General features: G+C 38.7%; 5 protein-coding genes across 10 annotated transcripts in view; 4 read left to right on the forward strand and 1 right to left on the reverse strand.

Moving 5' to 3' along the window:
* LOC120799828 (zinc finger protein 287-like) overlaps positions 1-31 on the reverse strand; it is a 14,917-nt gene extending 14,886 nt beyond the window's left edge. For both annotated transcript variants that reach the window (XM_040145233.1, XM_040145231.1), the window contains exon 1: positions 1-31. This exon is cut by the window's left edge and continues 95 nt beyond it. The gene's annotated coding sequence lies outside the window, so the exon portion shown is untranslated.
* Positions 32-2,872: 2,841 nt separating this feature from the next.
* On the forward strand, positions 2,873-8,456 carry chchd10 (coiled-coil-helix-coiled-coil-helix domain containing 10). Of its 2 annotated transcripts, none has more exons than XM_040147455.1 (4): positions 2,873-3,119; positions 4,403-4,625; positions 6,294-6,435; positions 8,230-8,456. In XM_040147455.1, the coding sequence occupies exons 1-4, from the start codon at positions 3,079-3,081 to the stop codon at positions 8,247-8,249; spliced, it is 426 nt and encodes a 141-aa protein (XP_040003389.1). In that variant the 5' UTR covers positions 2,873-3,078; the 3' UTR covers positions 8,250-8,456. The 2 variants fall into 2 exon arrangements, with proteins under 2 accessions (XP_040003389.1, XP_040003390.1); XM_040147456.1 differs by lacking the exon at positions 2,873-3,119 and adding an exon at positions 3,292-3,402.
* Positions 8,457-9,898: 1,442 nt separating this feature from the next.
* ddt (D-dopachrome tautomerase) lies at positions 9,899-14,606 on the forward strand. 2 transcript variants are annotated; one of them, XR_005708870.1, is made up of 4 exons: positions 9,950-10,092; positions 11,764-11,939; positions 13,069-13,228; positions 13,646-14,606. XR_005708870.1 is itself a non-coding variant. In XM_040144936.1 (3 exons), exons 1-3 carry the CDS (start codon positions 9,985-9,987, stop codon positions 13,139-13,141), a joined length of 357 nt encoding a protein of 118 aa, XP_040000870.1. In that variant the 5' UTR covers positions 9,899-9,984; the 3' UTR covers positions 13,142-13,725. The 2 variants fall into 2 exon arrangements, 1 of the variants encoding a protein (XP_040000870.1); XM_040144936.1 differs by having other exon boundaries at positions 9,899-10,092; positions 13,069-13,725.
* Positions 14,607-20,305: 5,699 nt separating this feature from the next.
* Positions 20,306-31,048, forward strand: gstt1b (glutathione S-transferase theta 1b). Its single transcript, XM_040144859.1, is given in 5 exon segments — positions 20,306-20,515; positions 22,661-22,767; positions 22,854-23,004; positions 27,604-27,780; positions 29,401-31,048. Coding segments are annotated over 5 exon segments (843 nt in total). The 3' UTR covers positions 29,599-31,048.
* Positions 31,049-39,392: 8,344 nt separating this feature from the next.
* LOC120800468 (ladderlectin-like) lies at positions 39,393-42,218 on the forward strand. Of its 3 annotated transcripts, XM_040146592.1 has the most exons (9): positions 39,393-39,432; positions 39,517-39,626; positions 40,515-40,562; positions 40,690-40,725; positions 40,813-40,863; positions 40,962-41,053; positions 41,295-41,420; positions 41,553-41,649; positions 41,827-42,218. In XM_040146592.1, the coding sequence occupies exons 2-9, from the start codon at positions 39,563-39,565 to the stop codon at positions 41,895-41,897; spliced, it is 585 nt and encodes a 194-aa protein (XP_040002526.1). In that variant the 5' UTR covers positions 39,393-39,432; positions 39,517-39,562; the 3' UTR covers positions 41,898-42,218. The 3 variants fall into 3 exon arrangements, with proteins under 3 accessions (XP_040002526.1, XP_040002527.1, XP_040002528.1); XM_040146593.1 differs by lacking the exon at positions 40,515-40,562; XM_040146594.1 differs by lacking the exons at positions 40,515-40,562; positions 40,690-40,725.
* The last annotated feature ends 13,795 nt before the right edge of the window (positions 42,219-56,013 follow it).

The raw sequence follows: 56,013 nt of genomic DNA on the forward strand, positions 1-56,013 counted from the left end.
GACTACCTCTCTCGTCGTCAGCTCAGGTCTAATTATGGACAACCTACCACTAGCTAGAAAACAGGCTTGTCATATCAGACATTATGGTTAGGGTTAGATTTAGGGTCAGGGTTGAATCCCAATGCTCTTTTAAATCATATCTTTATGATCGATAAAATCTTTTTCATAGCAGAATAAAGTGAAAATCAAGCTACAATTCATTATCACAATGAACAATATATTGTTTTAAAAAAGACTTACAACATCCTTAGTTAACTAGATACTGCTTTTCTTTGTCTTTTACACTATTTTTAAATATTCCGCCATTGTCAGAGGATACAAGATTACGTATTTACTGTGTGTACAACAAATCACACTGCAAATCTTTTGCATACTAATTGAATTGACATGTTCTCACCCTGGAACACGGCCACACCCATAGCTCACTTAATTCATTCTTGTGCTTAACATGGCATGGACAGATTATGAGAAAATGGGCCCCCCACCCCTCCTATATAGCACCCCCTGAAACAGACACATTTGAGTCTCTTTGTGGTCGTTTTGAGTCAAGTCATTTTGAGTGTCTTTGTAGTTCTGAATCTTAGTGATCGCTTTTAGTGTCTTTATAGTTGTTTTGAATCTCTGATGTTTGGGGTCTTTTAACTGAGCTTTATGACTTTCACATGTCAGCGCGTTCGTTATTTTGGGAAGAGAGTCCAGGAGATGAGTTATTTCTCAGTTTAACAATTTATTAAAAACCAGAGAATCAAATTGAGCATGTACATGGATCTTTTCCATTCAGAAAACCACAGTCTGCAAGCAGTTCGCTGTAGCGAAAAGAGTGTCCGTCTTAACGTTACACAGGGTTTTCAATGGGAATGTGCATCCATCTGATTGGTCAAGAACGTTGGGGAGGCGCCGTGGCTTAGGCTTAGCGCTTCCTTGGCTGGCAGATAGGTTGGTCCCTCCTTTCTTCCACGGGCTTCCACCAGTCGCGAGAGACAGCGTCCTAAACAGGAAGAAACCCTGCACTCCCTCACGTGTAGCTTGTTCTGAATGTATAGTTTTTATCTTATTCGACTGACCTGACCCTGTGTGGTCGTAGTACAAAATATTCTTGTGCATGACATTCTTTCCGTTTCTATCTCTTTGCACAACAGAAAGAGTTCTTACATGACTAATCAGATAACGCCTTTATGTTTGTGTCATTGTGACCATCAACTGTCCTCCTTAAGACATCGCCTATGGAATGGCCTGTTTTCATAATCTTATGCCTTTCTGCGTACATACAATAAACTCTGTTTGCAAACAGCATATATCTTTGGCGTGCTTCTAATGATGCATGATTAATTAAAACAACTAGCTCTAACACACACAAGAAATATTAACAGTCACTTCATACAGAGGCTCTACCCCAGGGGCCCCATGACCTCTTGGGTCCCTGGACCTATGCTCGTTAGGCCTGTTTAGTAACCCATACACGTAAAATGGGTCATTGCCAAGAGTGGATAACCAACCTAGCAAAGCAGACAACTGCCCATGGGCCCCAGACCTGCAGGTGCCCCAATAACCCCAGGTTCTTATCAGTTGGTTGCACACAATTTGATGAGACACATTTGTTAGCAATTTTCTCCAGTGTCAAACATGTTGAGTTTACTAAAACTAGGAAAACTAGCAAATATTCACGTTTGAGAAGTTGGTACCAGTGAATGTTTGGCTTTTTTGCTTAAAACATGTATTCAGACCTTTTACTTAAAAGGTCAAGATCAGCACGATATAAAAATACATCATAACAAGTCCTTTGTTCAAAAGAAATTTAAGAAAAAGTACAGAAATATTAACATTAAAAGTACTTTAAGTATCAAAAGTAACAGTAGTCATTAGGCAAAATGCCCCTGTCAGTGTTTATAATACAGTATGATATATTGTTATAATTAGTGCAAGACAATATGACCATTTATACCATGAGATGATAAGAATTATTCAGCTGTCGGAGATTTTGGTATATATACTTAGGTGTCTATCCCTTCAGTATCTCTGGTTGTAGAAGTGTGGGCACGTCAATAAACTGGATTGCTTTATGGTCAGTTTGAATATATATAAGACTGTTGCATCACTGTGATGTAATACCTTCATCCTACAGGTCTCACTCACCGGAGTAGCCACATTAGTTTCACAATTGATAGATAGTGGATTAAGTTTTGAAAAGTTATTTGTTTAAATTTGATAGATAATTATTTGAAAGCATTTTCAATTGGATAATTTCCAAATTGCATGTACTCTCTGCCATTAAATCTTGATGAATATCTATATTTGTCCAAGAGAAAAGGGGTCGGCTAACATCAAATACCAAGAAGGCCTGTAAAATATTTCATTTTATCATAACATTTTAGCTAGTTACATTCAGCGTTTTTGTAAAGGGTAAATATTCATCTGGTAATGCTGTTTCCAGCACATATCTGCATTATCACACAATGATAAGAGTTTCTTAGATCCACTTAGCTAAAACTAATGGAGTCCAATGCAGCAGTCCTCCAGTAAATCCTCCTTCATGAAGGTTCTAATGCTTGTGTCGAAACTGCCTCAGAGAGATTTTGATTCATTTTGGTAATTTTTTTGGTCATGATTTTGATCATTTTGGAGGATGTAGTTTGTGCTGCTGTTGAACTGTACTAAGTTACACAGAGAGGTGTCATTATTTCGCCTGCCCTCCTTGATATAAATGTTATGAACAGCAAACTGCAGGGGTTGCATTTACTTATTTTCCCTTCAAAAATCATTCAAATATGTAATTTGCATACAACCATTGCCCAATTGTGCCGAGTCTGCGGTGAGGCGCCTGCGATCCACTCCAGCTGGTGGAGGTGGCAGAAGGAAAGATCATGAATTTTGGAATAGCACGTTAAGTCTCGCGACACTTGTGTAAGCAGCCAGCGAGCCCTGCACAAAGTCAGTGTTGTGTGCGTCACCTGTTCCTGTGAATCATCGGCGACCAAAGCACGGGAGCAGGTCCGGAAAGAACTTTCTAGAAGCAACAAGTGAGCTCTCCGGTTCACCAGTCCGGTGTATTAAAAAAGATAACCGTGTGTGGTGTGAGAGATGGCCAGAGGAAGCCGCAGCCGTCCCTCAGCTCCAGCCAGGTAAACACGTTTCCAGTAACCTGACGGCAAGTATCAACCGGCTCAGGCTGTGTTGTTGGAACATTTAGCAAGTCTCACGTGTCCTGTTTAAAGCATGGGGAGAAGCTCTGAATCAGCCAATACCAGGAAACAGACACGACACTGACGGTAAAGCTCGGATACTTTGTCTGTAGTCAGAATAATAACTGCATCATCTATATGACTGCCTAATCATTGTTGCGTCATAAGTCACTGACACCATGTGAGGTCGGGGCAAGGACAGTATGGCAAAGCTTTCCTTTAGGTAAGTCACCACAGAGCTGCCAAAGTCATGACATTCCGTTATATGGATATCACAGACATTACATACCCTAACTCTGACAGGTTACTGTGCTTTGGTTTTGCTTCATGACTATAGCTGACTCAACATCTTTTATAATCGTCAAGGGAGCACAATGCAGAGACAAGTCGTCTTCTCGGGCTAGAGTGTTTCATGTAACACAAACGTAACCTCCAACTCACCGACAGAAGTTTAATGTTGGCCTAAAAGCGTTTCTGCTCTCCGCAGCTATAATGTGACAGGTAATTGTCAGTGGGGGTTACTGAAGTTAGTGAGCACCACTGACTCTGGAAGGAAATAATGTGTCTAAATGATGTGAAACCTAAGAATCAGACTTTTGTAGATGTTTTGAAGTCCGTCCTACCTTCTCAGTTTTCACGCAGTCCTCCACTGTCCGTGCAGCTTGATGTTTTAGACAATTAAGTAACACTGATTGGGATCCTGGGAGGACAAATAATCATTTAGTCCATCAAGGCAGTTTGACAAGTCATTATTTGATTGAGGAATTTATGAGTTAACAGTCATCATGATTAGCTTTTTCTTACTTCTCCAATGTGAACATCACACAACAGTTATAACTAAGCAGGTCTATTTGGGGTTTACTGTGGCAATTTGAAGACTTCACTGTCTGCTACTTCGTAAGAGATGTCCTTGTTATTATTACCTTTTTTTTTTTTTTTTTTTTAACCATTTTATAGACCAAACAAATAGGCAGGCATTTTCTCTGTAACTGAGGCTGATAACAGATAAATTATTGTTGCAGTATGTTGTATGAAGATATATTTTCCACTCATATTTCATAGTCTTCATTTCTGATAGAGCTGAAGGGGACAGGAGAAGCGGTGGTGTGTTTAGGAGAGCACAAGGGCTTTCAAAGTTGTTGTCACTGACACAGTAGATTACGTATTGTCCGTTTAAGCCTCTCGAATGTAAAGGAAATTGACTGTTTTTATTTTGTTTGTAGCCCAGGTACATCCCATGGTTTGGCTACCGCTAATCCACCTCCTGTCTCCCTGGCCCCAGCTCCAGCTCAGTCTCAGGGGCCAGGCCTCATGGCCCAGATGGCTTCTACGGCTGCGGGGGTGGCAGTAGGCTCGGCTGTGGGCCATGTTGTTGGCAGTGCCCTGACAGGAGCATTTAGCGGCAGCAGCACCAGCAGTTCAGAGCCAGCTAAGCCTACATACCAGGTGAGAGAGGAGTGTGATCAGACAGAGGATTGTGATGGCTGGAGACCTAAACTGAGTTGGACTTTAACATGTCAAACATTAAATAAAGATTTCACAGACAGTGGTAGATTGTACAGAGGACAAGGACAAAGACAACACAGAAAATATACTATATACACCTGCAAAATAGTAAAAATGGACTGGACAGAAAAAGGGAAACAAAAGCAAATATGTAGTAATAATAGTGACATAATAACAGTAACAATAATAATGGTGGTAAATAAAATAATAATATAGTTTTATAAGGTACCCCTGTTTATGTGTATAATTGTATGCGAATAAAATGAAAAAAGAGAATTAAATGAACAGATACAAGATTAATTATAACAACTTAAGGGAACAAAGTATAGCTGTATGGCTCAATGATGTTACAAGATTATTTTGTCTGCCTTGGGCCATCTCCAGACCTGTGGGAGGGTGCCGGCCTGTAAGCCAGGGGAGGACACGAAAAATATTTATCATATAAATGCATAAAAGGGATGAATGAGTGGTTAAATAAGGAGGCCAAACAAGAAAGTGTTTTAAAAAAAAAAAAAAAAAAAAAAGGACAATAAAAGTAAGTTACATGTGAAAACTTCATGTATGGTTGTTTTTCCTCACCTATCTGGAAATGCTCAAAGGCAGAATTTTCTCCACTCCTCCTTTCGCCCGAGGATTTAACGTATGGAGCCCCTGCAGATCATTTTACTGACTTGCCAAGTGATCATTATTATGAAAAAAATAGAGATCATTTGTTTCCCGCTTTGTGCTTTGTTATTTTTAGGACTGGATTAGCCTGTAAAGACACTGATGCAGGTTTGGTTTGCTGCACAACCGACTGTAGAGACTGACTCATTGTCTGCTCAGTCTGCGCTGTGATCAGACAATGGCTAAAATCAGAGCATTAGTACTAATGGCGTTGGATTCTCTAAGACATTTGAACTTCAATGTAAAAACTGTGCATTGCCACCACAGGAGGACCATTCACCTATTCAAGTAAAAGTCATGACAAGTGTTGCTGCTTCTAGCTCTAGTGAAGTGACCTTAGAGGTAAAAAAAAAAAAAAAAAAATCATATTCTTAGGAAAACATGGCATTGTCAAACATATTGCATTGTAGGTTATAGTCTAGTTTATTAATTCATTCAGATATTAGAACAGTGAAGCATGCTAGATGGATATGAGAATTTTGTCATGATTTTATTATATGGAGAGACAGTAAATTGGACAGAGTATCCAACCTTAGTACCATTTTTGGTACATAATAATCAGTCAAGTAACTCAGATATCTCCCTGGCACTAGTATTTAAACTTTTCAAACAATCCTCAGCTTTAGGAGCATGTACACTACAGGTTAATAATTTTTTAAAATGTCATTTATGTATAAGGGGTACAGTTACTTGGGACAAACAAGGGATTCACCAAGTAACTAATGTATGAAGACATTTTGAATATGCTTGTTGATTTAAATTAACACCCAGACTGTTATTCGTAAAGTTGTGGCCAACCTAGAAGCTGCCCGCAGAGGTTACTCTCAGTCAATAAACTCTACGCTAACTTATCAGCTGCTCAGTTTATGTGAAATGTGAGATTCTAAATCAAATGTGTGCTGTTTTTTTTTTTTTTTTTTTCCCTCACGGATACCACCCCAGGAGCACCCCCGGCCTGCTCCAGCCCAGCCAGGCCCCTGTCACTTAGAAATCAAACAGTTCCTAGACTGTGCCACCAACCAGCCTGACCTGAGTTTATGTGAGGGCTTCAATGAGGCGCTCAAACAGTGCAAGTACTCCCACGGTGAGTCTGTCATGAATGATGGCTGGAGCTACATAATACAGATAATACAGCACTGCTTAAAGCAAGTCATGAGTGCCTGTCAAGAATTTTTCTCTGAGACCTGTAAGCTGAAGTGAGGTTTACAGTAAACTCGTCAGTTTATACCCAAATAAATTTAAGCGTAAAGATAATTTAGATCCTTCCCTTCTGCACCTCAGTGCTCACTAACTTGTTGCACCACTTATTCACGTCTTTAATCTGTCATCAATGTCTGACAAAATACCCCGCAAGCTGGAAAGCAGCACGTTACTCCAATCAATTAAGGTGGTGATATGAATAACTTGTCAAATTTGAAAATTGTCCTGCTTAGCAAAAACCCTCAAGTCTCAAGTTAACTCTCAACTGCGATTGGTTCTAGAGACAAAAAACATATTACATTCTCAGCAGTCAGGACAGCTGCATTATGTGGACTAAATTATATTGTTAATGTCCTGGTAAATCATCACTGTTCTGCACTTTTTCTATACATATCTAAAGCACTTGATTCTGTTAATCATAATAGTTTTCTTAAAAAAAATAAAATAAAATCCTTTTTGGACTACATGACTGTGTCTCTAATAGAACTCAGTTAATAGTTTCAAATGGTATCAGATCGAGTGCTCTTAAAGTCAGTGCAGGTGTTCCACAAGGGTCAGTTCTTGGTCCTCTTTTATTTTCCCTTTCCTGCTCCTCCAAAATGTAATGTTCATAATATAATGCTGATGATACTATTTTATAATAGCCACAGGCTCTTCTCTTAATCTTACCATCACAAATCTACAGTCTGCTTTAGTTGACATCTAGACTACCGTCCCTATCCATACTTTTCAAGGTTCTCCAGTTGAAACTGTTGAGTGTTAAAAATACGTGGTAATCTAGCTGGATGCTAGACTCACTTTCGAGAACCACGTGGAACAGCTGACAAGAAAAGTTAGAAATTGGATTTTTTGTAAAGAAACAAATCTTATATTTTGCTAATCAGAGGACCATTATATAATCTACTATTCTGCCTGACTTCATTATGGTGATATTGTGCATATGCATCCCTCCACCACCTTAAATCCTCTTGGCTTTATGTATCACAGTGCACTGTACTTTATTGAACAGGATAGAATAGGTCATCCTTAACTTACAGAAGGGGGCTGCATTACATGTTGTTTATCTCTAAGACTCTGCTGCTAAAAACCCTCATTCCCTCTGCTCTCTGGTCTCATATACACACAGAAAATGCAGTGTCAGGTTACACATATTTTACCATCAGCTGCACCACATGCTCAAACTGAGCTTTAAAGAACTGGGTTCAGATACTTTGATCCCTACAGTTGGACTGAGCTGCAGAAACTAAAATCTCTATTCCACTCAAGTGTTTACGGTTCCCATTGTGATAGGTTTTCTCATGTGAAACTAATGTAACTTGTGTGCATGAATTTTCTGTGTCTGTCCATACTCAACCTGTATATGTTTATACTTGTTCACGTCTCTCTTCGAGTCACTATGATCTCAGTGAGACTAACTGTTTAAACAAAGGATTAAATAAATATAAGTGGTCATAAAATTCTTCATGTAAGCTTCATGTAACACACTGTAACTTCATTTGGTTGTAATTCTGGTAGAAGGTGATCAGGACTTTACAGTTTTATGATTTTTGATTCAGCGACTTCTCATAAGGAGCTATAGCAAGTCCTTGCAAATAAGTTTAAAACAACATAATATTATTTTAGTATTTATCATGTTGACCTCTTTTTTTTTTTTTTTTTTTCCCCTGCTTTTCTGTAGGTGTGACATCACTGGTGTGAAGGACAGGTGTCATCTATCATGACCGACAGATTTCAGTCATGAAACATACTGTACAGATATTTTAGACACCACATAATAATCCGAATGCTGTAACTCAGGCCGGGAGCATGTTGTTTCCATTTGTTTTGTTGATTGATGGCTGTGTTCAGTGTTTTTGGTCATTGACAATGACATACATTTAATAAACAGATGTTATCTATTTGCAATTCTGTCAGCATGTGTAGTTTGTGTTTCTGTTATGTCATGTTTTTTAAACCACAAACTGTCCTGAACTGTATATTGAATACAATTTATTGTTTGTTTTTTTTAGTTTTTTTTTTTTTTTTAACCAATGGTAGAAAGTAACTGCATTTATTCAAGTACCGCTTAAGTACAAAGTTGAGGTACTAGTACTTGAATAGTACTTTTTTAATTTCATTCATTGCTACTTTATACTTCTACTTCACCACATTTCAGAAGGAAATATTGTACTTTGTACCGCACTACATTTATGTGATGTAATTTTTCAAGCAAAGTGCCTGAAACATTTGAGGGTTCCAGCTTCTCAAAAGTAAAGGATTTTCTGCTTTTCCTTGTCTTAAATTAAAATAATCTGAATAATTGTGAGGTTTGACAATTGTTCTGAAGTTGATTGAGAAATTATTCAGCTGATCAATCCATAATGAAAATAGCCGTATTTGAAATGTACCTCAACTGAACAGTAAACTGCTTCTTACACAATGCATCAGTAAGGATAACCTGATGATATAACAGTCACAGGGTCATTTTTCTGCACTGGTTGCTTTACTTTTGATACTTTAAATACATTTTCCTGATTATGCTAGTAAAATGTCAGTGCAGGACTTGTCACTTTTAAAAAAACACTTTTACTTTCTCCATTCTGCAGGTATCTCTGACTCTGGAGCTGTAGGATCCTGATCTGTCAAATCAGTACTCAACACTCATCATCAACATCATTATTATTATTATTATGATTATTAATAGATAATGCCATAATTAGGGCTTTTATAATTAATAACATTACTACATCTATAAGTATTGCTATTATTATTATCATAACAACCAGTCTGACGGCCGCCCACCCTGAGTCCAGCTCTGTCCGAGGTTTCCTCCTGTTAAAAGGGAGTTTTTCCTCGCTACTGTCGCCAAGTGCTTGCTCACGGTGGGAACTGTTGGGTTCCACTCTATAATATTGTAAGGTCTTGACCTTGCTCTGTAAAGTGCCCTGAGATAATGTATGCTATGATTTGACGCTATATAAATGAAGTTGAATTGAATTGTAATGGAATATTTTTACACTGTGGTATTACTTAAGTCAAGGACTTATCATACACAGTTCATTTGCCAGTAATGGCTTTCTAATTAATGGAGCGGCACAGCAGAGGCGCCCAACCTGGTTCTGGTGAGGAGAACTTACTGCAGCTTACTGGCATTTTACACGTAGTTGCGTCAAGGTCCCTGCGAACAACAACATCCGGCTGTGCTTTCAAAATAAAACTCTGTCTGGATCACAACAAATAACATAAAGGCTGGCTTTAACCTTCAAAATGTATTTGCCTGTACTAGGAAATAAGTGCATATGTTACTGAATACAGATTGTGTCTTAATCGTGCCAACGCACCAAACGTATTTTGAAAGTGTAAGCCGGAAGTTGTCTTGTCGCTACTCTTTCGTCGTCTTCATACAGATCTGTGAACAGACACTAGTCCAGTCTAGTATAGTCCAGTCTGTAAGATGCCTTTCATCGACCTACAGAGTAACCTCTCGGCCAGCTCCTTCTCTGAGGACTTTCTGAAGAAGCTGTGCAGCAGCACCGCGGCTGCTCTGGGAAAACCGCAGGACGTGAGTTACATTTCCACCTTTACCCTGCTTACTATGTGCTTGTGGCGCTGCTCAGGGTCAAGGCTGCTGTGTGTCTAAAGTACAGCTGGTTTACAGTAGTCCTATTTTTTATTTCATGCGTTCAGCATTGAGTATTTGGGAACAACATTCTGCTATAAAGTTGTATCAAACGTAGTGGTTTTAAGTACTCCTTTATTGTTGGAAAATAAAATGAATTTAGAGCTGGATTGATTAAAATAACAGCGTGTCTGTTCCCTTAGACGTGCGTGAGACAGACGAGTGAAAAACGACACTTCATGTGTAGACAAGGGCAAGCCTTTTAGCTAATTGTTTGGCGAAATGCTACCCATTCATTAAAAAGCTCTATCTACGAAAAGCAACTGTGGGAGTATTGTCTAAACAAGAAAAATATACCTATAATTTTTTTTTTTTTTAAAGTTAACCGAAAAGTATATTCTAAGTAACTCCTTAGCTTACATGTATGAAGCAACCAAAAAGTAGTGGCACATCCTTTGGTTTATGTACATGTACAGTAGGTCCAGTGGACCAAATCATCCACGTTTTTCACCAAGGAGACAAACATTTACTTTGTTTCCCATTGTATCATTGGCTCTGCACACAAAATTTTCCCAGAGAGGGAGTCCTGCATTCGCACTGCTATCTCCGTCAGCTGTCTCCCTGCTCTTCCAGTTGTCTGTATCATGTCATGACTGAATATGTTGTGCACTACACTACATCACGTCAACAGAGCGTCTCTGCCATAGTTTTTTAGAAAAAAGAGCATAGGTTTTTGACTGTATTGAAAGTCATACCTCCGGGATTTCCAGGCACTATAGTATACCTTGATAGTGTGATACTGCCCTAGCCTAATGAAACTTGTGGCATTTGCTCATTCTTACTGGCATACACCCTGGTCCCTGAGAGTTCTTGATTCTAATTGGCCCGAAGGTATCCATTAACTTGTAGTAACCAGACAGTATAACCCTACATATATGATACAGGTGTTCGCTGTTTGCAGTTGTCAATGAATGTAGGTGAGGACAGCAGTCCTCTGTCTGTCAGCTATTCCAGCACACTCAGCTCCAGTGCTGACTTTCAGTTAAGTCAGCATGAAAACCTCTGAACCAAATGCTGGGACAGCCTCCAATACCGCTGTCCAGTGTGACTTAAGTATTATTGTACATATGTGTGTATACAGTTTATGACACATCATGTACTATGTAACACACACAAGCAGCTCTTCCAATTATTATCATTATTATTATCATTATTATTTTTTTTTTTTACTATACATCTCTATGAGAAACATTGCATTATGTTTCACATATGTTTCTTTCCTGGCAGACGGCCACCCACCCAGAGCCGAGATCTGGCCGAAGTTTCTGCCTCTTAAAAGGGAGTTTTTCCATGGCACTGACACCAAATGCTTGCTCATGGGGGAATGTTGGGTCTTTGTAAAAATATTGTACAAGAGAAAAGTCTTTTGTATCAAAAGTGCCCTGAGATAACTTATTTGGCACTATATAAATAAAACTTGATATATGTTACAGCCTCATATAGTGTTTTTATATTTAACGTGGACACATTCAAGTAACTTTATTAGGACATATATTGTAATCATACAGCAAATTCTTCAGCCTCACTAATGTTGTCATGGCGGTTGTCTTTCAGAGAATGAATGTGGTGGTGAAGCCCGGGTTGCCGATGCTGATAGCGGGCTCTAACTCGCCATGTGTGATGCTGTCAGTTTCTGCTATCGGTGTGACTGACACTGCTGACAAGAACAAGGAGCACAGTGCCAAGATCTTTGAGTTTCTGACCAGAGAACTTGGTCTGACTGAAGACAGGTGAGCTCTGCTTGCACATGTACTGTGCCATCAGGTTGTATAAAAACATACTGGAGCAGTACAGGCACAGTCTGCTGAGCTGTTCTGGAATAACAAGGCCTGCTCTTAATCTACACTTTCCCATGACTACCTTTAATCCCTATCACCCATAAATTCAGATGATTTTTCATTAATTAAAAAAATGGAACACTTGTTTTCTATAATGATCTGTCTTATTCATGTAACAGAGTTGTTTGGAGAACTACAGCTGCACTCAGACTAGGGCTGTCTCCTCAACAATTTGAGAGCTGCCACAAAGCAAAATAACAATAGTTTAAAACAAACATTGTTTAAATAATTAACCAACTGATTAAACTAAAAGACCAAAACCAAAACCTCATCAAGCTGCTCGGTTGTGTTCATTTAAGAATTATTATTATTACTGTACACTGTATGTACTGTAAGTGCTATGCGAAGGCAACGGGACCTGCTAGAAGTTCTTGAAGACGTTTGTTCTCTCATCCGAAAGGCTTCTTCAGTTCTACCTGACTGGTGGGGAGTTTCAGGTTAATACCCTCTGGTGAGCTCAGCAACAGTTGTGAGTCTTTGAGGTCACATGAGTCGTTTACCCTATCAGTCATCATGTGAGTCATTAGGATCACATGGGTCAACATGTGGATGGATGTTAACATCTTGAGGGTCATTAGGTCACTCTAACGACCCTTTAATTTGTGGTACAACATTAAAAAATGACATTTAGAAAATCTCTTTTCCAGAAACTGTCATTGTTACCCTGGAAAATTCACATCTACAAACAGTGTGTACAGTTTTCACATGATCTACTTTCAACTGAAGAAATAGTCCCTATGTAACCTGTCTACAGTGAGGTCCACAGAAACCGCCCCAACCATACCCAACCATCTAACCTCATTGGACGGGCTCCCCCTCCTCACAAATCTGAATTAAACCCCTGAAAGCATGCATTAGCATCCAAGACACTACAGATGGACTACTTTTGATATCTCTCAGGAAGTGATGTATCATAAATTTAACTACCTCTTCACTTGGTTCGTGTTGTTTTGTGCTGTGTTGTTTTCATATTTGAGTGAATGCATTGAGTGAATGATCGACAGTTTGTTCTAATTGACAGGATTGTTATACAGTTCCACGCACTGCAGCCTCATCAGGTTGGGAAGAAGGGAACTGTGATGAGCTTCTTGTGAAGGACGTCATTTCTGATACAGCTCACAGTCTCACTCCTAAAAGAAGACAACATAGACAGATGAGATCAGTATTAATCACGCTCTAAAGTAAATATAGTGGATAGTAAAGGTCACTTACTGTATTTTCATTTCATAGCCAGGTCCACTGTCTTAACCATGTGTTACACATAAAGCTGTAAAACAGCATGCTAATAAGTTCTGTTTTGAATGAAAAGACATCTAAAGACATCTTACTGTTACCATTCCTTAAATCAAGTGTATTACAGACTGTTGAAGACAACCATACTAGAACCACACAGAATAAAACATGTCACTATTTTCAGCAAGATCATTTGGGTAAAAAAGAATTGATTTCCTTTTTTCTTTTTTATGTCTTGTCAGTTTTTTCCTCAGAATATTATTGACTTAAATGTCAGAATTGGAACATAAATGTCTGTCATGTGGCCTAATCCTCATCAGTACAGAGGACTGAAACTGAAGATATATTTTCATATATTTGCACAGATGCAGGAGATGAACTGGACTCTGGACTCTGTGTTTCTGTGTGAATCTTGTAGTCTCCAGGAATAAAGACATGTATGAAACTGCTGTGAGTGATTGACTTAAAAAGGATCCACAGTGACTTTACTGTCAGACGAGCATTTGTAACACTGTAGAAGGCCTCACATTATTCACTTAGTGGGTATCACAGTTTGGAAACAAAGCTGCTGTTTTACCTTTTAAATCTGGATGAAATAAAGACAGGTTGTGTTAAATCTGAATCTGATAAGTACCTTCAATACCTCTATACAGTGTGTTTAAGTCTACTTTCATCTTGATAGTGATATATAGGAAATTTAAAAACATTACACCAGAGGCCTTGTACCATGAAGTGTTTTCAGGTTAGTCCTGCTCTCTTGAGGATATCTGGGTTCACTGAGGCTAACATCGCCCATTCTGGACGGCCTGTGACATGAAGCTGGTTATCACCTGGCTCTGTTAACTCTTGGTTTACGGATCAGATAACGGGCATGTCTATATGTCGGAGGAGAAAGAGGCATTGTCAGAACCAAGAATGTAGTACTTAATATGTTATGAGATGAAACAACATTTTCCACGTCGTTTAACCTGCGGCTAAACGTGGTTACCCCCATATCCAGTCCATCAATGGACCAGACAGCGTCAAAGGAGCTAAGGATCCCAGTCAGCTCCACACCGCACAAACAGATTTGACATCTTGCTGCTCCTTTCTGTAAGTGCAACCATCGTCATTAATCATTGGGGACTTCATTACTAGGCACGTTAAAAAAAAATCAGCCAAAACATACAATGTTGATGACAGCTTCTGATTTAACAGTTGAAAGGAAAGTTAAGTTACAATGCTGAGTGATGATTCTGTTTTTTGTACCTCTTACTGTTGTGCTGCGTTATAGTTACAGCCTTAATGCTGTTTAATAAACACTTTCAGATTTGTGAAACCACTATACTTAGAATTGTCATATCTTGATTATATTATCACAGATTATCCCAGACAAGCAAAAGACTCAAACACATTTTCAGATGTGAAGGTAGTAGAAAATCTTTACATTTTGAACTACAATCACAACATCTTCATAGATTTAATTTGGTTCATTTACCAAATGAACCAAATTCTTCTTTCCAGTAAAAAAAAAAAAATATAGTGTTGTTCTCTCACTTTTCCTCTAACTGGCCACATTCAGCTTCTCACTACTTCTTCCAAGGTCATGTTCTTTGATGTACCAGTGCCTTTAGTGTGGCCTGTGGTAGAACCATAATTCAGCTATTACTGTACTTGTTCTTCATTTGATCTACAAATGAAGACATTTTTATGAAAGGGTTTCTGTCAATACTTCATCACAAGTATAATTTGATTGAGAAATCATTTAATATATCTGGTTTTATCTGTCCACTAACATCATCTTCTTTGGCCCACCAGTTGTCCTCAGTTGTTTTCCTGCCTTTGACCTCCCACCTGCCTGCAGACATAATCCTCAGTATAAAACAAAGAGTTCATATTGTAGACCTGCACAGGGGGCTAGTCATTTGCCACACTGTGTATTGTGTCCCCTTGTTGTAGCATAGCAGCCCTATTGTTTAGCCTGAATCTGCCTGCCTTCCTGCCTTAACCCTTCAGCTGTTTAACCTGTTGGTGCCCTATATTATGCCTGCTTGACAAAGGAAACTGTTTTTCCTGCTCCTGCTTTTTGAGTCTGTAAGTTTTCGGTCAAAAGCAGTATTTTCACAGTTTCCCATCCTCTTAATGTCACGATTGCTAGAAAGTACTGCTACAACTTCTGGTTGCATTCCAAATATACCTACTGCTATTACTAGTATTTATAGTACCCTTTAACTACTACTAATGTGTAAGTCTGTTTTCATTTCTTCCTGCTGTCCTCTTGCTCCTTTCCTTCGCTACTTTCTGTCATTTGTACGTCTCAGTACCATCTTACTGTCTAGCCCTCTTACACGTTAAAGATCATCTTGTACATTTCTGTCTGTCTTCCTTACTTCTTGTCTTGTCTGTTTTTCTTTCCTTCTGTTCTCTCTCTTCTTTTCCCTATTCCTGCAATTTTGTCACTCATAGTCATATGCAAAATTTCCATGCTGTCCCTGTCATTTTAATTTTCTTTGTCTTTTTTCTCCAGTTCGGTGCTTTTCCCATTTACTTGTCTTTTGCTTGTATTCCCCTGCCTTTCCTTCACTCTTTATGTCCTTCTTTCCTCTCTCACTTTTTCCTTCTACCCCTCACCACTGTATCTCATTTTTATTTCTCTTCTTCTTCCTCCAGAAACAGACTGACAATCTAGTGCATCAAATTTGTTTAGTGAATGCCATGTACCAGGCAGGGCCAGCCTAACCAAACTGCCAAAGTTCATCCATTTTGTGTAATAGGTAAGTTTTTCCTGGGGTTAATGTCTTCTTTTTCTAATTTAATTTAGTGTTGTCAAAGTGAGAAAAAAAGTTCTGAAAAGTGGGTGTAAATATTGATACCAAGATAATATTATATAATGTAGCTTGTTATTGTTTAGGTGGAGTATTTTTCTGTTTTAATTACAAAGTGAAGATACTATTTTTAAAACAAATAGAAAAAGTACACATATCAACCGGGTTTAATCTTAACCAGCAATAATCTCTCTCTCTGCTACACATAGAAAATAAAAAACATAAAAAATGTCAGTTCATGGATGTAAATTGAAACTGCTGTTTACCTGTCTACACCTGATACTCTTCTTCTGTAGCGGAGAGGACTAGTAAATGAAGGCGGTTGCTCTCACGTAATGGAGGCTGGAGAAAGCTGGCTATTCCCTGCAGGGTCCATACCAGTGGTGGTCACACAGCTACGGGGTCACCAGTTGGACCGGTACACACCGGGTGTGACAGGATTATCAGGCGGGTGTTATCTGACCTGATGAGTAGCATGGGCTTGACTTCGTTAGAGGCCTGCATTGAGATGTCCCTCAGGTTTTTTGTATTTTTTGTCAGGTATTCAGCTGCATATCACTGCTCTGCCAAAGTCAGTTCTGCTGCTATGAAGGCATGACATATGTCATGTTTCACCACTTTCTGTGTCAGAGCTGACACTTTAAATTATACAGTAGCTCCCTTAGGCTGCAGTATTTCTTGTCTGATTGTCAAAGTAAAGCTTATTTATAATGCACATTTAAAACAACCAGAGTTGACCAAAGTGCTGTACACTAAAATAGCATAAGGAGAAATAAAATAGCAAACATGGCAAAGCCAAAGAGAAACAAAAACAAGAGATAACTTAGAGATGACTTAACAAAACTATCTTATAGGCATACATAAGTAAGAACAAATTAAAAAATAACACCATTAAGGACACTCAAAAGCCTGAAAAAACAGGAGAGTACCAAAGCTTTGGGGCAGCTACAGCAAACACACAATCACCCTTAACCCTTAGCCTCGACCAAGGGACAGCAAATAGCAGCTGGTCCAAAGATCTGCAAGATCTAAGGATGGAAAGGGGGCAAAGTAGACAGGAGGTGTACAGGGTCGCCAGGCAATGTAAAGCTTTAAAAACAAATAAAAGAACCTTAAACCTAATGCTATAGTTGTGCAGTAGCCAATGCAGGGATGCAAGTACAGTTGAGATAATGTCTCTCTTCCTGGTACCAGTTAGCAGTCTAGTAGCAGCATTCTGCTAATGAGACAAGGATGACTGCCTAATGCCCAAATAGAGAGTATTGCAGTAATTCAGTTTAGAGGACAATAAAGTAGTTGAGACAATCTTCAGGGCTTTAAAAGAAAGGAATGGTATGAGTTTAGCTATATTTCTCAGCATTTAACAACAATGTTAATTTGTTTATCAAATTTTAAAGCTGGATCAAGATTTTTGGCATGGACATGGTGGTTAGGCGCCAGGGAGTTGGAGGGACCAAAGCAGACCACTTCAGTCTTACTATCATTTAATTGAAGACAGTTTATATCCATCCAATATTTCACATCCTGGAATCAAGGAGAGACCTAACTGAGTTTTTATTATCACCATGTCCTAATGGGACGTATAGCTGAGTGTCATCTGTGTAGCAAGGGTAGGAAGGTGGAGCCTAAAGGGAGCATGTATAAGGCAACAAAATGGGCTCTAGAATGGAGCCTTGAGGTACTCCAAAGGTGATGGGAGCAGATGAGGGAGGTTTCCAGATTTGACAGAAAATGGTCTATCCGTTAGGTGGGAGGCAAACCACTGGAAAGCCCTGCACTAGATACCAACCTAGTGCTCAAGACGGTTCAGGAGAATAGTATGGTCAACTTTATTGAAGGCAGAGCTAAGGTGTAATAAGAGTAGTATGCCACATTTTCCAGAGTCAAGAGATGGCAGTAAGTCATTGGAAACTTTGAGTAGACCTGACAGTGCTGTGACAAGCCCTGAAACCTGACGGAAATTTCTCCTTAATTGTTATTTTTTAAGAAGGACACAAGCTGAGAATAGACAAAATTTTCCATGACTTTGGATATTAGGTTAGGCTTTTTGATAATGGGATGAACTGCTGCATGCTTAAAGCAAGAGGGAACAGCAAAAAGGGATTACAGACTTTTGGAGCTTCTCAACATGTGATATGAGACTTCAAGCCTTTTTTTTTTTCCATTTTCTCTCTGCTTTCCTACATACAGTAATTGCCTAATCGTGTCATTTTTTGAGCCAGGGTCAAGTTTTAGTTTTCTGATTTTGAGTGGGGCGACAGAGTCCAAGATGGCTAAACAAGTTGAGTTAAACCTGGTGATTAACTCCTCTGTACTCAGGGCAGAGAGATGGGCCTCAGTGTCACAGCATAGGGAAGAAGCGATGTAAGCATTAGTGAAATTGCTAGCTGTAGAAGGGTTTATTGTGTATGAGTAGGAAGCCGGTAATTGAGGTTTGGGAACAGTATTAAACATGGTGGAAAACCCAACACACAGATGATCTGAGATCCCCATCTGCTCCACAGCAAGAGAGGGAATTTTCTGACCAAACATAAAAACTAAATCTAAAGTGTGGCCATGGTGATGAGTTGGGCAAGAAACAAACTGTAATAAGTTAAGAGTCCATTATACCAAGAAATTCAGCAGCTCTGACATTTGATAAGAGGTCAACATGAAAATTAAAAACGTGTCATGATTCACATCAACTGAAGATAAAAACAAGAGAATTTAGTGAAGAAACTAGCATCCAGTGTATGGGGGTCATACACAACTACACAGAGGACTGATGTTGACCCACTTCTTCGGTAATCATTAGTACCACTAGGAGTGCACTTACAGCAGTTTCTGAAAATTACAGCTTAGCCTTCCCCCTTGCCACTGGGCTGAGGGGAGCTGTAAAAGTCATAGTCGGGGGAGGGGGGCATACTTTCAAGAGTTGGCTTTGTTCACAAGGTTTCAGCCAGGTTTCTTTCAAAAATAGAATATAGAGAATGACTAAAAACCTTTAAACAGTTAACCTGTAGAGTTAAAAAGACCAAGATCTAAAGACTGAATTTTAAAAAATGTATCTTAAAAACCAGCTGGTGGTATGATTGTTCTTTCAGAGCTGTCATCCAGAACAGCATATTCTCCCAGTTTTTATTCCCATTCTGCAAGTGAACTGGGACAAAATTTTGCATTATTCTCCCTGAATGGCTAGCTTGGTCCACGATAACCATGCTGAAGGAAGTACTTACAGTCAGGATGTAAAGGCCACATCATGTAGTATAAGCAGGTGTTGTTCTCCACAGGTAGCACAGGGCTTTTTTAAATTGCAGTTTTTGGCGGATGTCTCTCCCACAACTCCAGCATCTTCTTCTTTATCCTTGCATTGCATGTGAGTTTAGCGAAATCAGCAAATGCGCTGAGGTAGTGGTCCTGATTGTTACAATAAGGGCAGTAAGCCTTAAAACAGTCATGCTTCTCGGGTTGTTATGGGTTGCTAGGGCCAAGTGATGGATTAGAGTGTTAGGTTAAGTAGAATAGCAGCAGCTTTGAGTCTTTGCTGTTTAACTGCTTTGCACTCACTGTCGGCATATGAATGTTCAGATGGGCATGTCCGAGTAATCCCACAAGACATTTGCAGGGTCTGAACTTTCCTCACAAGCCACTTCAATTAGATATTGAAGAGTGTAGGTCCTGGTACTGCTACTCTGGATAATTTCCCTGTTAAAGCAGTGTTCAGTGAATGCATCTCTGAAGTTATCAGGTAGTTTGGTGAGTAATGTATCAACATGGGACCAAGACCTCAGCTCTGATGACAAGGGGCCATCCTTCACAGTTAGCATTCCCACCACAGTTCCAGCTGATGCTGTAAAATCCTGGAACTCTATAATTCCCAGCTCTCACTGCCGGAGCATTCAAAATGGCCTTGAGTTCTCCCTGCAATGGCTGTCTGGGCCAACCATATATTTGCATGAGGGCTTGCATGGCACTTGTGTATGAGATGGCCAAGGTGCACTCGATACTAGTAGTCCTCAGTTAAATGTTTGTGAGGACCAAGCACACTTTCCAGGCCCTTTCTGAGCATAAGAAAGTCCCTTTCTCTCCCTGAACTGAATATGGTTTATTTAGGCTGTGGGATACCTAATGTTGAGTCAATTACCATCTCCATCATAACGGGCATATTAGAGTTATCTGGGGGAAGCTGCCCTGGGTAGGATTGTTGTGCAGGGGGTGATGTAGGATTTTGAACAAGTGTATATGGCTGTGGAGCAGACTGCCAATACCTGGGAAATGCACTACATGGGTGTTCTGTTCTGGGCAGGCACGGGCTACGTCCATGAAGCAGGGGGCACAGGCTCTATCGGCAAAGCAGGAGACGTAGGCTGTATCGGCAAAGAAGGAGGCACAGGCTCTATCGGCAAAGCAGGAGGCGCAGGCTGCGTCATAGAAAAAGGAAGCGCAGGCTACGTCAGTGAAACAGGAGGCACAGGGGGCACAGGCTGTATCAGTGAAGCAGGAGATGCAGGCTGTATCTGTGAATAGGAGACGCAGGCTGTATCGGCAAAGCAGAGGGCGCAGACTGCATCAGTGAAGAAGAAGGTGCAGGCTGTGTCAGTGAAGCAGGAGACAAAGGGGGTACAGGCTGTATCGGTGAATCAGGAGACAGGCTTGTGAAATACATATATAAATATGTAGAGATGCTGGCATACACAAGTCTGGCCAAGTCTAGCAGCAGTCCAGGAGCTTGGTCAGCAATCTTTAATAATGTCCACAGGAGTAAAGGCAGACATGTAGATTAAATCCTGTTTCCAGTATGAATAGAAAGCAAATTATCAATTTGTAAAGTTGTGGTTATAGTTTAATGTACACACAACTTATGGAAATCACTGACGACCTGTTCAGCACTTAAACACTAACTCTGCCTTTCTTGTAACACTGGCTGAGATTGCGCAGTGCACATGTCAAATGACGTAACAGTCCTTTCATTTAATGATCACCTTGGACTTACCGAAGGAGAGTCAGAGCAGGGAAATTTGGACAAAAATCATCATAAAATCTGTAACTGAACTGTGTAAATAACAGTTAGAATATAACATTACAAAATGATATAAATAAATTTATATTTCATGTATTGTTCCACAAATCATCATAGTTAATTTAACCTCTGTTCACTACATGACTTGTGAAGTGTGACACAGACCATGTGTATCTCCAAATGGACTTTGTTGGGTCAGTCCCAGTCAAAAGTTCCGTGGCGGTTTTTATTCCCTGCAGATAGTCTGTGTAATTCTAATCTTATTCTCATTAAGAAGAGGAGATTGGTACGTGTGGAAGTTCTGCCATATTTGTAGTGTTTTTGCATGAATAAATAATTTTCATGCAGACTCCGAAATGTCATATACTTAGACTTTTTCATGACTTTTGATTAATGTCATTCCTAAAACCATCTGATAGGTTTATTACCACCAACAAATGGACTAGTGTGGCAGTAGACTCTGGTAAATTGTGGGTATACAGTAGATGTAATACAGGGAGGGGTCGCAGCATCTCATACAAACAATGATAATCGTTTGACATCTAACTTAAAAGTACTATTTTTCTACTCAGCTTTCCAAGTTAGCTTCTCAGTAGTGTTCAGAGTTTGGACTTGACTTGTGACTTGTTAGATGAACTTCTTTGTTAATGGAATTGAAGTGAGTTAATGAGAGTTAGACAGGCATTTAATTACGCTACATCACCTGTGTCTTTTGTAATGTAGATGTTTTGCTGCAGAGTTCTGTGCCATTTGACAGTTATCATTTTTGACATTAAAAAATATTAACTCCCAGGCTTAGTTTGTTTGAATGCTGGTTTATAAATGGTTATGTAAGACAGACATGAACACATACTCCATTAATTTGTTTGTATTAGTTGTAGTACATTTAATTTGACTTTACTGGGCACAGCTGTAACTACAAACATACTCCAAAACAATTTATTGAGCCAAAAAATAACCAATCAGTACATTTAAACCATATGCATATGATCGTGTTTTGTTTAAAGTGTGTTTAGTACAAAATTACACAACCCCTCATTTCTACTGCAAAGACAATCAACAGGGACATAGAAAAGTGTGAGTTATAAAAGCCATTAGATGTGAGTCGGTCGCCTTCCACCCAGTGCAGTGAGTTGTTAGCACTTTGACATTTTTGGCTTTTAGTCAAAAATTTGTATTTAGATACCTTAAATTAGATACCTAATTTGTGTTGTTTCATAAGAAAACCTTTCTTTGCTTTTAACAAAGCAGCCAGTCAAAAAATGAACAAAATTCTCATTTAAAACAGGAAGAAACTGGTTTATTGATTTAAATCGGGAACTATCTGATCAGAGGATCAGAAGTACACAGATTACAGATCTGAGAAGATACTTTACATCTTTTCAGTACTTTCAGTGCTTTGGACCCATTTCACTCAGTACCAAATAAGTACTGAGGCTTGATTCCCATCCAAAGAATCTGAAGCAATAAGTAGACTAATCAAAAATACTGAGCATTCAGCTCAGCATGTAATGTCTTTGTGAATAGCTTTAGATAATTCCAGGCTAAAGCCTTACTGCTGTAGCTGACTGACCCAGGTGTGTGTGTTGGTTTCAGGTGAGCAGTATGGAGAGGAGTTTGGGAAGATTAGCTTGAAAAGAAAAGTCCCTGCTCTGTGAGATGGAGACTTCTGTCTGGCTAAAAGGTGATCATTTAAACATTCAGACTAACGGGTCCTTTATAAAGTAATGTGTCCTGTGTGGTGGTTATTAGTGCTGTTTGCCTCTGCAGCATTGCCATCCTGCTTTATCTGGCTGAAAAGTTTAAGCCTCCAGACTTATGGTATCCGGCTGACCTCTAGCAGTGCGCTCGCATTAATGAGCATCAGTTATGGCAGCACATGGCCATCTGTCTGCATGGATCCAAGATGTTCTGGCTCCAGGTATGGTCACTTACACCTGTCATGTTTGCCTGATTTTTAAAGTGTGAGCTTTTCCCTCCAGCTGCAAGGAAGTGAGGTCAGCTGGAGGGAAAACGCCAGGCCAGTGCTGGTCTGAGTTAGAGCTGTTGGCAGTTTTCCTGCTTCCATTGTTCTGCTGGTGTGTGCACTTGGGTCTGTCTGGGCTTGTCTTTCATCATTCAGAACCACTGCTCCCCATATACAGTGAAAGAGAAGATCTGTTACTAGAAATATGAAGCTCTAAACTGGTTTTCAAAGAAGTTTTTGTTGTATCATATTAGGGCTGTAGTCTCCTGGTTGACTGGTCGATCGATTGGCCAATATGCTCTCAATTGACCAAATTCTCATCAATTTGACAATCGCCATTGTTACTTTCATAAGGAGAAAAGCGCTACAGCAATAGCATTCCAGGATTAATCCATTACTTTCGACGTTCGGAGGGACACACTACCTGTAAAAGGTTTTCACAACTTTGAAATCACCCAACCAAATGGAGACTGCTAGTTCTAACTTATTTAGCATTTAATGAACTTTTAATGAATTTTTAATGAACATTTACTCTGAGTCGGCTCCAAACTAACTGATACCATTTCATAGAAGTCATTGGTGTGGCTGCATTTTGTTCAAATAGATGACCAAACAGTCCAAGTGTAAACTTTGCAAACATCAGTTTGCATATGACAGCTCAACAACCAACATGGGAATCATTTAAAAACGGTAGGCTAACTTGTCTGCATTAGGATGCCCTGTCAACTTTCTTGTTTAACATTTGAGGCTTTGAATGTGAACATATCAAGATTGGCATATTTCCATAAATTATGCTGAAAATACTGTCTTTTTATGTTTATTTATAATTCATTATAAGGCTACCAGATAGAGTGCACCCAGTGCACTTTGGCCGATTTAATCTAGGGATAACCTTCAGATTTTTTTTCTGCCCAACCCCTCGATTGGTTGAAGAGTAGGCACGATTTCAGTCAACCAAGATTTTCTTTGGTTGACTATATTAGTCAACCAATTGGTTGACTGCCATCATACAGCCCTATATTATATTTCATTCTCTTTTCACATTGTATCAGTGTGGCATTAACTGAGATTACTGCTTTCTGTAAACGACCTAAAAGCAAAGGACAGAGATAATTCCCTCAGAGTTTTATATGGAACACGGAGAAATGCCCCAGTATACAAGAATTCAACATTATCCAGCTTTCTGTTGGCCTGTTTCTGTGCCTCCAGCTGCTCCCTGTTTCTGTTCAATCTTACACAAACCACATCAGCAGGAACAGGAAGACAAGTAGCATCAATACAAGCCATTCTTTGTATGACCAGTGTTAGACTTTGGTTTCAGCAGGTAGATAATTTTACATAATTTAAACAACAACCCTTTTTGGTTTGTGGCCAGTGATCACAGCTTGTGTCAGTCTATGATTTAGGAGCAATAGCACCAATGAGGGATTGTTTCTTCAAAATATCTCACCAGAAAGTCTGAAAAAAATATATGAGTATGTGTAAAAGAGTTATTGTTTTCTTCTTTCCTGTCCTTTCCTTACAGTCCTATTTGCTGGAGCAGCCCATTTCTCTCAAGCTTAAAATTCACTTGAATGTATATTAATGCCTAACGAGGCTTCAAATGAATATTCTGTGATGTATTTTATTTGATACTGACTTTGTCTAAACACATAGGCCTATACTCTAAAACTAATTTTTCCAGTTTGGAAATAATTAGAGAGATGTAGAAGGAAAAAGTAAGAGAGCAAGGGAGGGAAACAGTTTTCCTGCTGCTACATCTCCATCTCTTCATCTTTTTGTCTGACAAACATCATCATCACAGCTGACATGTGGTCAGCAGAGGGACAGTCAATCCGTTATTCTGCTGAGTTTCAGTCCATTTGCTCTGTGTTGTAATGCAGTTGAATTCATGATTTCGTTCTCATTTACAGATTTTTCTGTTTCTGTTGTCAGACAATTAACAAGGGTGAAATGCTAATTTGATCTGAGGTCATACACACTACCTGTTAAATTGGCAATCTTTGGTGATTCCCGAGGATTTGGGGCTAAAACAGTAAAGGCACAATCACCTTTTGTTTGGCAGTTGGAGCAGTGGATGGGTAATAGGCCAAGATTTGAGGATCAGAGTGGTTGAGAAGTGAAATAAGGAACAAGGAGATCAGAAATTTAACTGGGGGCAAGATCATACAGTGCCTTATATGTAATCAACAGAAACTTGTAGTGTATTCTTAATTTTATAAGAAGCCAGTGGAGGGATGCAAGAACAGGGGTAATGTGGGACCGGTGGCTGGTTCTAGTTAACAGCCTGTCAGCTGTTTTTTGTATTTGCATTAAACTGCACATGATTTAGAGGGTCTTGACTTAGGCACGTTAAAATGGAATTTATGATAACCAAGAACGGAGAAAATGAAAGTGTGAATTAATTATTTTTCAGAACCGAGTGTCTGTGGTGAAATTTCTGGGAAAAATGCTGTACTAAGTTACTGCTAATGAGAACTGAGCATTTCCTACTGCTGCAGCTTCACATTAAAAGTATTTAACTGGCAAAACGGAAGTTTACTTTTAATGTGAAGTAGTCAGAAAATGCAATGTGTTTGTAAGTGACCTCAGCACATACCTCTATTGATCATTAAAAATGTGTCTATAAAACAAGACTGACAACAAAACTGTCATTTTGGGCATTTTTGGACAGTGGATTAGTTTGAAATATTGCAGGGAGTAATGGAACAAGAAGGAGCAGCCACAGTGAGCTGTTAGATGAAGAGCTAAAGGCGACAGGTTTCACACCTCCAACTTCTCAGCGAGGTAACTAACGCATTTCACTGTGCCCTGCTGTTCACAGACACATGCTGTGTGCAGCATAAAATCAGATCACAGAATAATGGAAAAAGGCCAATTAGTAGTACTATTAAACTGCAATTATTTACCACCAGTAACTACAGATGTCGCCAAATCAACAAGGGCTGACAGCCTCGAGATTGACACGTTAACCTGTGGTCATTCCCCAAGCTGTATATATATATATATATATATATATATATATATATATATATATATATATATATATATATCTGCAAATCTGTATTTAAAACCAGGGGTGTACAACACAAACAAATGTCACTCCACTTCTACCAAACTTCAGTGGACACTGGAACAATGACAGAGCCATAAGTCAACTGGATCCTGGTGACATCAAGTGTTAGATGATGAGGTTAAAATGATTGTTGCCCAGCCCTCCTGGGTTGTATTTCACTTTCTCACCTCGACCTTAATGCAGGAACCTTTTTTTTAATTATATATGCCCTATTTAAAGTTTCTGAAATCAGAATATGATGTTTACATGTGCAAATACAACACAGAAAAACTGTAAAACCGAAAAAACGATCATAACTGGGACAGAGCCATAAGTCAGTGTGAAAATAAACACTCTTTGCCTTACAAACTTAATTGTCACGTCAGGGTTTTTGGATGTTTATTTTAGAACAGTAGTTAATTAAAATGGTAAAGGTGCACTGCAGTGATGTAATAGTGTACTTACATTAGGTTGGGAGTTTCACAAGAGACAGAAAAAAGAGGTCAAAGTCATTAGGGAACCGTGATGTATACATCATAAGTGCAACATCCAAGGTTCGACTCCTGTCCCCAAAGACCTTTGTTGCATGTCAGCTCACCCTCTCTCTTCACACATTTCCTGTTGCTCTCTGCACTGACTAACTGACTGAATAAAGGCAAAATGCCAAAAAAATAATCTTGAAAAAATCTAAGCATCAGATGCCAACATATCCTGACTTTTAGTCCCTAATATGGGTCAATCTTCACAAATACTGCATCTTACATTTCACATGATGCAACTCAATAGCAGCTTTTTTATTATAGCTTCCCTGTCCATATCTTTCAAACTCCTCACCTTCACTCTGTAACAAACCATCCATTATAAATTTGTCGTCTTCAAGCCAAAACTGAGATAACCGTGTTGACATCACTATGACATCATCAGGGTTATTTTGTCAGACTTGATAAAGCTCCGCCAGAGCGACAGAAGATATTATATCACTGCTTTCACAGGCTGAGTTGTAAATTTCTAGTTTGAACTCAAAGTGTGAAATTGGTGGAGTGGCCCTTTGAGATAGATATAATATGTGTTGCTCATGAGTAGAAAATGCAACATTGCATGTAAAAATGGTCAACTCTTGTGTCTCAGTGAGCCTGTGAAGAAAGAGTGGCACTTTGAAAGCTTGTGACTGATCACTGGCACTAAAATGAGTGTGAGGAAAGAGTTAACCTTCCTCCTGCAACACAGCAGTACAAGAGAAAACAATAAGATCATGTGCTCACAAGCTGAACATTCTGAACTCGGTTTTTTCTCAGGCTGTTTTGGGAAGCGACAGGTTAAATGCTGCATTTTTTCTGCTTTCCACTCTTCATCACATGATCTGCTCAGTCTTTGTATAAGTGTTCATCTCCTCCTGAAAACATAATTTTGTATCAAGAACAAGCTCACTGACAGATAATGTGTTATTTCATCTGCACTTCCTGGAGATCAGACTCGAGATCTTTGTGTTTGTGCTATAGCTTTTGATTCCCAAGGTGCTGGGTGTGGATGTCCTGCAGGACAAGATGGATGTAGCCTTGCAGGACCTGAATGGTTACCTGAAACTCATGGAAGAAAAGTTTGTCCAGGACAGGCCCTTCATTGCAGGCGATCACATCTCATTGGTCGACCTAGTCGCCATTGTTGAGGTCATGCAGGTGAGCATTGAGAATGCTCCAAGTTTAGAGGACCAAAACAATAATTTTTCAATAACTTATGTTGGGAAATATAAACATGTTTATTCTAAGAAAAATATTTTTTTCATTTAACAATTTCTCAAAGGTAAAATGTTCTCTAAACACAAGAAGCCACTTAACAACTTTTCCTAAATAAAAGTCTAAAACATTTTGTCTTTAAAGCTGCATTAATATATAGTAGAAATGAGCTGTAACCATAACACTGACATAATATCACCTTATAAAGTTGTTACAGTGAATTTGAGAACAGTTGTTTATTTCCACACCCAAACGTTTTCTCTGAAAACAGCTGCTGCTGCAACTGGAAACAAGGCTAATGAGAGCCATGACTATAAACCAAAATAGTAAAGTTGTTGTGGTAAAATCAAAACAATGAGCTTCATATATCTGAGGAAAACTGCCGAGTCAGGCCATGATTGTCTCTGAGTTCATCACCACCAGCAACACCTGGTACATACTGTACAAGTAGTCACGTGATCCATTGTGAATATTAGCTTAAATCAGAAGAATCAGTAAAAAGATAATGGACCTGAACAGACAACATTCATTACTTGACACTTGGTCAGTACTGCAAAGTACTGAGGTTCAGTAGTCAGCCCAGCAGTCTTTCCTGTGGGTAAGGTTAAGGTACTTTCTCTTCCACTCTGTCTGCACTCTTAATCAACCCTTCACTAAACTACACCCTCCATACTTATTACCAAAATGCCTGTTAAGCTTGTCCCTGTCACACAGGGATACAGTTTACAGTGACACCTGTAAGTTGTACAGTTGAAGATTTACCATCCAAATCTATAGTCATTTTTTAAAATGGCTCTTTGAGTTGACATGTCTAGGTGATGACAGTTGGTTTGTCAGCTGAAATGAAAACTTTCATTGTCACAGATTTAATCAGCTAGCAAGCTAATTAATGTTAGCTCCATGATTTGGTTGAGAACTATGTGACTGACTTTTTAAAATTTAACACACACTGCTATCATGTCCCCAGTTCTTCTTTCATTCTGCATGGATGACGTTTCCACTACCCATGGTCCTCCTCAGGTGAGGGTTAGGGTTGCTGTTGTCAGATACATGCAGCAGCTACCTGTCCCTGTAGAAGACATGGAAATAAAGGAGCAGCATTGTTCTTGTTTTGCAGGTTATAGCTGGTAAGCTCTAGTACTACAGTACAATATAGTGAGGAAGACTGTTAGGAATAGAATAGAATAGAACACAAACATAACTTTGTTTGAATACTAACTATATTGGACAAGAAACAGGCTAGATTTATTCTTCATGGTTCATATGTTGTGTGTTTAATTTTGACAAGAAGAAAGGCTTGTAGGATGAGGCCTAATGTAACACAATCTCTGGTAATGACTTAGTTTGGTCGGCTACAGTGTTAATTACCCAATGTTAGCCCAAAACACATGAAGTGATAGCAATAACTGCATGAAGCGTAAAAAAACAGATTGAAATGACACAGCATTCCTTGTCAACACATTGATAAGGAATGAAGTGGGTCAGTAAGCAGAGGGGCTAGCTGAAAAGTGGCATTTTCCACATTAACAGGCCTTCTTCTCCTCCCCTCTATCCTACTGACAGCCTGTGAGCTCTGGCCTGGACGTGTTTGAGGAGAGACCCAAGCTGAGCGCATGGTGGGACAGAGTCCAGGCTGTCATTGGAAAGGACCTGTTCAACAATGCCCACCAGACCATCCTGGAAGCCCAGGAGAGTGCGACACTGATGGATGCCAGCAAGATGCTGTTCTTCGAGCCCAAGATCCTCAAATTATTCATGTGAAGAGGAGAACACTAGTTCTGTATAAACTAAATTTGTTAGGTTTCTGGTACTTTATAATCCAGCCTGTGATTACAGTGGAGGTTAGTTGTATAAATCAGGTACCAATATTGAATGACACAAGACTATGGGGAACAATCGGGTATTTTATAGGAAAGGAGAAATAAATGATACTCTAAGTATTTCTGTAAATACTAGTTACCTAAAGGTACATTACTGTGAAACAAAGCTGAAATTTGGGGAAAATTATGTTAATGGAATTTTTCTTATTCTGTCGTTCAAGAGCAAACAGTCACACATTATATTAAAGCCCGCATACTTTATTCCACTATAGCTACATTTAAGTACTAGTAGGAAACAGTATTTTATTGGTACCTGATTAATACAAGCTGTATTATAATGTTACCAAGTTCCCTTTTGAACACAGAGACAACACAGCCAATACACATATCATGATACCAACACAGTCAATACACGTATCATGATACATCTCTGTTGTTACTTATAGAATGGATATTACAAAATGTGCATTCCCAGTGTCTTGTATGAAGACTTCCCATAGTTTGACAGTAAAAGCACCAGAATGTTTTCCATCAGTATGACAGCTTTTGATGTGAAGGACTGGGCAATTGAGGCAGACAAACAGTTGTGGAGTCAGTAGGACTGAATATGTAACGCAGAGGAATGTGAACTTTAAGATAACTGCTCTTCCGAGAGCTGCAGTATGTCTTGTGTCCACAACATCAGCCTGTTTCCTTAATGCGTCACTGTGGTCAAATGCACTTAATCCACTGTGCTTCATGTGATGAGACATGTTAACGCTTCTTCAAGCCTTAGGTTCATTGTGTGGCTCCTGCAGTGAGATCATGTGGATAATATAGTGAAATATGTTATGAAAAGGTTTGTAAGAATATAAAATGAAATACAAAAAATTGCAACAATAATATAACAACATGTAAAATATAAGATAACATGATATGTTATACATACAACAAGATTATTGTTTTAAAAAGGAACTAATTTGGGATCTGGTAATAATGAGATAATATGTCATAAAATCAAAATGTCTTGTTATAACGCCAAAAATTTCTCGTTAAAATGGAAAAGTTCATCGTTGGAAGAAGAAATTTATCGTTTTTGTCTTGTGACAGTGATACACTGCCGTAAGCTAGTTTTTCAAATGAAAAGATGTAGTTGGATAGTTTATGGGAAAACGATCTCCATCATTTTCCAGATATGTTAAACACAGGGATCCCTATAGTCTGCATTATGTACTGTCTCTGTTACATGCAGGCCCAGTTGTGGTTCTTTAAGTGTTATCCCAGTACCTGGCACCTGGTGGTAACCTGTGAATATGGCACTGCAAGACATTTGTTTTCTCTGAACATTTTTACATATATATAATCATAAAGAGATGAGTGTAAATAATGACAAAGCGTTAAAAAACTTGTGTACAGTACCATTTGTCTTGCCTTTGATTTTATCACTTCTGTATTAACTTCTTGCCATCTGAGATCTGAACTGCTGCTTTGTTGTTGAAGACTTGGACCATGTAAAGGACTAACATGCAGAAATATTGAAACAGCTATACATTTTAAGGCGTCATTTTCCACTTTCTTTAATTTGAAAAGAAATCCACCGTCAAATTTTTATTCTTTTGCAACACTGGAAAAAAATGCATGTGTATATTTTGATTTCTTTTTAAAATGCAGTCTAATGTGAGTACTTGTCTATTACTTCTAGTATTTTCAGTCATCACAATAAGGTGATCATTTGTCAAACAGCCACAGCTACCATCTCACCGGCAGCTGTTGGCTTCACCAGAGGTGCCACGGATACAGATTTAGAGAGGTATCCTCCAAAACTCATTTCAGCTGTTTGTATTCGCGATTTCAATCATTCGGTCATTACTCATGACCATAGCTGAGCGTCAGAACTAAGAATGACTGGTAAATCGAAAGCTTTGCCTTTCAGCTTGGCTCCCTCTTTACCAAAATGGTCTGGTAAAACACCCGCTTTACTGCTGACGCAGCACCAATTCACCTGTTAATCTCCATCACATCTCCACGCTCAACTCTATCCTACCCTCACTAGTGAACAAGACCCCAAGATACATAAACTCTGTACCACGGGGCAGAAACTTCGTCCAGACCCGAATGGAGCAATCCACCATTTCCGGCAGAGAACCATGGCCTCAGACTTGGCGGTGCTGACCCTCATCCCAGCTGCCTCACACCTGCTACTGCAAACAGCCCCAGTGTATGCTGAAGGTCAGGGTCTGATGAAGCCACCAAAACCAAATCATCTGCAAATTGCAGAGATGCAATTCCGAGGCCCCCAAACAGAAAATTATCTGCCCCCTGGCTACGCCTTGAAATCCTTTCCATGAAGATCATAAACAGGATTGGAGATTAAGGACAACCGTGGTGGAGGTCAACACCACTCAAAATGTGTTTGAATTCCTGCCAAGAATATGGTCACAACCTTCAATCTAGTTATATAGGGACCAAATGGCTCATAGCACCAGCCAAGGAACTCCATATTCCCACAGTACCCCATACAAGATCACCCAAGGGACCCAGTTGTAGGCTTCTTCCAAGTCCACAATTCACATGTAGACTGGATGAGCAAACTCTGATGACCCCTCAAGTAGCCTTGCAAGGGTAAAGAGTTGGTCCACTGTTCCAGGGGCAGGAAGAAATCCGCATTGCCCCGTCCTGAATCTGAGGTTCGATGATCAGCCTACTTTCCAGCACCCTGGCATAAACTTTGCCCGGGAGGCTGAGCAGTGTGATAGGCCGATAATTAGAGAACACTCTCCGGTCCCCCTTTTTAAAAATGGCAACCAACAGCTTGCCAGTCCATAGGCACTGTCCCCAACCTCCATACAACACTGAAGAGGCATGTCAGCCAGAGATCCCAACAATGTCCAGAGCCTTCAGCATCTCAGAGGGAATCTCAACCACTCCTGGTGCCTTGCCAGGACATGTTGGTCGGGTTCAGGAGTTCCTCAAAGTGTTCCCTCCACCACCGCCAGATGGTTTGCGAGAACTTCCTTGAAGCCAATTGAATGTCCTTCTCCATGGCCCTCCAAACCCCTCCCACACCCAGGTTTTTGTGGCTGCAACTGCTGCAGCTGCAGCCCTTCTGACCTGCCAGAACTTGTCTGCTGCTTCAGAAGATCCCTGGGCCAGCCAGGCCCAAAAGGATTCCTTCATCAGCTTGAGGGCTTCCCTCACTACCGGTGTCCACTAGTGGGTTCTTGGGTTGCTGCCATGATAGGTAACCACGACCTTCCAACCACAACCCTAACAACCAACCCCCTTTGATTATGGCCAACTCAGATTGTATGTCCCCAAACTCCCCCGGGATGCATGCAAAATTCTTCCGGAGGTGGGCGTTAAAGACCTCACAGAAAGGGGCCTCTGCCAGAAATCCCCAGTTCACATTCACTACATGATTTGGTTGTGTCAGGTCTGTCTGGCCGCCTCCCCTGCCATCATTGATCTTAGATGTTCAGGTACCAAGTACACTAATGAATTACCTTAAACTACATGAGCATTGACATTCCCCAGAAGAACAATAGAGTCCCCAAGTTTTGCCCTTTCCAAGACCGCACCCATAGACTCCATGAAGGCCAGATCCTCTGAGCTGCTGTTGGGTGCGTAAGAATGAGCTTGTCATCAAATTTTGAAGAGATTGTTAAGGGCCATTTGACTCAGTCTTCAACGACACAGACATTATCCCTAAGTTCCAAGAGCTACATCATAACACCTACCTAAATTTTTAACTAACTTCTCTAACACCGTTGCATTTGCCTCCTCATCTATATAAAACCTCTTACTTGAAAGCATACCCTAAAATTTAAATACTCCTTAAACTTAACCTTCATCTTAGCCCACTTTAAATTAGTGTTCAACTTATCCAGCAGCCTTTTGGTACATGCTGGCACCTGTATGTGTGGTAAGCGCTTCCCTGACTGAAGCATCTCTCCCTCTACCACGTACTTAAATGCTCTAATTATAACTTCCATTTTCATGATCAAAACTAACGGTGAAATTGTGCATCCTGCCATGATGCCATTTTCCAACTGCTGCCACACTGCAGTAAACTCTGTAGTTGTGAAACATATCTGGATGTCATGCAAAATATTCTCTTGAAATAGTCTAATGTCTCCCACAGGCTATGTGGAACATAAATGAATACATTTGCTAAATCACATCCAAGTCTCTTTCCTTCTTTGCTGATTGAATTTGATGCCAGATCACGCTTGTGTACTCCAAGCATCCAGAAAAACATGGTATTGCAGCTTTCTGCATGGAGGTGTTGATAAGCTTATTCCTTTCGACTAATCATCCAATCTCTCAAAAACAAATGAAGATAAATTTTCCTTGAAAGCAGTTTAGTGTTTATACATATCTTAGGAAAACTACTAATTTTCATGCCATATCCTTCAAAAGGTGACACCCCCAAATTTAGTAATATTACTGTGATTATCTGTTTATGTCAGGTAAAAAAAAACAGTCCACCACACCTATCTGGTTAAAGGAACAGTTTGATATTTTGGGAAATACTCTTATTCACTTTTTATACGAGAGTTATCTGTCTCTTATGTTAGCTACAGCCAGGAGATGGTTGGCATAGCATGACGACTGGAAGCAAGTGGAAACAGCTAGCTCTCTCTAAAAGTAGAAAACACCTACCAGTACCTCCAAATATCATTAATGAACATCTTTTATCTTGTTTGTTTAATCCATGCACAAACAGATTTTTTTTTTAACTTTAGCTATTTTCATACTTAATGAGCAGATACGAGAGTGGTATCAAGCTTTTCGTCTAACTCATGGCAAGAGAGCAAGTTAGAGTATTTACCAAATTGTCAAACTGTTCCTCTAAGTTTTGCTTTGTTTTTTGGGGGTAATGGGCTGAGATGTTCATAAATGTTGCTGTTTACTGACATGAAGTTCATGCAGTTTTCAAACACTTATCTTTAGAGATTTGCCTGAGAATATATCCAGTGGCTGAATAAAGTTAAATATTTAATTTCATTCTCTTTTCAGAGAGATAATCTAAATTTGACTCAAGGATGGCAGCCATACCTGCTATTCAACCTAACTTATTCCTGGAGTAATGCAGAGGTAAAATTTGTATGACCACAGATGAGAAATGTTCTTGTTCTGTTTGAGGGTGCAAAATTAGTTTTTAGGTTGAGTTACATTTCTCCAATCCACGCTGTAAAATAACCTACCATGTGCAAGAAACATCTTGACATATCACTGTTTATTTAGATTACTTGCTATGAACCACCAGTATATCATTTCTCAACTGCTAATAAAGTTTTGCTGTTCATATTTTCTTAAAGTAACATTCTTATGTTTCTAGAAATATGCTCGATTATTTGCTTAATTTGAGATATCAGATATGTCTATTTCATCCCTCTGTATCCAGGATGTGATTAGCCTAGTTTAGCACAGAGACTGGAAGCAGGGAGCTCAAAACTTAATTAAGATATTCTCCCAAATGTTCGACCATTCCATCCAAGTGCAACCACAACCATTTTCACTGCTGCAGTTTGTTGTTCAGTGGTTGATCTGTTATAAAGCATCATAGACAATCATCTTTATTTTGTAGTATTTGTACAGGAACTTTTTTTGTAACTTTAAAGGGTCAATTCACCATTTTTTCACTGACATCTAATGGTATCTCCATGCAGATGTTTTATATCTGTCTCCAAGGTTTCTCAGCCTCCACCTCAACTGACACACAAGGGAGTAATTTCAAAGTAAAACAGGAAATAGGAGTCCAAAGAGTAACTCAGAGGGCTGAAAGGCAAAGTGTCACGGCTCCGGCTGTAACTTCCAAGTTTTCCCTGATTAAAAATATGACAAGATACCAACAAATATGGTGTCCTGTAAACTTGCATTTTCTTGAACTCAAAAGACTAAGAAATGTTACAAGATTGTGGGAATAATGAGAAAAGTATTTTATTTTTTATTTGTAAATACTAATCTAACTCTACTGCTAGAAATGACAGGACTTTAGTATCAGAGTGATAGTGTTTATGGGACAAAAAGAATGCAGTTTGTAAGCTTCGGTTCATATGAAAATAGTCTAGTGTGCATGCTCATATACACGTGTGCTCTGTATGTTTTGTTTACTTGTAATGTTATGAGGTTGTTGATATTTTGGGGCAATCGCACATTTACAGAAACTCTGATTTATTAACATTATCCCTGCTAGATAATTAACTACATTACAACCACAACAGTCTCTATGGCAGAGTGTCATCACTGCGTCTGCTTTGATGTGTAAAATTTAATTGTGGGAGTTGTTCCAACAATAAGGAAACATGTTATCTCTAAACAGTAACTGAATGGATGTAATCAGAGAGCAGGTTACAACAGCACATAGCACAGTACACATATAACATAAAGATGTGTAGCAATAATGAGACTAATAATGAAACTAATAATTATAATAATAGGGTGAATAATAGTAATAATAAAACTAAATATAATAATAGATGATAATATTTGAAGCAGTGGGTGTTGAGCAGGATCATGGGGGCAGTAGGTGGTTTGCAGTCATAGATCCAGACTCTCTAGCACCAGGGTCAGAAATACCTGCAGAAAGCAATAGGAAGAGAGATGAGAGAGACGGGAAAGCACAAAACTACTGGAGAGAGAAGAAGTCTAGTTAGTAACGAGCATTGATGCCATATGAATCTGTGCAGATGGAGAGGAAGAGGAGGAGAGAGGGGCTTGGTGCATCATGGGAAGTCACCTGGCAGTCTAGGCCTATAGCAGCATAACTAGGGGATGGTTCAAGACGAGTCTGAGCCAGCCCTAACTGTAAGCTTTATCAAAAAGGAAGGTTTTAAGCCTACTTTTAATTGTGGAGAGTGGTCTGCCTCCCTGACCAAAACTGGTACTATGAGCTCTTTCAGATAACACAGGAGAAATGTGATCTCTTTTCCTAGTTCCTGCCAGTACTCACGCTGCAGCATTCTGGATCAGCTGGAGAGTATTTAATGATTTGTTGGGACAGCCTGATAATAAGGAGTTGCAATAATCCAGCCTACTAATTTTTCTGCATCTTTTTGAGAATGAAATGATAAGTCAGTGCCGGTTAAGGGCAGGAGGAGATGAATTTTGTCTCTAATAGTTAGAATTTTATCGTTAAAGAAGCTCATGAAATCGACAGTACTGAGAGCTATAGGAATACATTGATCAGTAGAGCTATGACTCTCTGTAAGCCTGGCTACAATGTTGAAAAGAAACCTAGGGTTGTTTTTATTTTCCCCTATCAGAGATGAGTAATAGGGTGCTCTGGTATTACAGAGGGATTTTCCTATATGTTTTAAGACTATCATGTCTGGCTAAGTGGGATTCTTCCAGTTTGGTAGAACGCCATATCCTTTCAGGTTTTCGCGTAGTTTGCTTTAATATATGGGTTTGGGATTTGTACTATGGAGCTAACCTTCTTTGTTTTATTATCTTCTTTTTTAGAGGGGCAATAGAGTTGAGTGTCATTCTCATTGAGCCTGCAGCACTATCAACAAGATGGTCAATTTGGGAGGGACTAAAGTTAGCATAGGAGTCCTCTGTTATATTGTAACATGGTAGTGAATTAAGTGCTGATGGAATCAGTTCCATAAATTTAGCTACAGTACTATCAGATAGAAATCTAGTAAAGACATTTTTGCCTAATAGTGTGTAGTCCAGTAACAGGAATTCAAAAGTTATTAAATAATGGTCCGATAAAAGAGGATTCTGTGGTAAGACTATTCAATGTTCCATTTTGATGCCATAAGTCAGAACGAGGTTCAGGGTGTGGTTAAAACAGTGAGTGGGTTTATTTACACCCTGAGCGAAGCCAATTGAGTCTAACAATGAGATAAACGCAGTTTTAAGGCAATCATTATCAGCATCCATATGAATATTGAAATCATCCACTGTAACTAGTTTATCTTTACTAAGGACTAAACTTGATAAAAACTCTGAGAATTCAGATAAAAATTCATAGTATGGGCCAGGAGCGTGGTACACTATAATGAATAGAACAGGCTTTAAAGTTTTCCATGATGGATGTGTAAGACTAAGAGCCGGGCTTTTGAATTAGTTAAAATGGAGTTTAGGTTTAGGGTCCATTATTAGGCTTGAGTTGAAAATGGCTGCAACTCCACCTCCTCGACTGGTGCCTCGAGGAATGGGAGTATTAATATGATTGGGGGAGTGGATTCATTTAGGCAAACATGTTAACATGACACAGCCAGGTTTCAGTGAGACTAAATATATCAATATAATAATCTGAAATTAGATCATTTACTAATATGGCTTTGGATTGGAGCGATCTAATGTTTAAGAGTCCACATTTAATTCTCCTATTTTGTTGTACTTCTGCAGTGGTGGTCTTAATTTTTATTAGATTTCTGTGTACAACTCCTCTTCTGTTTATTTATGAGTTAATTAATTTAGGTGGTCGGGGGGCAGACACAGTCTCTATGGGAGTTTGGGTGGGTGACTGCTGCTGGATGTACAGAGAAGCATGTAAGACTGCAACTCTGCCTCCTGCTCTCAACTCGGGATTATCATGGTTTTGGTCTACTAATAAACTCAGTCAGATTTTTAGATGTAAGAGCTGCTCCATCCACAGTGGGAAGTATGCCGTCTCTCCTGATCAGACCAGGTCTTCCCCAAAAAGTCTGCAAGTTATCCACAAAACCCACAGCGTTTTCTGGACACCACCTCGACAGCCAGCAGTTGCATGATGACATACGGCTAAACATGTCATCGCTGGTCAGATTAGGCAGGGCCCCAGAGAAAACTACGGAGTCCAACATTGTCTTTGCAAATGTACACACTGACTCAACATTAATTTTTGTAACCTCCGATTGGCCTAATTGGGCATTGTTACCGCCGACGTGAATAACGGTCTCACTATATTTACGTTTATCCTTTGTCAGCAGTTTTAAATAGGATTCGCCCGCTTTGGCCCCAGGAATACATTTGACTATGGTAGCCGATGTTGCTAACTTCACATTTCTGAAGATAGAGCTGCCAATAACCAGAGTTGGTTTCTCAGCCGGTGTGTCGCTGAGTGGGGATTATCTGTTTGAAACATGAACTGGTTGGTGGTGAAACATGGGATTCTGCTTAGGGCTACACTTCTTGGTGAGAGTGGGAGCTACGCTGGGTCGGTTTACACCGGCTACTGGGGGATGGCTAACTACAGTAGCTGATCATTTGGTTTGGTTTCATATACACAAGGAGTTCTAAAAAGACAAACTAAAGCCATGAAAAATACCTTAAGTATCTTTTCAAATTGACAGAATAGCATTACAGCCCTCCCTGAAATTTTCACCATCATTGAAAGTGGTGGCTTTCATGCATAAAATCCAGTAATCAACCTTAATGACTCGCCATCAGGTAATTTATAATCCCATTACAAATAACTTACTTAAATCATTAACTTTCTTCTTATTATTTTTTGTAAACCACATGTCTCAGTGAGAGCTGTCAGAACTGCCTCGCTGGAGGAAAACATAATTAACATTAGTGTCGTGTCACTTTATCGTAACAGTCAGAACTGTATCAGTCATGTCAGTGTTACTGATATCACTATTTCCTTACTGACCTTGTGGAGAAGTTATAGTTTTATATAAGGAAACAAAGGAACACAAACACACTCACGTTGAGATCAAAGTGCATTCATTCACGTGCTTCCCTGTACTCTACCTGTGGTTCATGAGTGTATATAAAGAGCAGAGCAACCTCCTCATCAGCACAGCAGCATCAGCTGATACCTGAACAGCCTCACCTCAAATTTACCTGACAGGTAAGACTCCCTCAGTCTCATTCCATAGTAGTAAATTTGATTTTCTGCTCTTTAACTGTTTTGACTGTCTCTGACTCCCACCAGACGTTAATTAACTCCATCATCCTGCATACTCCTCATCATCTTCATCATGAAGGCCTTCCTGGTCCTCTCAGTTTTGCTCACTGATGTTCTTGCTATCACGGCTGCTGCAGGTCAGATTAACTTTTCAAATAATTTCAAGCCTTAAGTAACGGCTGTGCAGCTCCCTGTGTAAAATACAGTTTCTTAATTGATTTTACTGAGGAAAAAGAGGTTTGTTGTTATTATGTGGACCCAGAGCCGGTGTCACCACCATGTAGCCATTTATAAAGCACTTGATTATTTTTGCTCACAACTGCTGGACCATGAGGTTGAAAAGTAAAATGATGGATTAATCTAGCTATGTACGTCTATTTCTGTCTGCGCTGCTGACAAACATCCCTGTAGAAGGTTCAGATATATTCTCCAAAAACCAGACCAAGACAAACTGCTTGACTATGTATCACTGTGTTTTTTGGCACAGATTAAAACTTTGTAACATTTTCTGTCATTAAGATAACTAATATAGAGGATTGTTTAGCTTTGGTAGAGATTCTCTGAGTGTTTTCCTACGGATCACCTGAGGGTCAAAACATACTGGCATAGTTATCAGAGTGAAATAATAAACTGTGTGCACAGATTGTTACACTGAATGCGGTGTTTAGGGGAAATGTTGAAGTATATGCATCTTGAATTCAGAATAAAAGCTTTGATTTATAATTGCTTAAAATCATGTTTTTGAGTAATGCAATGCAGCATTTGATTCTCATACTGAGTAGTAGGTGGAAAAACAGTGAAAATACTTTAATACTCCATATGCTTTACAAATACCTCCACCCCCCACGTTTATAATCTATTTGATTAACCAATTATTAGTATGGATTTCCATGTCAGTAATTAATTTTCTACCATATGACCCCTGGGGGCCCCATACTTTTTTTGTTTTAATTTGTTATTAAGTAAATACATGAAATCAGAGACAGATGACATTTAGTAGCCCCTCCCTGTCGTTTTATTTTGAGATGGAGCTGTTGAAGCTGCACCACAGGGGCTGCAGGAGGACAACCAGGGTAACACAGAAAACTGTGACACAGAAATACCACTTACATTTTATGCTGTAAATAAAACATGAACTTTTTGAACAAACTGCAGCACATCAGACTGTAAATGAGCTCCTGTTTTCTGTTTTCATTTCAGTGGTAGAAAATGAAGTTACAATGTTTGTTCCTGAAGGTAAAAAGCTGAAAGGATGATTCACTACATCCTGCGTCATATTATTGTAAGATTATGGTGATAATGTGACTTTTTTTCTTTTTTTAGAGGAAGGGTCTGAAATGTTTTCTCCTGGAAAGACAGCTTCATCACCTGAAGGTTTATTGGGTTTATATGAAACATTAAACATTGACTCTGTCCATTAAATCAAATGAAGTCAAATCAGTCTCTTTTCTGCTCCACTCTCTCCTCTTTAGGTCGCTTCTTCACTTGTCCCTCTGGTTGGGTCAGATACAGGAATAGTTGCTATCTGTATGTGAGCTCTAGCAGATCCTGGAGCAGTGCTGCAGTAATTGAAATTCTTTACTCAAAGATACACTTGCAATCAATTAAAATTTATTTCTCTATTGTTCATCTGACAAATTGACCTTCTCCGTCCTCCATCATTGTACATTTTATTACATTAACATAACATCTGTATGTTTGTGTGTGTTTGTGTTTGTGTGTGTGTGTGTGTGTGTGTGTGTGTGTGTGTGTGTGTGTGTGTGTGTGTGTGTGTGTGTGTGTGTGTGTGTGTGTGTCTCCTTCAGGCCCACTGCACCAGTCTGGGAGCCTCCTTGGCTTCAGTCCATAACGTGTTTGATTATAGTTTCCTGCAGGAGCTGACTAGGAGGTCAGGAAGCTCTGTTGCCTGGATTGGAGGATTCTACTTCCAGGTTATTAGACCTTCACATATTTATCCATCAAATTGCCCATATCATGTGATCCAACATCCTAGTTAGGCTACACAAAAAGAAATGTCTAATAAAAGTCTGCTGCTTGTGACACGTCATGTGTTTTATGTCCAGGGCTGGAGGTGGGTGGACCAGAGCTCCTTCAGCTACAACTATTGGAGCTCACAGAATACTGTCAGCCGCTACCAGTGCATCCATCTTAATGCCAGGGGTGAGACGGAGCATTTCCATCTGTAACATCAATTCTTTACTTGAATTCAGCTAGCTTCCTACATGCTGTAACAATTACATTTTTAAAGGTTTCATTAATCCTAGAATGGTTATAATCACGTATCAGGCTTGTCTATCTAAACACAATAAACAAACATTTTCCCATTTCCTCTTGCAGCGGGCTGGTCCAATAATAACTGCAGTAATGGATGGTCGTCCATTTGTATGAAGAGAACTGATACCTGCTAAATGTGACAGCAGGCAGAGCTGTGTGTACTGATCTGACTCATAATCTTTAGAATGTGATGGAGGACATTTGGAGTGTTAGCATACAAAACCTTGCTTTGATTTTAGGAAAAAGAATATGACAATCCTATCACAGGAGTTTGCTGATTTAGTGCTGTGTTTCATCAGTGACAGACTTTTTTATGCTGTACATGTGAAAGAAAATGCTTCTTCTTTCTTGCTGCTACAAAATCAGATTGTAAAGAGGCCAAAGACTTCGCTCAGGTGTTTTATTTTTATTTTTTACTTTGGAATACATGTTTGCAGAGGTAAAATGTTTATCAGAAATTAAAATTCATGAAATCAATAAAAAAAATTTTTTTTGACATACAGTGTTATGTGAAAACGTGTTACTTTCACCTTTAAGCAGCATTGGCATGCTTTCTTTATTCAACTCTTATGGATATGTGGACATTTATAACATCCTTTTGTAGTTCTTCTGTCTTAGCAGAGACACTTGTAAGTTTGTCAAAGACTCAGTCTTCAGATATCTGTAGGTTAGGCATTACATGCAAGATCAGATACTCTGTTTCCTAGTAAGCCTACCACTGAAAGCCACTGATACTTTACTTGCTTTTCACACACTGAAAAAAGGGGCTGTTTGCACCCTGTATGAAAATATATAAAGATTTGAGCCATCCCTCTTGAGTGTTGTTAACTCTACTTGGGAACACGACCTTGGTATATCTTTCACCACTGGGGATCACTATCCTTAGTATATTTGGCTTCCATGTGTGCACAACACTATTTACCATGTTACAATACAACAGAGGACTCCTAATGCTAACTTGAGTCCCTCCCAAATTGACCATCTTGTCGATAGTGCTGCAAGCTCAATGAGAATGACACTCGATTCTATTGCCCCTCTAAAAAAAGAAGATAATAAAACAAAGGAGGTTAGCTCCATGGTTTAACTCTCAAACCCGCATAATAAAGCAAACTACGCGAAAACTTGAAAGGATATGGCGTTCTACCAAACTGGAAGAATCTCACTTAGCCTGGATTGATAGTCTTAAAACTTATAGGAAGGCCCTCCGTAATGCCAGAGCACCCTATTACTCATCTCTGATAGAGGAAATTAAAAACAACCCTGGGTTTCTTTTCAGCACTGTAGCCAAGCTGACAGAGAGTCATAGCTCTATTGATCCATGTATTCCTATAGCACTCAGTACTGTCGATTTCATGAGCTTCTTTAACGATAAAATTCCAACTATTAGAGACAAAATTCAGCACCTCCTGCCCTCAACAGGTGCCGATTTATCTTCAAACCCAAGAACTAAGATTCAGCTGTAAAACCGGATTTATACCTAGTTTTTCTTCCATTGAACTTTGCAAACTAACTTCAGCAATGTCTTCATCTAAACCACCAACATGTCTCTTAGACCCCATCCCAAGTAGGCCGCATAAGGAAGTTTTACCCTTAGTAAGCACTTTTTTGCTTGATATAATCAATCTGTCATTATTAACAGGCTATGTACCACAGTCCTTTAAAACAGCTGTAATTAAACCTCTTCTTAAAAAGCCTACTCTTGATCCAGATGTTTAACTAACCCTTATCTAATCTTTCCTTTCTCTCTAAGATCCATGAGAAAGCTGTCACCAACCAGTTGTGTGACTTTTTTACATAATAATAGTTTATTTGAGGATTTTCAGTCAGCATCACAGCACAGAGACAACACTGGTGAAAGTTAAAAATGACCTTCTTACTGCATCGGACAAAGGACTTGTCTCTGTACTTGTCTTGTTAGACCTTAGTGCTGCATTTGATACTATTGACCATCATATCCTATTACAGAGACTGGAGCATTTAATTGGCTTTAAAGGAACTGCTCTAAGATGGTTTAGGTCCTGTTTATCAGATCGATCTCAGTTTGTGCATGTTAACGATAAATTCTCCATATACACAAAAGTTAGTCACGGCGTTCCACAAGGTTCTCTGCTTGGACCAATTCTGTTCACCTTATCTATGTTTCCTTTCAGCAATATTATTAGGAAACACTCCAGAACTTCCATTGCTATGCTCATGATAGCCAATTTTATTTGTCAATGAAGCCTGCGGAAACCAATCAGTTAGCTAAACTTCAAGCTTGCCTTAAGGACATAAAGAGCTGGATAACCAGCAACTCTCTTCTGTTACACTCAGACAAAACTGAAGTAATTGTACTTGGCCCCCAACACCCCAGAAACACATTATCCAATGATATACTTACTCTAGACGGCATTGCCCTGGTCTCCAGCACCACCGTCAGGAATCTCTGAGTTCTCTTTGATCAGGATATCTCTTTTAATTCTCACATAAAACAAACTTCATGGACTGCCTTTTTTCACCTACTAACATTGCAAAAATCAGGCACATTCGTTCTCAAAATGATGCAGAAAAACTAGTACATGCTATTGTTACTTTTAGGCTGGATTATTGCAACTCCTTATTATCAGGCTGTCCCAACAAATCTTTAAATACTCTCCAGCTAATCCAGAATTCTGCAGTGCGATTACTGCTAGGAACTAGGAAAGAGATCATATTTCTCCTGTGTTAGCTCCTCTGCATTGGCACCCTGTAAAATCCAGAATAGAATTTAAAATCCTCCTCCTCACCTATAAAGCCCTTAATGGTAAGGCAACATCATATCTGAAAGAGCTCATAATACCAGTTTTGGTCAGGGAGGCAGACACACTCTCCACATTTAATAGTAGGCTTAAAACCTTCCTTTTTGACAAAGCTTACTGTTAGGTTTGGCTCAGGCTTGTCTTGAACCATCCCCTAATTATGCTGCTATTGCCTAGACTGCCGGGGGACTTCCCATGATGCACCGAGCTCCTCTCTCCTCCTCTTCCTGTTGCTCTCTGCAGGTATTTCTGCCCCTGGTGCTGCAGAGTCTGGATCAGTGACTGCCCCCCCCTACTGCCCCAATTATCATGCTCAACACCCACTGCTTCAATTATTATGAATTTCATTATCATTAATATATTTAGTCATATTAGTATTATCACTAGACCTATTATTCTAAATTTTTGTTTTATTAGTCTCTTTATTATTATAGATCTTTATGTAGTACCTGTATTGTGCTATGCTCTCTTTCTTTCCTCCTGCCCCCCGTCTCTCCTGCTGTCTCTCTCTCTCTCTCTCTCTCTCTCTCTGTCTCTCTCTCTCTGCTCTCTCCCTCGCTCTCTATCACCCCCTTTAGCCGGGTTCTGTTCAAGGTTTCATAAATAAAATGGAATTGAAATTGTCCAAAGTATACCCTGAAATCAGTCATACACAGAAGTGTCTTGTCTTATCAGAAGATCTGTTATTCCATTCCTGGATCAGATTTAAAGTTTTATAAGGTGTGGGGTTGCCTCTTTGAATATTTTGAGAAAATATCCACCATAGTCACCAAGGTCTTAATCCAGTGAACTGTTCTTTCATCAAATGCAGTTTTATTGGAGTTTGGCTTTGCCTTTCTGCCCAGCAGACGTACAGTCTTCCAGATCTCATCTTGACTTCTGCAGTTCCCACTCACTGCCATTTCTTAACGACATTTCAGAGAATGGAAATTTCAAGCTGGAAGCAACCTCCACCTTACCAAAAGGTTTGAACAGTCAGATAATTTATCATTAGTTGATAATTCCTATTGACAAAACCTGACCTGCCCTACAAGTCCTAACAAGTCCATGATGACCTAATGAGTTAAATTAGGTTCTGAATGTTTAACAAATAGAAGAGGTCCAAACTTTTTCATGTAACAATTACTGTGTTTATTTTTTACTTTGGCATTAGTCTATACTGAATTACATATGGGGTGCAGACTGTGAAGTTGCATGCTGAAAGTAACACGAACGTTTCGCCACAATTAGCTCCAAGTGACATTTAAAAAAGTGGTGATGAATTTTTAAAAGTCACTTTTTACCAGATTAACTAGTGATTGTAAACTTTGTCATATTTATTCAATTTACTTTTATTGTAAAAAAATATTTCATGTAATGTTATATCTAAATATTGAATCTAAATCTAAATAAATTAAAAATAACAGTACATTTGAAGAATTTTTAAGTCTGTTTGCCGCAGGAGTTGTATCTACATCTATCTATCATTATTATTAACAGAGTGATATACTGCACCTTTTCACGAAGACATTTTATGAGAACTCATTGATTTGTTTGCTATGTGCTTGGTGAAATAGTGGCATGTCTTGGTAACACTTTTTTGGGGTTTCCACATACGTCCACATGGACTCGGTTTCCCAAAGTCTCCCACTAATCGAATTCTGATCTCCATGGACTCAGCATTTACAGTATGCCATTGGTAACCTGGTGATTTACTTCATCTTGCAATAAAATCCACATTTAGAGGCACTAAATTCTTTTTCTCTTTGCTGTGCCCCACACACTGGCTTTAAAATAGATACCACTTTTGTGCAGAACAATGTCTTCATTGTCTTTAAAATGTTTTCTTACTGGACCTGGTTTTATTCTAAGATAACCTAATCTTGTCCATCTGCTAATTAGCTATTGTAACCAGTTAATTTTTAATGCAATCCACACAATTTAAAAATAAATATAACACTATCAGTTCCCTTTTCTTTCTAAATGTTGACAGGTCTCTGGAATCACTCCATTGCTTCGCACATGTTGGACCCAGCCAGGGTGCAAAGCTCGACCCAGCTGATGAGGTAGGAGAAGCGGGATTGCACTCCACTGCTCCATGCTTTTCAGTTGAAAAGACACATAAACAATGGTTACTTGCGCAATCACCAAGTAAGGCTGACATCTGGGGCAGAGTGAGTTACAAGATTGTGTAAACAGATGCTAAATGATTGCATTGCAGTGCTGGATGCTAAGGAAGAATTCATCATGAATTTATTTTGTGTTTTAGTACTGTCTTTGAGTAAGACTTCTTGCTCACTGTTAAGTTTTGTGTCTGCACTTCCTGTAAACGCTCCTTCCTGTGACACACATCTTGATTTTCTGTAAGATCGACAAAAGCGCTAAATTCACGTCATTCCACACTTGCTACTTTCTAGTTCAAAACATTCTTACTTCCAAACTTGATATTACATTTAACTCTTTTGAGGCTCTTGTATTACAACCGTCTCCATCCACTATAAATTGCTTTGTCCAGAGCAACAGGCTCCAACCATTCCACACTGTAGTACTCTATATGGCCCTGTCTCACAATTTTTAGAGATTCTAAGTCTACGTGACATCAGTATTAACCTGAATAAAGGCCTCTGATCCTCTAAGAAAAGCCTTTCCGGTACTTAATTTTGGCTTCACCCAGTTTTTGCATGAGCTTAGTAACTGCAGTGATAATAACCTGATTCTGTCCATATTGAGAAAATTGATTCTATCGAATCAGGATAAAATAACGGAAACTAAATGTCCTACTGTTCTGTAACATGATTAAGTTTATTCTTCAGCTGTGTACAGGTGGTTTGATGATACTCTCAAGTTTTGCAGGACTGCTCCTTTGTCATTTTTGTTCTCTTGTAATTTGTTTTTCAGTTAGCCACGTGTTTTCAAGTTAAATTTTTATCAATACGTGCAACATGTAGCTCCCCTATTTAGCAAGCAAAGTCAACAGTTATAAGAATCAGGAAAGCAGAAGATTTTCTAGAATATATATTTTTCAATAATGTGTGAATTGACACAGGGAGTACTTTGACAAATTCCAGCCTCTGTCAAATTCTGTGTTGCCTGGTTCAAGGACACACAGGAGGTTTATGTCAACGTGTAGCCTAAGCTCCATCTCACCTCATTAAGGCCTAATGTCAGAACAGAGATAAAGTGATATATGTGGGATGAGCAATTGGGGAGAGAGAACACTGAAACTGACCCTAATTGGTAACGAACCAAAGTGGGGAGTGGGATATCCTGAATATTAAAGGTTTAATTTGCATAAACCTATATGTTTGGGACAACACCCTGATATTGTTGGAGAATCAGAATTGGAGAATCAGAATTGGAGAATCGGACTCGACTGGACCCTTGCAGGCTTTTTAATTTGAACTCAATGATTATCTCCCTGCAAACTATGTGTACCTGATTTTTATAAATAAAGAAAACTCAAAAGGAGCATCGACATGCTGTGAATAAGGTTGTGATATACGACATCAGCTATTGACATATACTATTGTTCTTTTGGTCCACCTTGCATCATTATTGTTAGTCATTGCGTTTATTCTGTGTTGGTAGACAATAATAAATTTTCATTATTCTGAACCCAGTCGTTGCAGTTTGTTCCTTTGAAGTAGATATTGGAGCTCCATTGAATCGGGAAGTCACAGCTTCTGATATTAAACTGATGAATGTGACTAGTCAATTAATTTGTGTAATCAATTTCCTGCAAAAAACAGGTGGTGCCCCTACAAGTGCTTATTTAATAGTTCTGTTCGAAACACTACACTCTTTAATGTCAGATCAATCTCTTATCAAATTTGAAGCGATACAAGCCTGTCTTTGCAACACTGGTGCAAATGTATTTATCACTTGACACATTGATCTGTCAGCTTTAACTGGTCTTGGTGAGCTATTACCGGTGGTCATGCACTTTTCACTGCAGCTACAGGCCCGGCTGAAAATTGTACCATTGACTTAAACACAGCTTTGTCTATTCTTCTCAACTGAATCGTACCTCTTACTGACAAAACCAAACTGTCAAATAGGTTGGTTTACAGAAAAAAAAACAACACATGCTCTTAATCAGGCTTGCAGGAGATTGGAGCCCAAATGGCAAAAATCTAAACTGGAAGTCTTCTGGAATTAGTGTATACAATTACATATGAGGTGCAGACTGTAAAATAACATGCTGAAATTAACAGCAACGTTTCACCAACAACATTAAAAAAAGAATTTTTAAGAGTCACTTTTTACCAGATTTACAGCAGTATTTGTGAACTTTATCATATTTATTTTTCTTGAAAAAAAAATTGAATGTAATGTTACATCTAAATATTAAACCTAAATGTAAATATTAAATTTAAATCCAAATGTTAAATATTAAATCTAAATGTTAAATTATTATGTCACGAGTGCTTGGTGAAACTAAATATTTAGCTAATATGCAAAATCACATTACCGGTCAACGGAAGTATCGATATAAACACTCAATGAAGAGATCCTGCGCTATCAACGGCCTTCTGCCTGTCCAATCCAGGCTCAAAGTTATTATAATTTTGGTCGTAGGCCTATTTTTATATCACTTTGCTAAGTCTTGATATTTTTTCAGGCAAGAACGTAATCGTTTTGATTGATAATATGTGGTCAGTTTATCAAAATAAGGCCTTTTTGGAAATTTGCTGCAGCGATTTGGGAGATGTGAGGACCCACCTGCCAGGTGAGACCGACACGTCTCAGCAGCTCGCAGCCTGGCTCTTAAATGATTGGCCTGTCAATATGTGTTGTTATCTTGGGAGAAAAACTGTTATCTCTGCAAACCCTTTGGCAATTTACTGCCAGATCTGTTGTCTGTAGCATCTTGAAATATGATTTAATTCCTTTTGGAAGATTAAATTCAGAGTTGAAATATAATATTTGTTGCTGCTAGTTTGTTTGAAGGTAACGCTAAATATATATTAAATACAGTTTAACAGCACTGCCTCTGTGGATTCTTTTATGTACAGCTATACCACCAGATTTCTATAAAAACAATTCCTATATGTATGTCTTATCTCTTTGAACACACAGCAACCCCTCCTTCTATACACACTAAAGTGTATAAATGCTTACTAAGTTTTGTACTCTTTGCTCATGGCCATATACTGCTCATTGCTGTGACCTTTGATCTCTGTATGTTTGAGACCATCTCCAGATAATGAATTAAACTTACGGAAAGACAAGAGTTGACGCCTTGGAATGGAAAAATGGCTCAGTGCTGAAGTTGGAAGACTGTACAGCTAGAGGCTGAAGACTCTAAAAATCTCAACCTCCCAGTCAAACAAGGGTAGTGAAGTGGGGACCTGAGGCCTGAGGACCAGGGTTTTCTCATTGCTTTGTACCAAGAAAAGGACCTGGTGGCGTTTCACTTGTCTTTCTGTTAAGAAACTTCATAGAGAAGTACTGGGTACATGAAGTATATTTGAGAATTTACTGTAATTAAAGAGGGCTGATCACCGCTAGAGAATAAAAGACGTCTGGAGAATTTTGAAATTTATTTTTGTGCACAAATACAGAGAGGGATATACGAGTATACAATTGATTGTGTAAAATAAATTTAAATCTTATGTTTTAAAATATAATACATAATTAGATTCACATGAATTAAAGAGTGTTAATTTACATTAGTTTGCAGACGCTGCTGATGAATAAATTGACAGGTGTATTGACAGGTGAATATCTGGTAGCTCTATTACTCCTCTATAGAATGGGTTTAATTAGTTTTTTTGTCGCTAATTCTGGGCTTTTTGTCCCGGCCTAGGAAGCCAGAAAATAATTTATTAATTCCATTAAACCAGCTGGAGGGAAACTTGAGATGACACAAGAAAAGCCAACCTTGTTAACTAACCCATTTTTATAATTTCAAATCTATCCCCACAGAGTAAAATGGTCCACAATTTGGTGTCTTCCCTTATAGTCTCAAGAAGATCTTGTGCATTTAATTCAACTAATTTTTCAAATGTCAGATTAAATTATAGATCCTAAATCGTTCATGCCTTTTGGTTAAAAGAGGCAGTACGCAAATGTGATTGAAAAGTGAAATGATAAAGTGGAATAGCCTCACTTTTACTGTCATTTACTTTGTAAGCAGAAAACTGTCAAAAACTGTGGTTTTGTTTTTTTGTTATACAATTATTTTTTTTCAGTTTGCTCACAAACTGATGTGACTTTACTATACTTCTTTACTAAATGTAATTTAAAAATACTATGTTTATTTTATCTCACAATATTGATCAAATTGCTTTGGTTGGCAAATTTCTTTGCTCAATGACTCTAAAGTTCCGTCAGATGTATAAGCTTAGATGGCCTGAAGGAGCTTCTTATTAGCTCATAGAGTTTAATCAAGAACTTGGGATTTACATCTTTGGCATAATGCTACACTAGTCTGTGCCAACCATCACAAACTATGACACAGACAGACATTTATACCTATGTATCAGCACATTACAGTCGCACATTACATGACAAATAACATAACACAGTGTATACACACAAACATGTACAGTATATAAGCATATCAGACGTTTCAGCACAAACATACAATAGCTAATAGTTTGCACAAAATACTGTCCAAAAATCTAACTAGGATGCTTGACTGTAAATCACAACAATAATTTTCTAACCTCGTATAATTTCTGATAGTTTCTGCCATGCTTGAGATTCTTTACTTAAGTCAAACTAGAATCAGAGTGTAGAGCTACTAATACAGAGATGCACAAAATGATCTTGGCGTGAAGTTGGTGTGTTTTTTTCCTAGGTGTTTTTACCAGAGAAGTTGGTGCTTTCTTTCCTAGGGGTTCTGACCAGAGAAGGGGAGACATTTTACATTCCCATTAATATCACAGTAAATGCGAATTACAGATGCACCTTGCTAGCCAAGCTAGTGTTAGCAGTAGCCGATGACTTAATGTTTGCTGTGGTAAACAGTACCTGACCCTGCCGAACTGTTAACCTGCGCTCCGATGTATTGGTAGCTACTCAGTCAAAGACCAATAAAAAGGTATATTCAACCAATGTTAAGATAAAAACGTTTGTTTTGTTTTTCTGGCACAGTTTAAATGTATTATGTTAGTTAGTTAAATTAATAAAATTGTCCATCAGGATGTTTTGATAGTTCAGGTTAACATAATGTTTAGGTAACTTAAATGTGGTTAAAACAGTAATGCTAACTTTCTAAGTTGTCACTAGGTAATTTTGAATACATTAATATATCTATGTTAAACAGGTGAAAAAAATTTTTTTTGTAACATAGTATTAATATGCAAATAAACACAAGCGTGTGCAAAACAATGTAACCCATTGTGTTTATTTGCATAGTTAATAATACGTATCCGACAAAGCCCTATTGTGTTTCACTTTTTTCCACGATGGAGCTGAGGTAGACTGAGGCACATGGACATTTCTATCCATATTTGAGTAAGAAAGTAAATTTTGTTAGCTCAACCATCATTAGCAACTTCATCATCCCAGTGGTCAAGCTATCGATGTATAACTATAATTTACAACGTATAACTATTGCTAGGCCAAGTGCTGATAATTTGTCAATAAAAGAGGTAGTTCAACACATTCCAAAGCACACATTACAATTTAAATGATTATGTAATATCTTCAGGCGCTTTCTACGATAGAATAATAAAGTTTCACAAAATGTTGAGTCTAATTAGATACAAAAACCACTGAAGCTGTGCTTACATGCAGTACTAGTATTAAATGTATTCATTTACACCTCTAAATACCATTTCATAATGAAGAGAAGAGATCAAGTAACCACCAAACCTAACTTTAAACAAAGTTTTTATCCAAATTATGATTTATCCAGGCAGACTGATACAGGAATTGGCCTTCGACCCGATTACTTTCTTGAGACACAGTTGTGAGTATGCATCATTGTTCTCCAAAGGAAACTGATATTGTTGTCTGTGCTAGCATCAGTATCAATGATCTTTTACTCCAGAACAGAGGAAAAGGGGGAGGCAAAGTAAGATGTAAAAAAAGTACGTTTAGTATGGTATTTATGGCAATTGGCCAATCATAGGCAACAGTGTTTTTGTATAGCTGTAATAAATAAATAAGACTAGGCCAAAACCTAATATATGGCTGGAACGTGTGTGGTCAATGTGCAAAATTGAGGATGCAGTTGAAGTGTTGTGGAACCACTGTAAACAAGTACTGTCAATGGAAAGCAGCTAAAGCCTGCACGAAAAGGTGCTAAATATCACTAGATGATGTAATACGCTAATTAGCATATTAATGACATTGCATCGTGTTTACATCCTGCCTAGTTTCAGCTGGTTTCAGCCTGTTATGTGTTTGCTTCTCTGCTACTCTCTATGCTCACATATACAGTATTTTAATACAGCCGAATTCCCAATAAGGCGTTTCTCATTTACATCTTTTTCTGTTGTCAGACAACGGAACAAGCATGAAATAGTGACTGAAACACAACTCATTAGGACTAAATATTAAGCAGTAGGCAATTCCAAGCCATTTCCAAGCTGCTGTATACCTAAGATGTCTTCTGACAAAATCACCATACACCACACATAAGCAGGTAGTGCTGTGATTTTAGCTATATTAACCTTTAACTCAGAGAGAACGTTTGAAGCTCATTCACATCTGTCAGCTGCTGTGCAGTCAACTGAGTGAGCCGCATAGAGAGTTTGTGCCTGTGGAGGGAAAGCCTGACCTTGCGCTCGTAGGGCAATACTGGCAATTCTCTTAGGAGCTAAGGTTTGTCAAAAAAAGTCCCTAGATTTGTTTCTAGGTTCTTTTTTGAAAAAAGAAAAAAGTCGCTCAAGGTGTTGGTAAATCAGTAAAGTCGGTAAATCTAGAGACAAAGTGACAAAGGCTAAGTTGGCAACACTGCCTGTAAATGAAATTAACTACAGTCAAACCAATTTTATTTTAGAGTAAATATTTTTTCCTCCAGAACAGAGCTTTATATCTGTGGTGAAACAGGAAATCAGTAACTGGAGATGTCCGTGGGTATGTGGCACTTAATCCCTCCTCCAGAGGCTGTTGCTAAGAAATGCCACTCTACAAACAAAACATACACAATCTATGAGGTAAAACCAACAGAACTGGTTTCATATGGCTTAGAAAAGAGCTTAATGGTTTTTCCTCCCATGTTCCTTTTTCTATTATTGTTACCACAGCTTGAGACAAAATTAGGTGTTAATGGGCTAAAATATTTTACTCTTCCTAACTAGCAACAAACTTTAGCAGAATGGAGTGATGTGTATGTCCAGTATCAACATTGACAAAATTTAAATTTTTTGTGCACTGCAGTAAATAAGGAAAAGAATGTCAAGGAGACCAGTCCAGTTTGGAAATGGCTCAGTTGTCATCAACTGGATTGAAGTATGGAACTACTACCACATGATAATGTGGTCCAACATGGGGGAGATGTTAATGCCTGTTTCTGTTCAGCAACTATTTAGTACTGTGAACTGTACTTTACATGCACACATTTACATAAATAGGGTGATTAAAATAAGAAAAAGCCACATTAAAAACTGTTTCATGATTATGAAACAGCTCATTTTACAGTACCATTAATACCCTCACCAAAAGTCTTGATCTCACAGAATAAAAAAACACATTCAAAATCTTTTAAACCAAATGTCATTTAAAAAAAAGAAAAAAACAAGTGTTGTACTCTTCCTGACAAGAGAGTGCCTTCTTGTGGATGTATTGTCTTACTTTAATGGCATAATAGTGGTATATTGCCCAGTACTGAAACTGATCATTAGCTAAGAGGATGAGAGGAACACTCAACATTGTGGGCTGACTAGCAGGCAACTGCCTCTTACGCTGGCTACCTTCTCTTTATTGAGTCCAAATGACTGGGGATTGTAACACTTTAAAAAAGTCTATTTTCATCAAAGAGATAAGGAATATTAAGCAACAGTACTCTGTTACCTAGAGTTAGTCAATATACTGGCCACTTCATAGAACCAAGTTTCAAGTTTCACTTCCTAGTAAGTCTATCAGTGCTATTTTTAAGTGGCATTTAAGATAATTTTACAAGATGAATTCCATGTTTTGATGCATCACATTTTTTACTAAGAAATTTTTTTTTTTTTTTTTAATGTGTGTATTGCTTCACATAGACCTCTATAATGGGACAACCCAACCATGGATGTGCAAGGCCCTTTTAGTAAAGTGAATGAAGTCTTCATTAATTGTGTAATGTAATGTTTTATCAGTCATCATTTGCTTGAGATATGATTTGTGTTCATTTTAAAGATTATAAGTTTCTCTTATTGTTGGCTTTTTTATTAGAGCTATAGTATTGAAATCAACTTCATAGATGTACATGTATACATTTGATATCATGATGACAAAGCAAATATTTGTCAGAGCTTTTATGTATTAAAATTGAAATACTGGTGACAAACTGAATCGCTTCATTAGCATGAGATGATCCTTTACCATGGTAGCACATTACCAGCATCTCCAAATTTAATATACAAACTTCTTTCAGGTTGTAGCCATTGGCTTTCTGCATATGGCTGTAGGTACCTGAAGCATAGCAGGGGTAAGTTAGCTTATCCCAAAAAAAAAGTCTGCACTTAGGGGGACGAAGGTGGCGGGAAGGCTGCCTGCGACTGCCCCAGCCGCGGAAACGTGGAACGTTTCCGATTGATGGCAAAGCAACCCTCAGACAAGCGTTACAGGGGCAACCACCCCATCTAATTCCCCCAAACAAATTGACACCTGCATTGCGACTTGAGAGGAACAATTTTATTGACACACTGTACAAGAAACATTTTTGTTTCAAAGCATTCTGATCTGAAGAATATATCATTGCATGTTCAAGTATAAAAATCTATATATCAAGACAGCTTCTGTGGGAGTTGTATCTGCTTGCTTTTAGTGATTTTTTTTTTCAATATTATAGGGACATGTCTTGTTCACTGGTTTTGTGTTTCCAGGGTTGAGTACTTAAATATGACCTAATCTCAAATTGAGATTCCATACTTATGAGAATTTTTAGAATAACATTTACTGTATTCAACGTACCACAACATAGCAACTCTAGCGAAGAATGTCAGACATCTAGCATCTTAAATGACAGATATTTTTCTCAGGAGATTAATGAATATTCATTAATCGAGTTAAATCACCTGACACTGTTATGTTAGATGCTTAACCATAGGTTTAACATGCAGGAGTATAATTTGTTAAAAGAGAGGGATATAGCAAGACAAGTTAACCTTAATGCCAATTTGCCCCAGTGGCCAACTACAGTACTGCAACAAAAAAATCTCCTGCAGCCCACACAGCATTTTCCTTGCCTTTATAAAAGAGGCATCTGTTAAACTTTTGACAGGACACTTCAACCTGCAAAAAGGGGTTGATCACTACTATTTGTATTATACTTTTAACCCATGAAGGTTTATTATTTATGAAACTTTCCCAAAGCCTAGAAATGCATGGCATC

This window comes from Xiphias gladius, chromosome 15, assembly GCF_016859285.1.
Source record: "Xiphias gladius isolate SHS-SW01 ecotype Sanya breed wild chromosome 15, ASM1685928v1, whole genome shotgun sequence".
Lineage (NCBI taxonomy): Eukaryota > Metazoa > Chordata > Actinopteri > Istiophoriformes > Xiphiidae > Xiphias > Xiphias gladius.

Bases quoted from the DNA above. Each gene is read 5' to 3' on its own strand.
- ddt (XM_040144936.1), top strand. From the start codon at position 9,985: ATGCCTTTCATCGACCTACAGAGTAACCTCTCGGCCAGCTCCTTCTCT. The intron at 10,093-11,763 runs GTGAGTTACATT...GTTGTCTTTCAG, and splicing joins CTCTGGGAAAACCGCAGGAC to AGAATGAATGTGGTGGTGAA. The intron at 11,940-13,068 runs GTGAGCTCTGCT...TCTAATTGACAG, and splicing joins CTTGGTCTGACTGAAGACAG to GATTGTTATACAGTTCCACG.
- chchd10 (XM_040147455.1), top strand. From the start codon at position 3,079: ATGGCCAGAGGAAGCCGCAGCCGTCCCTCAGCTCCAGCCAG. The intron at 3,120-4,402 runs GTAAACACGTTT...TTTTGTTTGTAG, and splicing joins CGTCCCTCAGCTCCAGCCAG to CCCAGGTACATCCCATGGTT. The intron at 6,436-8,229 runs GTGAGTCTGTCA...GCTTTTCTGTAG, and splicing joins ACAGTGCAAGTACTCCCACG to GTGTGACATCACTGGTGTGA.
- LOC120800468 (XM_040146592.1), top strand. From the start codon at position 39,563: ATGAAGGCCTTCCTGGTCCTCTCAGTTTTGCTCACTGATGTTCTTGCT. The intron at 40,726-40,812 runs GTAAAAAGCTGA...TTCTTTTTTTAG, and splicing joins TACAATGTTTGTTCCTGAAG to AGGAAGGGTCTGAAATGTTT. The intron at 41,650-41,826 runs GTGAGACGGAGC...TTCCTCTTGCAG, and splicing joins CATCCATCTTAATGCCAGGG to CGGGCTGGTCCAATAATAAC.